At 41.7% G+C, this 66823-nt stretch overlaps 1 protein-coding gene and 2 long non-coding RNA genes across 3 annotated transcripts; 1 reads left to right on the top strand and 2 right to left on the bottom strand.

Moving 5' to 3' along the window:
- Window positions 1-11309: 11309 nt before the first annotated feature.
- Window positions 11310-17906, bottom strand: gdap1 (ganglioside induced differentiation associated protein 1). The gene is made up of 6 exons (XM_063206107.1): window positions 17739-17906; window positions 17183-17375; window positions 16469-16642; window positions 15111-15205; window positions 13456-13570; window positions 11310-12841 (listed from the first exon to the last, which is right to left on the bottom strand). The coding sequence occupies exons 1-6, from the start codon at window positions 17904-17906 to the stop codon at window positions 12489-12491; spliced, it is 1098 nt and encodes a 365-aa protein (XP_063062177.1). The 3' UTR covers window positions 11310-12488.
- Window positions 17907-37150: 19244 nt separating this feature from the next.
- On the bottom strand, window positions 37151-40958 carry LOC134455043 (uncharacterized). The gene is made up of 3 exons (XR_010035984.1): window positions 40723-40958; window positions 39748-39816; window positions 37151-37771 (listed from the first exon to the last, which is right to left on the bottom strand). It is a non-coding gene; the product is annotated as an uncharacterized LOC134455043 (long non-coding RNA).
- A 3109-nt stretch (window positions 40959-44067) lies between these two features.
- Window positions 44068-45923, top strand: LOC134455041 (uncharacterized). Its single transcript, XR_010035983.1, has 2 exons — window positions 44068-44290; window positions 44667-45923. It is a non-coding gene; the product is annotated as an uncharacterized LOC134455041 (long non-coding RNA).
- The last annotated feature ends 20900 nt before the right edge of the window (window positions 45924-66823 follow it).

The following is a 66823-nucleotide window of genomic DNA, read 5'->3' as shown; positions in this document are numbered from 1 at the left end:
TAAAGCATTCATATAATTACACAGATATAATATAGATAGAGGGAGAACGTGTGCAAGACAGAGCCAGGACACGGAGAGACAGACAGTGTGTGTGTGTGAGAGAGGGAGAGGGAGAGATCTTGCTTCCCTCTGTGCTGAGACGCAGTGCATGCAGAAGTGATCTTAAAGCTTGTAGGAATGTCAACAGGACAGCTAGGCTATCCAGTGGTTTGACTGGATCTGAATTGAAGTGATTGGACATGGTTTTCACAACCACAGATGACGTACTTTTTTTATTGTTTTAGGTTCCGCAGTCTAACGTATCCAGCACATAAGCTCTTCAAAAATGCTTAGTCTAATCTTCCTTAAACCTTGCATGTTCTTGAACGTTTTATAAATAATAAAAAAGAATATCATGTTCCGCTACAATGTAAGACACTCAAATATATAGAAAATTATGTTCTACGGAGTCATAAATTTGTTACAGCTGTCGTCTGCCCAACATTCCCATTTAGCATGAGAGTGTAACGATAAGCTCTTTTGCTATAGTCACTGTAGCTGCTTTGTGCTAGCTGTCCTCAAAGAGCCAGTTTTAGTCTTGTTCCCTGAGGGACGTGCAGTGCTTGCACCTCACTTTGCATGCACCTGCAGCCACTAAAATAAGGCTCTGTCTTTAGCTTTTTCATGAAGCCCTATTTACACTACAAAATTAAATGAGTTTATTTTAGAATGCCGCTACATTAATATCATTACTGGCCTATTAAGATTGCTATGACAGGAGACCTTGAAATCGCTCCCTGGTTTTTTTGCCAGACATACACCATCCACGTCCAAAACACTGTGTGTGTGTGTGTGTGTGTGTGTGTGTGTGTGTGTGTGTGTGTGTGTGTGTGTGTGTGTGTGTGTGTGTGTGTACGTGTACGTGTGAGTGTGAGTGTGAGTGCATGCGTGCGTGCGTGGATGTGTGTCTGTGCGTGTGTGTGTGTTTGTGTGTGTGTGCATCTGTGCTCTGTCGCATGGTTGCCAAACAAGCATGGTCGCTGTGTACATTGGCTGCTGTCTCCTCGACCTCCGATTTGTCTCTCTGCTAAAGCTGCTGCTTCTGATGAGACAGAATCTGCACTCAGTAAATAAATCGGCCATGTTGGTGTTGTCTGCTTGTTTTGGACCACTGAAAATGGGAAAACCAGACTTGAGATAAAAATCAAGAGTGAAAACCAGAACGGCTTGTGAGGGTCACCATAAAGAGGGAGGGGGCAATGACCAGGGATGGCAGAAACACTACCTTGTGAAAGTGAAGTGAAGTGAAAGCCCAACTGGGAAACTCTTAACTCCCATTGTCATTTTGACACAGCACTCTTCTGCACAACTGCACACAGTCTGCAATACAACAAAACTGCATTCATACCTCACCCGGGCAAGGGGACAGCCCCCAATGGCGCCCAAAAGGTTGTTAAAACTTATTGTGTACCAAACATACCAAACTTTACCAAGTCAGGAAAAAATGTTGACATTCAGATCACTGTACACTGACGGTCCATCCCTTTTGTGCAACTATATGGGTTGAACAGTCACCCTTCGTGGCCATTTTATTAAATATAAATACAATTGATGTATTAATATAATTAATTTAGCCATCCATTCATTCATTATTATGAATATGTATGTTCTAACGACTTTAATATGAATGTAGTTGTTCGTGTAATATTCAGACTAAAACAAAAAAATAAATAAATATACAAGTAGCATCTTCAAATATGCAGTAAATGCCATTTCCAGATGTTTATAGATGTTTTCTCAATTTGTGTGCTCTCGAGGAAGATGCATGGGCTTGTGTTCTGTTTACATTCGCAGAGAGCTGCTACCCTGGCAACCGAACAAAGGATGTGCATCTGAACACGCTTTTAAATCAGAGCATTCTGAAAAGCCCCAAAGTAGGCCACCAGAAAAGAAAAAAAAAAGCATGCAGTTCACTTGCAGAAATTAGAAACGAATTCAGCGGTTGCCAGGATTTGGGGCCATTTAGTGAGGAAGAAGAAAATGCCTGCGCATGATAAATGAGGACCTCTTTTGACGCGCAGGGCCAAGTTTTTTTCCCCCTCTCTTTTTTATTATGTCGATAATGTGCCTCTCCCTCTTGGCCAGTATACCTTTCACTAGCCTGCGAGGCCAGAAATACGAGAGAAAGAGAAGAAAAAGAAACATTTTGTTTTAGAGGAGTGGCAAATTCCACATGTGCTTTTTTTGCTGCACAATAAGTCATATTCGTAGTGAACCTTGGCCTTTGCCATCTAGTCTCAGGTGCCACCAGGAATCTTTTTTTCCCAGAATCACTTGTAACTGGCATTTATTTTTCATGGAGTCATACCACACTAGGTCCATGGCCTACAGGGTCAAGGAGACCACAAGACAAACTAAAAATAGATGAGAAAAGTTTCCACATCAAAGATCATGAGAATACGGCACTGGCACACATTCTCTTAAGTAAGTTGTGTCCTCTGAGATATGCAACGATACTGAAGACACAAATATCTGCAGGGCAACACAATTCCATTGAAATGCTACAACCGTTTCCACACTACACATTTCTCAGGGACATAAAGACATTTGCTGTCATTGCAGTGTATCTGCCCCGGGTCCATCCCCTGACAGAACTCACAAGGTGTGTAAAACTCTCACAAGGTGCTTATAACTCTTCTGCAATTGTCCCCAGGGCAGACTGCAGTGATTTAAGCTGTGGTGATTTAGACGTGATGCACCGGCCATCAGCCCTCCCCAACAGCCCATTAATGGGCTTCAGGTGTTCAGATAGTCATTTGGGGAGGGGGCCTTCGCCATCCCCAGACCGGTGATTTGTGATCTGTTGCCTCAACGTTCCGTTACCTCTCCATCTGTTGTGCTTTGCCATTCGGCCGACGGTGTTCCACAGAGGTCATTTTTCGCAAAGCCTCAAGGTCATGAGACAGGATGCTCCTGAAAAGCCGTGACTGTTTTCTCTTTACATTAGGAGCCTCCGTGCATGGCAAAGGGGTCATAAAAACTTCCCAGTAGCAACTCCCACAATCCCCCTACCCCCATCCTCCCTTCAACACAGAGCCAGAGACTGTGAGGTTGTGAGGGGACTCATGGCCCTGGTGTGTTACATTACATTACTTTTTATTACACTTACATTCTACACCTGGCACAACTTTTTGCAGGGTATTGGTTAGGCCTACAGCCCCACGGGCAATGCCGTTACTGTAGGTGCCCTGCTCAAGAGAACTTCAGCCATGGACAGAGTTAGAGGATGAGATTTTTCCCGCGGGATGGGAGTCAAAATTTTAAAGATGAACGGGAGCGGGCAGGAGCGGGAATAAAGATGAATGGGAGCGGGCAGGAGCGGGAATAGAAATGAACGTTAGTGGGAAATGCCGCTTATTTTTTCTTTAAAAAACAAACAAAAAAAGCCTTGTTTTTTTGAAGAAACAGGAAAGGGGGTTTGATTTTGAGTGGGAGTGGGCAGGATTGGGAGACATTCGTTTCAGGAGTGGACGGGATGGGATTGTTTCTTTTACTCCAGTCCGGTATGGGACGGAATGGGATTTTTTTTCTGGTACCGGGATGGGACGGGAGTGAAAATCCACTCCCGTGTCATGCTCCATGGATAAAGGTGAAGAGATAAACCTTCTTGCTATTGGTAAGCAAGGATGGATTACTGTACGGGCCTACTGGGCCCAGGACCAGGGCCCCAAGAACCAAGGGGGCACTGAAACCCCCCTGCCTCTATATTTGAAGGGTTTATTTGCAAAACGGTGTATCTCCATTTTTTTAATTTTGCATTTTATTATTGAAAATGACTGTTCAGGGGGCTTATCACCTATGTGTGAATTCTTACCATTCAAATATTTTGAGAACATACTTTTTTAACCTATATAAAATGCATTTTGCAATGCAATTCAATGGGATGCCCAATACAAAAATGTCCATTTCCCAACATTCTACAAAATGGAGATACACCGTTTTGCAAATAAACCCTTCATTTCCATTCTCACATTATGCATTAAATATTGCACATTTAACAACTGTATTTTCACATTTCTCAGGGGACAAACCCCCAATAACGTGGGCTCTCCAATTTATGACCCAAAACCCTGAACTTTTTGGAAACTACTGTAGCAACACCCATGGAGGGGGCCCTTTCTTGCAGCCTGGCCTAGGGCTCCATGGAGTCTTAATCCGTTCCTGTTGGTCAGGAATAAGTCAAGTCAAAGACCAACATGCCCACAGGTTGTGTAACGCCACCCTCAGGTCAGAGATGAAACAACAGAAGATCTTGATGTGAGTTAAGAGTTCAAAGTCACAATGGTCCATAATCCGACAGTTTACGCATTCTCGAAAAGTCAGCTAAAAGCGAATAGCTTTTTAATGCACTTGCCGCTTAGTATCTAATTTTAGAACCACAAAAACAAAACAGAGAAAGAAAACAGACATGAATAATAAATAAAAAAAACGGGACCATGGAAAAATAAGAAGCCCAACCCAAAATAAGTAGATTCTCACACAGATGTAAAACACATTCTTGCCAAAAGTATTTTTACCCAGAGTGTGCGTGCCATCAACATTACGTCTGCCCTTCTGAGAGATGACCCGAGCTCTCTTATAGATCAAAGGCGGGCGAACGCACAGAGATAGTAACAGCATATTTGCCAGGTAAATATAGGAGTGTTCACGGGCAGGTGTAAGCAGACATGCTGGCCACGGGAGAACTGGCCAGGATGAGCAGTCAGGGCCTTGGACAGGGAGAGAGAGATAGAGAGAAAGAGAGAGAGAGAGAGAGAGAGAGAGAGAGAGAGAGAGAGAGAGAGAGAGAGATGATTCCCTAAACATCGAGCCACAGGACCGCTGACTGCTTTGGCTGTGCCCAGGGCAAAGTCATCTGTAAGGGTCCCCCTCCCAATAACTACAATGCAATGGGGACCCATTTCTGGGCCCCCTTTCCACCTGAGCCTGGGACAACTGACACTCCCCTCCCCCGTTTCCCTGTCGAGCCATACAGCCATGCCAGGAATGGGAGACTTGCAAGGGGAAAACCACCTCCCCTTGTGCTTCTCTGCACTCTGACAGATCAGAGATCTGGTAGGGTGTTCCAGAAAGCAGGGCTGGCATCTGACTTATCAGTGTCAATAGGTCCTACCTTTTTCAGATGCAAACCACTCCTGGATTATTACTTTATTATTACATTGTTACATTACACTTGGCTGATGCTTTTTTTAAATCCAAAGCGACTCACAGGTATCACAGGCTATTGGTTACAGTCCCTGGAGCAATGGGGGCGGGTCAGCCATGGATGGAGGTGTAGCGAGTGGTAAGGGCAGGATATAAACCTGTAATCCTGTGATCTTCAGTCCAACTCCCTCACCATTACACCATGGCTGCCCACAACAAGGATTAGGGTTTAGGGTTTGGGTGTTGGTTAGGGCAGGTCACTGGTAGCTCATTTTGACAAATTAGCTTATTTTCACAGAGCAGGGGGAAGCGTACTGTGGGGGAGTGGGGGCAGACCGTCTTCATTATCTTGTACTTCCAGGGAGACTGTTTGTTCCTGCATTGGCCTTGTCCTAGGCCAGTGCAACCTTCAACCCTCTGATCCAAACTCCACATGCATTAGGCTAACACCTTATGAGTTAGTGTCTCACACATTCAGAATACGTCAGCGTGCTTCCTTCTAAGGATTGTGTGCGTCATTGTCTTCCATGAAACCTTATACACTGCCTCTTGGAAACCTCAGCTCTTTTCCGTTGTCTTCTTATGGTAGGACTGCTTCTGTCTTATGTATTGATTCTTTCCCCTCTCCCTGTGGAAGCGGCCTGCACACCTAGATTACAAGGTGTCCACAAAGGAAACAAAACGAAACGATGTGTTTGACTTGGCCCAACACTGTGAAATCCCGCAGAGATTTTACAGTCTGAAATGTTCGCTGCAGACGTCTTTGACGGTCCCCCCCTAAGCTGGCTTGTGCTGTTGGCTGCTGCAGCACTTGTTTAAACACCAGAGAGCAGGTTGTTTGTGTGTGTGTGTGTGTGTGTGTCTGTGTGTGTGTCTGTGCGTGTGTGTGCGTGTGCGTGCTTGCATTCGCGCGTGTGTCTATGTGTGTGTGTGTGTGTGTGTATGAATGTGCGTGTGCATGTGTGTGCGTGTGGCTGGACGATGGCAACAGATTTCACCATAAAGCCGCGATGTGCAAACTCACCGGGGGGTGGGAGGTGGGGGAGTCCAATGTTAACACTAGAAGTCAACAGCTGCAATGGCTGCCAGTCAAATCAGCAAATACCATAAAGTGGCCTTTGAAAAGGGGCACTGCCATCGGTGACTTGCTGGAAACGGCTCCCCTCTCTGATTCTGAGAAGCTCGCAAAGGATGATGAGGCTGGGCGGGGGCCAGGCCAGAGCTTTTTAAAAAGCAGTTCAGTGTCTCCTTTTCCAAGAAGGGAGTCTTCCAACACACCCGCCAAATGTGACAATCTAAAAACCATATTCTCTAGTCTTCACGCTCTCTCTCGCTCTCTCTCTCTCTGTCTCTCTCTTTCTCTCTCTCTCTCTCTGCTTTGAGCCAACATGCACCCGTTGCCACAGCCCAGGCCAGACAAACCATTCAAAAAAGTTAAATCAATGTGAAATGCCTGACATCACTCACAACTGTCTGTCTGTGCCTGAAGTTCTGCAGGGAGTTATGCAACCACACCTCTTTGACACCAGCACCACACCATCACCATGGAGATTATGGAAAGAGACGGGAGAGGAGTGCAAGGGAAAATCTATTTGCGACCTGTTATATAATGCCATGCTCCTCTTTGATGGGTCGATAAAAGCAATTGGGGTTTTTTCTCATTTTGTGCATGGGCCGTGTCATTGTGCGAGCGTTATTCAATTCCCCAATCTATCCACAGAGGTCCTCTTCTTGTGCTTGGCATTCGTGAGTAAAAGAAACAGTCCCTGGATGAGAAATTATTCATAAGTTGCGATGTTCATTTGCCTGCTTTACTGGCCAGCTGTCATCTCGAGACTAATAGTTGCGCGTATCTTGTTAAACGCTTAGACGTGTAAATCACAGGTTGCCGTGGAAACCCACTGCCCACTCGGCATCTCTTCCTGCTCTCCCGAGGCACTGAGGTGCACGTGTGAAAAAAAATATCATGGAAGTTTCCGTGCGGCCCTCCCACTCAGGGACTGAACTGGGAGCACAGCCCACTCCTGTCACTCCTGCTTGGGCCAGGCCTGCGTGGGCCGGGGCCTGTGTTTACCTTTGTGCAGGACGAGGGGCCATGCAGCAGTTATGATTTTAACCTGCTGCCTCATCTGAGGAGTTTCCAGCTCTTCTTTTTTGGCAGTTTTGGTTCATGTTCTGTATTTGGTTGATTATATGTTTACTTAAGTGTCATGTCACATCTCAAGTGTCATGCATGATCCCCCCCCTCCCCCACGTTTAACTTTCACTTGAACCTAAGTTTGAGTTATACATCCAAATATATTACAAAGCCGATATCGTTTCTATTGTGCTTCTCAACTTAGGCAACTTTGCATTTTCCCTGCAGTTTTGCTCTAGATGTAGTTACACACTTTTGTATATTGCTGTAGGCTGCCTTGGGGAGGAAAGCATCTGCTAAACACTAGCGCTGTAACTCTATCTCTCCTCCGTCCGTCCAGCCATCCATCCATCCATCCATCCATCCAGCCAGCCATTCTCTTCTCTACTCTCTCTTCCCTCTTCCACCTCCATGCCTGTGGTGTGCGGGGCTGCGGCGGGTCCCTGGCCCCAACCCAGAGATAAACAGGACGAGCGCTTTAAAGCCCACCACTGCACCGCCACACTACCCTACGAAGGCAAAGTGCAGTAACTGTATATTTCGTCAAACTTTACACTCTAAATCAGTGGTTCTCAACCTTTTTTGGAAAAAAAAAAAGCCCCCTTGGTCTCATCACAAGCCTCACAACGCCCCATTGACCTCCCCCCTTAGTATTAAAAATTACATGGACTTATGCCCCCAATGGTAACTAAGCACCGCGCCCTCTCAGCTTTATCCTTCCCAACACCCACCTAGATCTCCCAAATGCCCCCTGGGGGGCTGTACCGCCCCCGTTGAGAAACACTACTCTAAATGGCGTAAAGACAGAGAAAGGTCTTCATTACACCTCCTTAATCTTGTGTCAAAGCCTTATGGTTGAAATGTGTCCCGTTTTAGAGATATTGCATTGTCATATTTGCAGTAACTACAATATCCAACCTAATACAAAGGCATTTTTCGTAGTTTCAATGTTGGCATACATACTGCTCTTTGTCTTTACAGGGCAGCACAGGACAGCAATCCGCTGTGTCCGTCTACCTGCACTCACCGGGCTGGAAGAATCACCAGTGGAAAGGGGCGTCCTGAGCCAGCAATATCTGACACATCACTGCACAGAAAATCAGAGTTGTTCATTTAAAACAACCTGAAGCTTGAGGCTGAGTAAGGGTCCTGTGTCTGTGTAAGGGAAAAAAGAAGCCTCTTCAACCATGTTTTCATTAGTCCTACTGTATATGTTTGAAATGCAGTTTTTGTTAGATTCACAAAGGAAACTTTGCAAAGCTTCGTTCATTTCATGTGTCTTCATATTGACTGAATGCATCAGTATGGTTTGCCTATGGAATGGGCCATTCATTCAGAAATATTTAAAACCGGCCTTTTCCTTCATCTACTAGGCGAGACTCTTGCACTTGTGTTTTTGTCAGCCATTGTTGTGATTCCAACTGTCAAATTGATTGAATTACTTGTTTTGTGGCAGGGGTCGATGTTTGTCTGAGTGCCCTAATGTGCTTTGTGCTTAAGGCGGGTGTGAAGGCAGGTCGAAGTGGAAACTTCTTGCATAGCGAGACTTCAAAATATTTTGATACTCCGCAGAACCAAATTCTAGCACTACACAATATATAATTACATCTCCAATCCATACCAGATGCTGATAAAAATGATTTGGATTCAAGGAGTGTGCAATGGAAAATCAACATGCTTGTGTATTCCATGTGATGGGTAGACCAGCGTCATCTAATCACAGTGAAACACCTGTTGAATTTTAAACAACCGAATAGCAAACTGTCAAATCCAATCAATACGGGATGGTGCACAGTTCCAAGCGTTGCAGTTTATTTTGTCAGCTGCCTGACCCAGTGTTGGCCACTCGGTTTCTTTTACTGTGTTTCAATCCCACAAGAAACACAATTACCATAATTGCCCCGGCACACAACGGGCAAGCCCCACCCTTTCAAAACCATATCCCACTACACCATACCGTTTCCCCTATCCATTAGCAATCTTCACCTGAAATACCCACAGGCAGCCATAGTATCTGACCACTGCCATTGCAACCCAAATACAGACTCCTGAGTGGGGGAGTAGTGGAGAGAGTCTGTCTGCTGCTGATCGGCTCTGGAATGTCCAACTTCTTGCAGAGTGCAATCATGAGAACTTTTAAATAGCTCAATACTGCCATCTGGTGGAGTGGTTTAGAACGTACCTTTCCTTCACCTATTTTCACTGAAAATCTATACGCACTAGTAATGCCAAAGTCAATGTTTCTTGCTGTGTGGTGGGCAACAGCAGGACCAGCAGCACAGGACTGCAGTTAGAGGATTTTAATGACATTTGCGGTTCGTGCAGACAGTGGCTGTCATTACAATGAGAGTGCTTTCTTTCCCAGCTTATTTTTGTTGGGCTTGATGGAGTCCATCATAGCTGGCCATAGTCGGATTGTGTTGGCGCTTCTCTTATTTGCATGAAACAAGGAAAAGACTCCTGCAGGACCCTGTGAGGTCTGGCTTGGAGATGTTGGCCTAACTGTGACAGACAGACGGACAGCAGACTTATCCAGGCCCCAGCCAAGCTTTGCACTGAAACACAGTAAACTGAATACTGAAAATTGTGCTGAGAAATGTTTCCTTGTCATAAATATAACAATAAACATATACATTAAGTAATGAAGAAACAGATATAAATACGCTTCATATTAGCAATAAATCACATTATGAATTTTACCTTGTACTTCAATCAAGTGTGCCATAATTGTAAATGCATAATTGTTGACAACTGACAATAGTTGCATTAATGCGACCTCTAGAGAGGAATAGACTAGAATGCTACTGACTGCCACTGTCAGAGCATAGCGTTCAAATTAGAGTAGCAGACTTTCATGATTTTGGATCAGGGAAATGGCCCTGCTCATCGTGACACACTATACCAGCAAGAAAGCAGCATGAATTAGTTTATAGCCGTAGACATTTTATAAACCCCGCGGCCAATTACTGTATGTGATGCACAACTTTTGAACTTCTATCTATCAACACTACTGTTAAATCCCCTAACATTCAACACGTCATTAACCCTCTGAGGTCTAAGGCTTTTCAGAGGCTTTTAGGCTGCTTGTACCACCCTAACATGTTCAAGTATTTTCATTTCATATATATATGAGGTTTCTAATGGTGTGACTTATATGTTTCAATGACAAAAACTCACAGAGTTACAGATTTGTTTTTGGAGACACATTGCCCTCTGAAGGGCACTCGGACCTCAGAGGGTTAATCATAAACAGGAAATCATATTTAGTTGAATGTTGGTGTTCATGACCCCTTAAATATACTGCTGCAGTACATGTGAACTAGCCGTTTGCCAGTCAGTCCAACTTGGGCACAGGAGAAGGATTCTACACTTGACATGTAAAAGGCACTCCAGCTATGAATTAATTCATGGTATTTGAGTTGCATGCCGTGAGTCGATATGCCACGATACCAGTCGGTCGGAAATTGGTTTGCTTTTGGAGGGTTGGTACGCGATGTAGGTCTGTTGACTTTGTTCTATAAAATGTGATCAATGTATACTCATGAACGGCGTGACGTTTTCCATGTGCGTTACGCCCATTTGTGGGGGAAAGCAACCCATGCAAGTCAATTGGCGATGTTGGGGTTTAATAAACGAAAGATACGGACCTCTAGACTAGCGTTGTTCACGCGCAACGTGCCGAAAACGCATTGTGTTGCCGGCTGTTCAAATAATATTGCCAAATAGCCGTGGCTGAAGCATGGAATGTGTTCATTTAGACTAGCCGATGTAGCATGTAAGTCAATGAGACATTCGGTTTGTTTTCACCCATAAAGGGGCGTAACGCAAATTTAAGAGCAAAGTACCCGGATGGCCGTTCATGAGTATCCCACCTAATACATACACCCTTGCAATTCCAACACACTCGATGCTTTGATTTGTATGTTATTGTTATCAGATCATGATGTCCAAACCATGAATAGAAAATGCATGGAAATTGTTTCCCCCAAATAAAGTTTATTCACTTTGCTTTATAAGGTCAGTAATCTTTGTTTAGCTGACAGTGATAGACTGTGTAGTACATTCAGATCATAGACACAAGAGAGTCTCTTGAAGAGACAAAACAAAAGAACAAACACTAAGTACGTAAGTAAATGAAACTATTAATTATTTATCTATTATATTATATTTATATTTAAAGCTAGACAGTGTGTAGTGTATAACCCAGTAGGTCCTTATGACTAACAAGTTGAAATACCTGCTCTTAAAGGGACACTGTGCAGGAAATGGTCAAAAACGGTACTGCAACTATGCTGCTCATTGAAACTGTGTTGCCTATTGCCAAATTTGACCTTTTCATGAAAGGTTACTAAGTAATAAAGTAATATTTATTAGTTTGGCCCAAGTACAGTCATTTTTGCAGCTTAAAATGGCTATTTCTGGAAAATCAAAATGGCGGACCATGGAGACGATCCCCCTTTTCATGTATGAAAAGTGCAATTTTTCCAGTCATAATGAATACTTTGAATTTGATGGTGGTGGTAAGTATTCATGAAAAAGGTAACATTAGTGAATGGGCAGCATGAATTCTGGAAATAAACAACTAAAAATCTCACACAGTGTCCCTTTAAAAACATCCTAATCAAACAGACGGTAGATTTTGTGAAAACCTACTGTAATCCTACAGTACAGTATACTATTCCTTACTGCTTTCCACCCAGCTTATGGCTCCTTGAAAAGTACGACAGAACTGAGTCATAGTTGGTGAACATGCATAAGACCTGACCATCATATTGCACAGCATCAATGAAGCATTGCACAGCATTAATGAAGCATCTTTGAAAACGGTAAGCTAAACAACATTCACTCACTCACACTCTCTCTCTCTCTCTCTCTCTCTCTCTCTCTCTCTCTCTCTCTCTCTCTCTCTCTCTCTCTCTCTCTCTCACACATACACACACACACACACACACACACACACACACACACACACACAGAACAATGGCAGCGTGTCTCACTCTTCTCACTCTCCGATTGTTTCCATTAGACTTAAGGCTACTGAAAAGTACTTCTTGTGCAACTATAGCAACGCAACTTCTGCATTTGGAGTTTGGAAGGTGGAAAAACAACCAAGACACAAGGTGCCTTAGAAGGACGCAGGAGGGTTGGCGGAGGCAGCAACCCATCTTCAACTCAAAGTAGTTAGTCTCCTCTTAAAGTAGAGGAAAGCCAAGTAACTGGCACCACCCACGATGCCAACCAGTAGCGCCGTGCCCACGAAGGACGGTGCCCTCTTGCGGGCCACGCGGAAGGCCGTGGGCAGGACGGCGGAGATCAGGATGTTGTTGACCATGCCCAGAACTCTGCGGAAGGCCGGCCTCTCCAGCACGCGATCGTAGTAGGTCTCCACGTTGGCCCGACGGCCGCTGCCCCAGAAGCGTCGCGAGAGCCCCAGGAACTTGAGGCGGTGCAGGGTGACGGCCAGGGACACGTCGGCCATGCTGAAGAAGTCGCCACACAGCCACACCTGGCTCCCTTCCTCTGGGGCACACAACAAACACACAGCAGAGAGGGTAAGGTTCAGTTCTGCAAAATGTGTTCTTGTACTGAGACCATCAATGATCATAACACCAACAGAGGTGTACGTAGGTCAACTAAGGAGCTCTCAAAGTGAGTGCCACACTGTCATGAAGTCATGAAAATTTGCCCCCTCCCACGCACACACACACACACACACACTTTGAATGTTGTTCATCCCATAGTGCCAACTGTCAATACAAATGTGATCATGTCCACTGATGTCCATTGTACGTATATCAGATTTACTTGTGGCAAGTTTGTGTTGTGATATCCCTTTCGGGTTGGAAGTGAGGTGTGTGCTTTTCAGCACAAAGGCCGTAGTAGTAGTATGTATACAGTTTTTAATTGCTCTTAAGTCTTAAACATCAGTTGACTTGTGATAGGTGAAAAATTAACCGCTTAGCCCAGAGCCTATTATATGTTATAACCTTACTGTCACTATAATTGTAATGACCAATCTTTTAATTCTAATATGTTGATAAGATGTAGAAGAGTGAATAGGCCCGTCGCCGGGCCCATCTATAGTAAGAGGATACCTTGATGTTTTGGAATGGTTGGGTGCCTTCCATTCTCACCTGGTGTTTCCTCCACCCTCCGCTGGAGTTCGGTCTCCACCTGGTCCATCACGTTCTCCAGCTCATCCAACAGCTTCTTCAGGTACTTCATGTTGTCATGATCAAACAACTTTGACTGCAGTAGAAAGCAGAAATTAGTCGTTAAACAATGTTGAGATAAACACTTGACATTCTTGATATTCATATGTAATATTCAGCACTGGGAATTAAAGCATTCAGATTAAAAAAATCTGCAATGCCTTAAGTGATGCTGAATACTAACCTGGGGTCCGTTTCTCGATTCTTGTCGTTGCTAACCGTCTTAAGACCTTACCGTTCCCTTGGATTTGGTGGTGAGCGTCAGTGTCGAGAGAGAGTTGAGTCGCTCGTACGAAGGACTTTGCTAACGACGATAGCAAAGACGCTTTCGAGAAACAGACCCCTGACTCTCACCAGCTTGTATGTTTGACTCTCACCAGCTTGTATGTTTGACTCTCACCAGCTTGTGTGTCTCACCCTCGCCTTCTCGATACCATCTGGGTATCCCCCTCAACCAATACGTTCTCGAATGATGTTCATTATTAAAAATCCTTGCATGTGATTGGAATAACAATATGTCCTCATCTCCACATGCCACTTCAGCCACTTACATTGAACTCAACCCATGACGCAGCTGAGAATGACAGATGGAAGAAGAGCCATAATGCCGCCAAATTAATGGAAAATCCCACTCATCCTTATTGGCTCATTCGTTTAGAAACGATTCTGATTTTCATGGTCCTCAGATATTTGCGTGAGGCAAACGGAACGCCCCCACGTGTACTTATTTGCTAGTATTGATGGCTGTCCTGATTTAAGTCTGTTGCCACCTAGTGGCTCTTTGTGTATGTTCTTTTGTTTGTATTTTTTTTGTTTTTGTCTCTACCTGGCCATTCACTGGCTTGTGACACCTGTGTGGCCACCTAGTGGCTCTTGCATGTAATGTTTACCTGGGAAAGGATTCATGTGACTCATTACCTGTGCTCGGCAGGTGTATATCATTAGGAAATCCTATTGAGCAGTACCCTGAAGAAGGCTCTGCGCCGCTACGGGTGGGTCTCTGCCCTTATGTTTTTAAATGAATAGCCATGTTTAAATAAAGGCTTTTAAATATTTTTTCACAAGAAGAGTGGACTCCCTTTTTTTTCTCCAACAATTCCTGAGCACTTCTGAGTTTCTTCACTTCATGCCCTCACGTGTAGTTTTGGCGAAACGCAGCCAGATAGCGCAACTCAGGTTAGCTGAATACCACGTCCGGTGAGCATTTTTGAGCATTACTGAACTTATACTTTAAATGAATTAACTCATTCAGTGCCGGCCATTTTCAAATTCAGACCGGGGGGTTGTCAGGCTTTTTTCAACATTTGAGTATTTTTTCAAGAGCAATAAAAAATTGAGGTCTTTGTCCATGTGAACAACGAACATACCAGATCAACGTGTTAGGCCCCACCCCCATAAAAAAATGCAAATTACTTGATATCAAGTCTTTGGCACTTTGACACACATTCTGAAAAGACTCGTTTTCAAGTCCACGGCACTCAAAGAGCTACAAGGATGCCTTACCTTGCCATACCTTACCTCACCTTACGATTAGGATCGTAAGACGCTCAGAACTACAAACAATGAATGTCTCTTACCTTTATGCGCCTGTTTTTAGCGATGTAGGCATCTTTCAGGTCTGGATTCTCTGCTGCTAATTTCTTCAGCTCCGACTCTGTGTTTCCAATCTGGGCTGCATACATGCATACACGCGCACGCACGCACACACACACACACACACACACACACACACACACACACACACAGTGGTGAGACCAAAGAGGAGGATTATAAGACACATTCAGTCATCCATTCCACCCAAAAGCAAAGAATAATACCTGACCTCCCATAGACAAGAGATGTTTTATGTGTGTTGGGAAGGAACGTGCTGGGTCCAAAGAAAAGAATAATGAGTTAACTGAAAAAGAGATCGAATACGTTTTCCCTTCAAAGCAGTTTTAAAGGAATAACCAGATGCAACCCGTCTCCCTGGAGAAAATACTTCTGAGCCCTCTCTATTTCTTACATTTGAAAGAGAATAAAAATAAGTTAAGTACTGTTCAAAGACCCTTCACAAGGGAAGTGTTAATTGAGCTTGTGTGTGTTTAAAACATTAGGATTAACCATTTAATGTAATCTGTTCTCTCTCTTTTCCCCCCTGTGGTATCAATTTAGGGTGAAGTTACCTACATTACAGCACAGCACAGTACAGTACAGTAAGTGTGCTAATAATGAATATTCAGTGGAATCTACGTACTGTATGGTTGGTATAGCTCTTAGCTACTGAATCCAGTAGGCAAACACACACACACACACACACACACACACACACACACACACACACACACACACACACACACACACACACACACACACACACACACACACACACACACACACACTTCCCTTCCTGACCTTCAACTACACATTGACTGTTATGTTATGGCATAGCCATGAACAAGAGAGGCTTGCCTGTGCTTGTCAACACTCTGCTAGTTGGCCTCTGTAACACTGCCCCTGTCAGAACTCTGTTTACAAAGCCAGTTGGTCACACAAACGCTCGCAGAGCTTTACAGTCATGAGAGCCAGGTTAATGTCGAGCGGCATTACTTATTTGAGGGTGAAGATTGTGCACATCCCAGGAAAAGGTGTAGGACAAAGGCTGACTGAAAGCTTGGAGTGATGAGTCTGCACACTTAAAACCTTTTTTTTTAGATGCGTTCTAGCATCTCTATAAGAGGGTATACATCCTTTCATCAGTCTGTCGGTCGGTGTCCTGTGTCCACAAGGCGGGAGTGAATAGACAGACACATCTTTCGACGCATGTCGGACTTGTTCTTTGATGTTTTATTCCATGTCAGGATTACGTTTCGACCATTTAAAGTGTGCAGACCCCTCACTCCAACCTATCAGCAGCATCACTTAAACCTGAGAGTTTGCCACACTATACTAGTACCTCGGATCCTGGTGGTGGCATAAGCTGGGATGTGGGAGTCCACGGTGATCTCGGGGTGGAGGATGCAGCCATGGGTGTAGGCGTCCATCTGCAGGGAGTCGAGCAGCTCTCTGTAGTGCTGCACCCGCGTGTAGTACATGCTGCCCTCCTCAGGGATCAGCTTGGGAGTATTTGCTAATTACGAAAAAACAATCAGGGCATTTATAACAACGTCTCCATCAAGACATGGTAGCTACTGAGGATTGTGTCCCTAGATGCTTTTGGACAGAATCCTTTCATATGTGATATTAGTTTAAAAATGACATGAACTAAAACAAAATAATGTATGGAAATAGGGGAATAAGACAACATTAAGCCCGCATTAAGCAATTTGCATGTACTAGGCTATGCACACTTACCAATTCAGGGCTTCACTGATTTCACTGGACAGCATCAGGCATGCTGAACTTAAAATGGCTTTATGTATTAGGTGAAAATAAACACAGCAAAATTAAATAAATGTAAAACAATAACATAAAATAATAATCATAATAGAGAATGATAAAAAGCATACTGAAACATCGACTGCTATCATAATGATTACATCAAGGTCACATTATAATATACATGTAGGCCGCCATACACAATATACATCAGGGCTACTATGATGTTCACAGTACAGTGTGTCAACGTGCATTTGGTGTGAATGAGATTGTTGTACTCCCAAAGGCTTACCATCTTTGAAGTTCTGCTCAAGATAGTCCAGTATTTGGGTCGGATCGCTAATAACATTGTCGTTGTGCACCAACACTGGGACCTCTCCTGCAGGATTGAGCTTCATAAACCAAGGCTCGTTGTGCTCACTGAGGGGCAGGCTAACGTCGTATTCTTCACACTCCAAACCCTTCTCTGCAATAGCCAATCTTACCTGCATAAAACACATCTAGCCATGTTTACATGCTCATTGTTGACGTGATTTAGACGCAGTAGCCTATCTACCAGAGTACGGGTTTGTTATTGACAGAAAGTGCATGCGCTGTTAAAGGTCAACGAGACTTTGCGTGTTCTGTCTACAAATGTATAACTGTGTAAGTAGCCTACAACATCGTGGCAGAATGCACCGACGAAATGTACTTTGGTATTGCGCATTATCTGTAATAAAAACGTTTTCATTTGCATTTATAATTCACATAAATACAGCCCTCGTTTGAGGAGTGTAGGCTATGCAACTAACCGACGAAACCGGAGCCCTATCCACACAGGCGTGGTGCTGAAATCTTATTGCACCTACCTTTTGTGAATTGAAGGACTGCGTCCAGTGGTAAAGAGTCAGTTTGGAGTCCTTTGCTTTTGTGCTTGCGACCAGGGTCTGAGCCTCCTCGCATGATTCATTACATCGTTTCTCATTAACAGTCGTGTCTTTCTCAGCCTGCGCATCAGTGTTGTTGTCGGCCGCCATCTTTGTCTGCATCTATCTGTCAGCGTTCCTGTGTGCGCGCGAACGTGCATCCTCATCATTCACGCCTTTAAAAATGTGAGAAGGCCCCCATGCGTTTTGGAGCCCACTAGTAGGTTACTTAGCACCCTTACTACGAACATGAATAGAGTAGGTTATTACCGCAAGATTAGATTAATAAATTATTAAGAATTGGGCTTTTTCCTCTATCGATATGACGATTATAGGCCTAAAAATTAGGCTAGGCTATATCATCTATTTTCCGATAGGCCTATGTAATATTATTTTTGAAGCCCCACTGCTAAGATAGGCCTATAATAGCCTAATAATAATAATAATAACAACAACAACAACAACAACAACAACAACAACAACAACAATAATAATAGCCTAATGCCTGCCACAAGGTGCTCTCAGCAACGATAAGGAACAGGGAGACTCTTTCCATTGCCGCCAGCTCCAACACCAAGTGCATTTCACCTAACAAGTGTTTCATCCGCAGGCAGCAAACAATCCTGTCAAATTAATTTCCACCGCTGCCAAAAACATGGAATTGTGATGTGTGCCCTAATAGGCTATGTTATCATTGCTGTTGCGAGAAGGACAGTGACCACCCCTGCAGATCGTTTAGGTTCACAATTTTGGTTGACAATGCTGTCGAATTAATTGGGTAACATCGCCAAAAAATAGGCCTATGGAATTTGTGCCTGTGTAAGTTCACAATGCTGGTCAAATGCATTACACCCCCTTCACTAAACTTAGTTAACCCCAGTTGCGAGATTGACTATAAAGCATAGGCTACCTGTCAACTTTGAGCTCCCCAAATCCGGGAAAATTCCCATATTTTAAGCCAAAATTCGGGAAAATTTCTGAAGGCCAAATTTTGACAGTCAACGGGATGACAGAGACAGGTCGGACGGTGCGTTCTGCTCTGCTTTTCACAACAGCGCCCGTGCAAAGACAGATTCTGTCTAAAATCCCTCAGCACACGTTTTACAGCGTGGAGAAACAATGCAATGAAAACAAAACAATGAAACAATGAAATGAGCGCAATGAGTTTCTTCTTGTTGTTTTGTCGCACAAGTTGTCTGTTCGTGCAAAACTTCGTGCTGGTACAGGTTGTGATTAGGCCTAGGTTGATCGCATGATTCGCTGTTACGAGGCTGTTTTATGCGTTGCATGAACTGACGGTTTCTGACGGTTTCCTTTAGAGGAAAAGAGTGGGCGCACAAGCGCTACGGAGCTCGAGGTTGACAGCTCGTATTTTCAAGGAACTTCAATTCTTGGTGTCTAGCATACCGTCTTCTGGCAGGTAGCTTGATAAGCAAGACCCTTTGTATCTCTCTTCAAGCGGGGGTGTGGCTCGTCGGACAGGGCCATGGGTAGCCTATAAATAGCCTACAGGACCAACGGTGTTTTATGATAATGTGAAAAATCCGGGATATTTCCGGGAAACATTTCAAATCGGGAAGAAATCGGAAAATGAGTCAAAAATAGGGATTTTCCCGGGAAATTAGGGATGGTTGACAGGTATGCTATAAAGCCCGACAGCAATGCCCGTGGTGAATAGTGATTTTCCGTGAGGAATGTGGGGAAGGAAATACGCTCAGCGGACAGCGCCAAGACCAACCAGTGGCCCATGAGAATGATGCATAAACCATCGTAGGCAAAAAAAATAAAAAATAGGCCTAACCCTTCTGTGGTTGTTTCAGTTTTGTTGGTCAAAATCTTTACATTCCCTTCACTAATTGGGCTACAGTTCTAATAGCGCGTGATCACAAGCTTTCAAGGTTGATTTTGTAAATGACTGAACTCAACTTGAAAAAGAATGGTCGTCGCAGACTCAGAACTTCATGCAGTTATATGTAATAAGACCTTATTCTTATTCTTATTAGGCCTATAACTGCATGAAGTTCTGAGTGTGCGACGACCATTCTTTTTCAAGTTGAGTCTGTCTGCCGTAGGCCTACGCACCTCAAACGGTGTGCGTCCACTGAAACCCGAAGAAAGACTTTACTGACATGAATGTGTCATTTTGGAAATTTGACACAGGAATATAGTCATTTATATTTTGCAAAGTACATTTTTTTTTATCTAATCTAATTTATCTAATCTAATTATGCAATGCCTTGGCGGAGGTATGTGCTCTCGGAGTAGGCCTACTTTTCTAGTTATTATTAGGGTGATTCCGCCAAAAGAGTGCCATTTGTGTCCCCAGCAAATAAAATGTATAAAATCAATGAATAAAGTAAAATAAATTACATTCCATTATTAAGCAAACTTTTCTACACATGATCCATTGAAAAGTTTGTAAATACATTATTTTTAAATATGATAAAAATGTATCCAAAACCCTATTTTATAGTCTTTCTCGTGTGTCCCCAGAGTGAAGTGCAACACTTTACCACAAAATACTGATAAAGAAATCCTTCCGAAACCTGTTTTTTTTTTGCTTTATATGTGACTATATAATCCATCTATACTTTTAATTGTATTTTTAAAAGAATAAATCAATTCTATTTTAGTTACATATCACATTTTAGTCGTGTCCCCAGGTTTTGACTCAGTGCTGTTACCCATGTATAGGCTATCCCGCCACTGACGTGTATAGTATAACTGGACTGCGGATGTTCGATGTGTTGTGAAGCAACGGCTGGGGGCGGGACATGGGACGATTTTTGGGCGGAAGAAGGAAGTAGAGCGCCTTTTTCCATTGATCTCTATGGTGGACTTGAAGCCATATAGTTCCTAGGCAATTCTTGCCGAGTCGGCCCTGTTTCGTTAAAACGGTAGTCTCCCCTCCCTCCCAAACAACCCAGATATTTTTTTCGGGCTGACCCTTTATTTAAGAAAGCTATTAAAATAGTTTAAATGACCAATGAGCATGGCTATTTGGGTTGATTGGCAGTTGCCATTCTTTAGAATTATTGTTTTGATTGACAGGCAGGCCGTCGTCAAGGCGAAGGACGACTCTCGCGCCGTCTCCAGGGGAAGCCCCCTCCCTGCTGCATTACTTTCAACAGCTTCATCACTGCCATGGGTTATTTAATTTTGGTACACTTTCCCCACAAATATGCGTTGTTCTACTTTTGGATGTACTTCTCCGTATTCTGTAAGGACCTCTGCAGTTTTGGTAAGTAAAATAAAAACATGTATATACCTGGCTGATTGACCAAAATGACTGAGCTTTGTTAAACAAACAACGACAATGCTAGCTTGTTATTAGCCCAAGGCAGCATGCTGATCTTTCAGTGTTTGATGATCTGTCGGCTTGTCAAGTAACTTAATTATAATTTGAATGCCATTGCTTTTGAAAGCAAAATGTGTCTGTTTGGCGTGTATCAGGTGTAAGGATTCCCTCCTTCCGTAGCCAAGTCCTTACATCAAGATGCTGTAAACATTTCACTACCAGTGACCACATGGCCACATCGGAAACGCAACGTAGTCTAGCTGTGTCCCTCCGTGAACTGTTAAATATTGTTCGTTTCTGTATTGCCAAATTTCCAAGTTGCTAGTTGGTGATGAAATGATGGTCATTGGTAGGCCTACGTTCGTTATCAGTATGTTAAATCTTAAATGTGACCTGGTGGCATTATTGCGTGAATGCTTTGCAAACTTAATGAATAAGGTCCTCAAGTGTGTAGAGTTTCGCTGAGTTCGTTGTTTATTTACATTTTCCTCAGCATAACTGTACAGCTGACACCGCTGCCTTCTGTATCATAACAAAGCCTGTCACTTCCACGTTTCGTTCTTTTTATGTGACCGAAGTCACTGGCTACTGCACCAGAGGGTCTCTGCACTCATTGCTGGTCCTATGATGCCATCTATTGGCGAAAACGTGCAACAGCATAATTAAACTAAAAGACAACTTCTGACAGGACAACAAAAAGACAAGGAATGAGAATAAGGGAATAACAAAAAGACAAAAATGGGGGGTCCACTACACTTGCATACAAACTGATTGTGATGCTGTCACTCATTTTCTAGTCTATATCTTGGACTGAAAAAGGATTACATTATTATGTTTCAGGTGTTTTGCCCCTGCGGTTGTGAGGAGGATGCTGTGTAGGTGGCAGCGTGAACGTGTCACACAGACATTGGCTAAACTACTCGGTAGGTATAACGAAATAAAAGAAACCACCCCCTCAACCCTGTTTATGCTGCACTGTACCTATTATAACCAGTTTTTATATAGACCATTATTTGAAATACTATGAGAGCCTTTCTGTTAGGATACTGTACAGCAGGGATGGGCAACTGGAGGCTCGGGCGCCACATGCAGCCCAACTTCTCACTTTTTTAAAAAAAAGAAAAAGGACCGTTTTTAACCCTCTATAAACCAATAGTGTAAGCATTCAGGTATAAATAAAGAAAAAGTGAAGTATCCTTTTGTAAATTCTCTCAAGTGCGTGGTGATGTGGCCCACCGATTGTGGTAATTAAAAATGTTGGCCCACCTTACAATGAAAGTTGCCCACCCCTGCTGTACAGCCTACATCACTTGTACATTTTGGCATGAGGGAGCATCATGACAGGTTCCGGGGGGTGAAGGGGGGAATTTACTAGAGGCGCTCAAAAAAGTAATTTATATATATATTTTTTTTAAAAAGAAGTATGAGGGTGCACCCGCGGAGGTATGAGGGTGGAGCGCCCCTATTTCCCCGTTCAGAAAAGGCCCTGATCTGCTTACTCTGCATGTGTTTATAGTAATAAAAAATAGTAATGAAATATATGTTGTTCTCATCACCCTTCGTTTGTCATAATTTTCTTTACAGATGTCTGAAAATGTGCTACACGCCAGCAGGTCTCACCATAGTCAACATCATCAAGGATTGTCACTCCGACCTGAGAAGAGGCCCCATAGAGACAAGGACAAGGACCAGCCACTGTTGCCAGTGCACAACTGAGGACCCGACCAGCCTGCTGCCATCTATGATACTACATAGTACCCGGTATGTAACATTACACTACACTCAGCCAATGCTTTCATCCAAAGTGACTTTCACTTATTTTTACATGTGCCTCCCAATTTGAAGGGACAAAAAGTAATTGGACTGGATAAAAGTATACATCAAGCGTAGTAAACTCTCAGCGTTTGTCAGTAGCCACTATCTTCAATAATTACAAGGGTACCAATTCTATTGACAGATATGCATGCCCACACCATGAAACTACCACCCCATGATTTTCACTGATTAGGTAGCATGCTTTGAAACACGAGCAGCCCATCTCCTTATCTATTGTGTTTTCTTCCCATGAACCTGACACTAATACAAGTTCAGCTACTTAATGTTGAGGTAAATAATGTAAACAACATAAGTATGTTAAGTTGTTGGTGTACCAAACAGTGACGTATTCTCATCACACTTCATATGCCATTATTTTATTTACAGCGGAGCGGTCTGAAGACGTGGAGTACACTGCAGCAGGTATCACATGACCAAGGACTTGGACAACGTCTCTGCTTACATCTATAGTGTATTACACAAGTGAGTGTACACCCCCATATTTCTGCAGATGTAATGGGACAATAAAGACATTTGAACAACTGAAAATGAAGTCTGCACTTCAAGCTCATCACATTTAAATAAGTAAAACAGGAGCTTGGTGAGCAGACTTAATTTTCAGTTGTCATTTGACTTTGTTAGTCCTGCACCCAAAACTTTTTTGAGAAGGATGTTCATGGGTTTTTCCTTTTTAAACAAATGTAGACATTTTTACTACACTGAAATGTTATAGTTACTCTATATATACCAGTGATATGCTTCAATTATGTTCATGTTACATTAATTATTTTTTAAAAATAGATTTGTATTTATCGTTACAGCTGAAGATGTGCACAGTACGCTGCTGCCTGCATCCTGCCACCACAGAGGATCCGATATGCAGAACCAGCTTCAAAAACTATTGCAATTATGAAACACAGTTAAATAAATGCTTATATACAGCAGCCCACACATTTTGTTTAATTTGTAATATTGGTTAACACACTATTGTTACAACTGTTTAGATCGGTGTTTCCCAACCAGGGGTACATGTACCACTAGGGGTACGTGAACACAATGCAGGTGGTACATGCATTGGCAGGTATCAATAAAAAGAAATGTATGGAGCATAATCATATTGGGATAGAGGAAGTATACAGTAGACTAGAGCATGAAGGAGGGGGTACTCATGGTATGACAAAAATGCTTAGGGGGTACATGAGACAAAAAAAAAAGTTGGGAGACACTGTGTGATTGAAGTAATGCATTTCTTACAAGCTTGGGGAAGAATGTCCACTCCATGATTTGCAAGTTTAAAAAGCAGAACATAAGGGTGAATATTTCATTTTAATCTTGATGTCAAGCACACAAAACACCCAGATGTTTTGTCATAGCCTACTGTAGGCCAGCTATGTTTTACTAACTGAAAGGTGTTAACTTTGGTTTGTTTACCATACCGTCTACTTCTAAGAGTGATCTAAGAAAGAGAAGCTTTGTATTCTGAATCTTTTCAAAAACTGGGGAGATCAGCAAAAAAATGGTCATGATGACTGCTCGACACGGCAATCTTCATCTTCAATCTTCCGGATGACAGCTTGGCGTCGAGGAGCCTTTCTTCAGCGTCCATGGTTTGTCTGTCAAACGGAAAGGTTTTGCATGTCATTTGATGCTCAAACATTCAAAGTTATTTACAAATGTCCGTAGAGGATTATCTTGGGGTGGCAGACACTAACCAAACACTATTTTACGCAGATGTACAACATGAAAATTGGAGCATTCTGAGCTCATACAAATGCAATGTTGATACTGAGTATTGCTGACATGGATTATGTTTTGCCAAACGGTACGCCGACCCCAAATACACATTTTCACATTGCATTTTGTGTGTACAGCTCTGTTTGTAGCCTAACTTCCAATTTATCTTTAATTGCGGCTACATTACAACGTGGTGAAGTAACTTAGGAAGCTACCGTAGGTCTTACGCCATTCGACTGGCTCACGTTAGATGCTAAGCTAAAATTATTATGGTCATCATAACAAGCTCTTCAAGGTTTTCGCTATCCCAAAGTATCATTTTATTAATAGCATGGTGTATTTGCCATACTTACCGATCACCAGTTCCATTTGAACTTGTGTTGCTGTTTTTATGACAATCAGGGGTTTCTGTGTTGACCAGTTCCACAGCTGAAAACGGGTTCAATATTTCTGCTGGGGACGCCATGTCATATTCGGGTGGGAGGGGCGGAACATGTTTTGAAGTGTCTGTTTGTGGATTGGCCGGCGATGTCGACCTATCAGCAATGTAGCTCAACGTTGTCAAGGTGACTATTATATTTCCGCATTTTTGGGGCGGAAGTAAATCAGCCGCGGTTGCTTCAAAACCGTTGAATGGAGTTCTATCGAACTCCGCAGTCCAGTTATACTATACACGTCAGTGTATCCCGCCCCCTAAAAACCCAGAAGTGACATCATTTAGATCTCCTGAATCCAACGGGAAGACCAAAAGTCTCTCTCGTGTATTTTTCTTCATATTTGATGATATTGCAGTTGAGTCAGGGGTAGGGATGTGCACGAATATTCGAATGTTCGTTATCCTTTCGAATTAAGAATAGTCCTGTCGAATAAAAAAAATCCAGCCAGTAAAAAAAAATCTGTGTTGGCCTCCCTTGCAGTGTTAAGTGACAAATGAAAACTACTGCAGGGTTACATTAAATAAACCTAGTAGCTCCCCTATATTCTAATTTCTCTGGTAGCTCTAGATAAGATGTTCATCTTTCATTTCCAACACGTAAGGCGAGTGTGCCTGAAAGCGTCCCGCCCCCGCCGACACGACACACACACTGTTTACAGCCAGGGACAAGCCACGCATTTCGTGCATTTCAGGAATGGGCATTGGGCATTCATAAATAAATCGTTGACACTGTAAATCTGCAATCGGTGATGGTTTTGTAATCATGGACTGTCATCTGCAACTGTTCGGGAATAATGTCACATCAATTTGCGTCTGATTTGGCCAGCGTAAACTTCTGCAAGGTAAGCTACTTGTAGCTGTTAGCCAATGTCAGTGTCAACAATCAATGGCAGGTTATTTCAATATCTCTAACGCTAATAATGATGAGCTAACAAGCGAAGTAAACGCTTAGCTGAGTACTCTTAGCTGAGGCGATTTTATCTGGCTCACTACACTATAATCTGCAACTATTTGGGGGTCGTTTCATATGGCGTTGCTTCAGATTTGTAAACTAACTTTTAGCCGTGCGAATCGGGATACTGTCTGTCAACAATGTCAATTGCTAACTAGTTCTAATGCAGCCCAACTGACTTCGGGTGTAAAGGTGGATGGGTGGACTTCCGGTAATGGCGGCGAGCTAGACAGACGCTGCTTTTTAGTCTCTGTAATAATAATATTTCTACTCCCTTGAAAGACATACAACGAACTCAAAACAGGACACAGATGCGTCTTTAAAGCAAGGTTAACTATGTCAGGTACAAGAAAGGTCAAAACTAAACCAAATAATCAACATAGCAAGCCTCCAAAAACTTCGCCAAGTGGCAAACCGCATGCTAGCCCCGAACCAGCAGCATCTTCAGTGGAGGATAGCGTCAAGATGGACGCAACAAACAGTGGTCGTCGGGATATGCTAAATCAAGATATTTTAGAGGCCATCGCATCTCTCAAGACTGAAAGTTTGGCACGGCACAGGGAAGTTATTGATGGCATAGCCCACATTAGATCGGATTTGGACGCTATGAAAACCAGAATGGCTACAGCTGAACAACGCATCGGAGATACGGAGGATGTAACAACACAGCTAATGGCAACGGTGTCTGAGTTGGAAGCTAAAGTGAAACAACTTACAGAAAAGAACGACGACCTCGAGAATCGCTCACGCCGTTCGAATCTGCGCATCACTGGGCTGGAAGAAAGGGCGGAAGGTGCCGACGCTGAATCCTTTCTGGAGAATTGGCTCACCGAAGTCCTTGGATCAGAGAACTTCCCCCATCCGTTACGGATCGAGCGTGCTCACCGCATCGCTAATGCTACTCCACCGGTCAACACTTCAGGCAAGCAGAAGCAGAAGCCGACAACTGACCGTCCCAGGACACTGATCGCAAAAGTCCTGAACTTCAAAGATAAAGCACGGGTGATGAACGCGGCTCGGGAGAAGAAGACGATTATGTACAACAACAGAAAGGTGAAATTTTTCTCCGACTTTTCAGCCGAGGTGACACGCCAGCGGAACGCCTACTATGCCGTGAAACAGACTCTATACTCTAAGGGAATAGAGTATGGTCTTCAGTACCCTGCCAAGCTCCGGGTGACATATGAGGGCAAGGACATTGTCTTCAAGACGCCGGGGGAAGTAGATGCGTTTCTTCACAGCATTGATGATGAATCTGTTTCAGATTCAGGGTGATGTAGGCCTATTACATATGCAAATGCAGGTTAAATTTGCAATAGATAAGCAATAGAATTTTTTTTATTTTTTTTTAAATCCTACAGTACATAAGGGTGATTTGATTTGAAAGATGTTTACAAGTGGAAAAAGGAAAAATGGCTAATTTAATTGGCCCTAATATTATTCTGTTATTTCTCTTTAAAGTGTGTTGCTAACTAGGCCTAATTGAGACATGCTTAGAATCAGTAGGGCTTAACCTATTTGCTTTCAGAATTATTTAAAGATTATACGCAGGTTATCGGCTATGACTTATTCTAAAATGTTTATTTTGTCCTTACATAAAAGGGAGTTTTTATTTTATTTTATTGATACTATTTGAATATACAGAGACTAAAGGTGGTTTATTTAGTTTATTAGACTTATTCTTGCTCCTAAGCAGGAGCTATTGGAAGACGGATTCACTTAGTTTAGACTGTAAAGTAGGCAGTCAGTAGGCGGATATGTTCAACATTTTGCATGTTCTAGCAAAATGTTTTTGGTGTGGTTTTTTGTGTAAGTTTTCATTATCTCATGTGTATTGTCATTTTAGTCATTCTCTTTTTTTTGTATTTCCCTCTTTGTCTCCCCTCATAAGCTTACTACCCAACTATTCAGTACAGCTCATGCTCTTTATTAAGGCTGGCCATAGCACCCCTTAATGGCAGATAACCAGGTATGCAAAATAACTTCATGGAACATAAGAGGCTTAGGCAGTTTGGTGAAAATAAAACAGGTAATGACTAGACTTAAACACTTAGGTTCTAGAATTATATTTCTACAGGAAACACACTTAGTCTCCACTGAAGTCATCAGAATACGTAGAAGGTGGCAGGGGCAAGTGTTTGCTGCTAACTTCTCATCGCATGCTAGAGGAGTAGCTATCTTAATTCACAAATCTATTCCAATTCAAATAATCTCAACTATTATGGACCCTGGGGGACGATATATAATTCTACACTGTAGTCTATTTGGAAATTATCTTAATTTAGTCAATGTCTATGGACCAAATAAGGATGACCCTGATTTTTACAAGAATATTTTTCTAACAATTTCAACCTTAAGGGGGGAAGTTTTGATGGGCGGAGATTTCAACAGTGTTTTAATTCCTGAAATGGACCGAGAGGGTGGTCAGGACTCATCCCATAGTCATACAAGAAAGGTAATTCACCACTTCATGGCAGAGCTGGGGCTGTGTGATATATTTAGGAAGCATAATCCAGATAAGAGAGAATTCTCATGCCATTCTAAGACATATAACACCTATTCCAGACTTGATTATTTTCTCATTTCTAACACCTCAGTATTCAAACTCAAGAATTGTTATTACAGTGGCATAATACTATCTGTTCATGCTGCTGTATCTTTAGAGCTTGATGTTTATAAAGAATACAAAGGACCTCCTAATTGGAGATTTGATAACAAATGGCTTCAAGATCCTCAATTTGTACAGTTCCTTAATGCAAACATAGATGTGTTTTTCAAGCTCAACAAAAATGAAACTTCATCGCTAACCAGATGGGATGCCTTTAAGGCTTACATCAGAGGGCAAATAATAAGTTATACCAGTTTTAAATCGAAAGAATTTAAAAAGAAACTGATAGAAATTGAAAAAGAAATTAAAACACTAGAGCAGCATATTGTAACTAATAAGATACCTTCTGTAGAGCAAAGATTAAACACACTTAGAGCCCAATATAATGAATTATCAGTAAATAAGGCCTTAAACAATCTAAATAAATTAAAACAGCAATTCTATGATCAGGGGGAAAAGGCAGGGAAATTACTTGCCTGGCGCATTAAAACTGTACAAAATGAGAGGTCAATACATGAGATAGAAACATCTAATGGAACAATGACTTCAGACCCCAAAGTAATAAATGAAACATTTCAGAAATTCTATGAAACACTTTATAAATCTGAATTTTCAGCTGATAAGACGTCTTTAAATAGCTTTCTTGATGCCCTGAACTTCCCTACTCTCTCTCAAGAAGACATGGAAACTCTGGACAGACCATTAGAATTAGAGGAGTTTTATAGTGCCCTTATGTCTATGCAAAGTGGGAAAACTGCTGGCCCAGATGGGCTGCCCATTGAAATATATAAGACCTTTAAAGATATGTTGATACCCCATTTATTCAATATGCTTGAAGAAGCCTTCAGCATAGATTCCTTACCACCTTCCTTCTCCACAGCCCTCATCACTACAATACTAAAACCTGGTAAGGTATCTACTAAATGTGAATCTTACCGACCTATATCCTTACTAAACTCAGATACAAAACTAATTGCTAAAGTCATTGCACGGAGATTGGAGAAACTCCTGCCTAGTCTTATTCACGAAGATCAAAATGGATTTATAGTGGGAAGACAAGCTTTTCACAATCTTAGAAGAGTCTTAAATATTATTAATATAGAAGATGGAAGCCCTGATGTGGCCCTGCTGTCACTGGATTGTGAGAAGGCCTTTGACAGGTTGGAATGGCCATATCTATTTGATATACTCCCTAGATTTGGTTTGGGACAAAATATTATTAAATGGGTGAAGTTACTATACAATGGACCCACTGCAGCAGTCTTGACAAACTCCTTGACATCCAAAACATTTAAGCTTAGCAGAGGAACACGCCAAGGATGTCCATTGTCGCCCCTTTTGTTTGTAATGTCCATAGAACCACTGGCCCTAACAATCAGATCACACCCTCTGATACAAGGGAATAACAATAGGAAGTTGTGAACACAGAATTAGCCTTTTTGCAGATGACATCATACTGTTTTTAAAAAATTTGACACAATCCCTTCCTGCCTTTCTTAGCACAATATCAACCTTTGGAAAAATCTCTGGCTACAAAGTCAACAAAACCAAGTCTAATATTATGTTCCTAAATGACAAAGAAAGAGATAATCCAACAGTGGAGAACGAATTTCATAATGCACCCAAGGGCTTTAAATACTTGGGGATACAGGTCACCCCCAAAATTCAAGATATAGTCTCAGAAAATTATAACCCAATTCTATCATCTACCAGTAATATTCTGAAGAGATGGTCAGATCTCCCCATATCACTAATTGGTCGTGTAAATATACTTAAAATGAATATCTTACCAAAATTCTTGTATCTTTTTCAATCTATCCCACTTAGTCCCCCACCCACCCTATTTTCTAAATTGAAGGAATTAATGACTCATTTCATTTGGAATAACAGGCGCCCAAGACTTAGGATGTCTTTACTTTATTTGCCATATGATAGAGGGGGCCTACAAGTGCCAAACTTTCTATGGTATTACTGGGCAGCCCAGATTAAAGCAATAATGCACTGGTTCTCAAATGAACCTAAAAATTCCTGGGTTGAAATAGAAAATGACACCACGTCCCCCTTGCCATTACAGTTGTATTTATTTTCTGATTCATTAAAAAACCTGTTAAAGAACACACATAACCCCTTTGTTAAAAACTCCATCATAGTCTGGCACAAAGTGCAATCACATTTAGGCATTGACCCAGACCTATCAGGGTTCACCCCAATATGGGGAAACCACCAATTCCCAGCAGGAAGAAATGACTCAGGGTTCAAATCATGGGCAACGAAAGGTATTAGTAAAATTAGGGACATGTACAATGCAGAAAATGTGTTATATAGTTTCGAGGAATTACATGGTGCTTACAATATACCGAGGAACCACTTCTTCAAATATTTGCAAATTAGGAGTTATATTTTGAAAAAGTACAAACAACAGATAAACAAACCACCACTGTCCAGTCTTGAAAAGGTTATACTAAATCATATGCATAGTCGTGGTCAGGTTTCTGTTACTTATAACTTAATGGTGGAAAACTCCAATGAGTCTTCAAATGAAAAGAGAATGAAATGGTCCAGTGATATGGAAACAGACATTTCTGAGGACGAATGGAAAATGGTGTGTCACACAGCACAGACTCAAACTATAAATACTAGGTTTAAACTTATACAGTTTAAATGGATTATGCGGACATATATAACTCCTTCCCTTTTACACCGCTTCAATAACAATAACCCTGACCTCTGTATTAAGTGTGGCCTAGAAGAGGGCACACTTTATCACTGCCTGTGGACCTGCCCTAAAATAAGGGAATTTTGGGAAAAGGTGATAGACCGTATCTCTGCAATAAGCTCCACCAGATTGCCCATCTGTCCTAAGTTGCTCATTCTGGGAATTGTCCCAACAGACTTAAGGTTGTCCAATGCAGATAAAAAGATGGTGTATATGTGCTCACTACAAGCTAAACACTGTATTGCAACTTCATGGAAAGCTATGGAGGCACCTTCTGTCAATGTTTGGTTCAAGACCCTGTCCAATACTCTGGCCATGGAAAAAATGACTTATGCTAAAAGGGGGAGGCTACAGAGTTTCTACAAAATATGGGAACAATTTATTGACTTCTTGGAAAGTCAACAAGATGTACAAGATACATAGGTTGTATTTCTGTCAATATTGTAAGAGGGTTTCTTTGTTTTGTTTGTTTGTTTGTTTTTTCTTCTTCTTTCTCTCCCTAATTTCTTTCTGTCTTTCTGTTTCTTTAATGTCATTTTGTATCAGTGTTTGTTGCTGATGTTTTCTACCCAAAAAAGTATTTTCCTTCTACTATATGTTGATAAACATATTGCTGTAAAAGTTGGAAAATGTAATAAATAAAACTCTAAAAAAAAAAAAAAAATGCAGCCCAACTAGCGAACAACTGTTCATAGCTGGGTCTCTTACCGTCCAAAAAGGGCCTAATCGTTACGCGCTGGATAGAAGCACCAAAATCGGTGTAGACCTTCCTTAGGGTGTTCTCCATCATTTCAGAAGGGGTGCCCCAAATTTCAATGTCATTAAGGTCATTTTTATGGGGTAAATCCAAGATGGCTGCCCAAAACGAGCCAATAGTAGTAAAATGCTGTACTGCCTGGACATAATGGTGTTATGGGCCAATCCACCTATTTGTGTGTGATGTATACAAACTGACCTTTGAGAATATGTGCAAAACTTACCATGAAAACAATGTTATATATGTCTTATTTAGATTCAAAAAGAGGAAAATCATAAAAACCATGGTCAGAATGAGATCACTCTACAATTGAGAGCTAATGTCTGGGCAGTTAGCTATTGAACCAACATTCATTAAGAGTTTTAAAAACTTGCAGTGGGTCATATCTATAAAATCTAAAAAGAAAATTGTGGTTAGAAAATTTAGGGGAGAAGAGATAAACCCTTGAACTGGGCCACACATAACTCTCCCAATGTTAGCATGCTAGCATTAGCAGGTTCAGACACTCAGTCTGCTCTTCAGACAAAGATAGATGGCAAACAATAATTTTAATCCCACTTACACATGTGCACACACACACAAACTGCTACTACTTCCTTAGGACCCCCTCAATGATTTAAGCCTAGGAGTCCAACTGAAATATTCATATCAATCAAGTCAATAATACATGTACATATCAAGTGTCAGTGACAGCTTGGATGATTTACTATAGGCCATTACAAAATAAAATGTATGCTGATGTTCAGATATGTATATCTCAGTCCTAAGTGTACAATGGAGTGATAAGGGCATTTATGAATATATCATATATACAGTATATTGACAGATACTTTATATTTTAAAAGAGCAAAATGGTAACATGTCTGTTTTTCATCTTCTTTTGGCTTTAATCTAGATGACATGTTGGCTACCTAACCACTTAATTTATTGTTTGCTGGTTATTTTGTATTTGTGGGTGTGGTCCTTCATTTAAAACATGTCTGCCTGCCTTCCCTCTCTCACATAGGCTACTAAAATAGTCTTTCAAAAACTTAAAACAACAGCATGTGGAAATCCCATTGGCTTTGGAGGGCTAAGTCAAAGTAGCCTAAAAGTAATCAAGACTATACTGTACTGTACTGTATTGCACTGTACTGTACTCTACTGTACTGTACTCTACTGTACTGTACTGTAATGTGATATACCGTACTGTACTCTACTGCACCGTGCAGTATGCTACTGTATTATACTCTACTGTACTGTACTAGATTGCACCGTACCGTATGCTACTGTACTGTACCTAACTAGACTGCACCGTACTGTATGCTACTGTACTGTACTGTATTTTACTTTACTATACTGCACCGTACTATAAACTACTGTACTGTGCTGCACCGTACTGTATGCTACTGTACCGTACTGTACTGTACTATACTCTACTGTACTTTATTATACTGCACCGTACTGTATGCTACTGTACCGTACTGTACTATACTCTACTGTACTTTATTATACTGCACCGTACTGTATGCTACTGTACTGTACTGTATTGCACCGTACTGTATGCTACTGTACTGTACTGTACTATACTCTACTGTACTTTATTATACTGTACCGTTCTGTATGCTACTGTACTGTACTGTACTGCACTGCACTGTACTGTAACATGTAGAGCATTCTGAGGACATGTACAATATTATGCAAAAGGGTGTAGTGGGAATGAGTTATGTTACTGTTACCACTCAAAATCTTGAAGGTTAAAAAAAGTCTTGTGGCATTTTGTTTGGGGGGGGGCGGGGGGGGGGGGGGTGATAGACTATCCTTCCTCCCAGACTATTGCATATCAAGAAAATGAGTACAGGTAATGATTTACTTTCATATGATAATTGTTTTTCTATATAGATATTTCTCCTATGGGTAAGGGTGGCACAAGACCTACGGTACATGTTGTCCATCAGCTGTCAGTTTTGATAGCAACTTAAGTACTCAATGATTACTGAGCTAACTAATACAACTTTTGGCACAAGTACTAGGTGAGGACTTGTCTGCAAATTTAAAAAAAAACAATTTACCTCTGTCTTCTTACTCAACATATACTAAGAAATCATTTCCATTTAATTTAAACTGAAGCCATACTGTGGCCTACATGTAGGCCTACATTGAGTTACCTGTAATGCCATTCTAAAGATGACTGAAATGCTCTCACAATATGCACAATGCCTTGTAAAAATATAGAATTAGGTGATCTTATGGGGTTCTTCATACATATGGAAAGGTCCTGTCTTTTACCCTCTCTCATACAAATAAAATACGTTTATCTGTTATGGAAATTAGAGGATGGAGAACCTGCTACCTAGGGCATCTTGCACTGACACTATCCCATTCAGATCGAGCATTAGGAGCAGTCTATTCTCACCATAGTTTTAGTGTGGGCAATGCTCATTTTAATTCAGACCAAGAATCTTCTCAAATCGTTCACAATGTTACATGCTGTCAAGCACGTAAGCACAGACTCACCCATACTTTCACACTATGTACATTTTGTAGTTTTATCAATCTGGTCACGCAGACTACCCTTGCTTCATCTCTGCTGAGGACTATATTAACATTTTCAGCTAAGTATAATGCCATGTAATAACAATGTAATGCATTACCAACATGACATATTGTATATGACATGGTAGACAATTTTTTTTCCAGGGGCACCCCTTCTAGGATGTCTTCAAATCACTCAAGGAACATGTGTACCGAATTATATGCTTCTATCCAGCGCGTAACGATTTCTCGGCTTAGAGCCCCTACTATCAGTGGGGTTTACTTTGCCGTGCCACGAGAATGGAAGGAGGGGAAGGGAATGAGAAATATTTCTCATCACGGACGCACAGACTCCCTCTTCCAGTGAACGTGCTGCTGGACGTTCAGAGGTGTACACTCGACAGCATTTTCTAGCTATTGCTCCCCCCTGGTGCTGTAGATGAAAGGCCACTGTAAATAAGTATTGAACTCTTTATGATACGTCGGCGGAATTTACATGTTTTCAAGGGATGACAGTGGGAGTCCCTCACGGCCCGTACCCACACAGAGTAATTCCGCTCCGCTCTCATTGACTTTGAATGGGGGCGATATCGCGCTTGACAGCGCGGAGGTGAAGCGATATCGCAGCGGGACGCGGTTTGATATAGACGAGATCTCTATATCATGCAAATTTGATGGTCCAATAACCAATCAGATGGGCGTATGGGTACCAAGGGCGGGAGTTACAAAAAAATTTGAAAAACATGGCGGCGATTTCTGTGATTTCCAACATCACGTTTTTGCTTAATATAAAGACCCTAAAATGCTTATAAATGTCACGACTACCACGGATTGATGTAAAAATGCACCACGAACTTATGTAACACAAATAGGTTACCCCACATTGCCATTTGATCACTCGATGTTTTGAGCTAACCGGGTAAGCTAACGTTAGCATTTTACCAGAACCAGGCAGCTACAAGCTTATATTAGACTACTTCTGTACTTCTATAATGATATAACGGGGCTTAAATGTTATCTAGGACCAAAACACAATCAAATTTAAGCCATGTACACACTGTGTTGTGATATTGGGTGAGTAATGTGTGCAAACGTCCTTTCGCCGTTTGTTATCTCGCTCGGTCTACCCGGTGTCAGCTGCGAGACACATGCCGCGCCGCGAGGCTCGAAAGTCGGGTGAGCAGCGTAGTCAAAGTTCTTTTCCGGTAATAAGTTGTGACACTCGGCGGCCATCTTGGTGACGCTCTCGGGGATCTATTTCGCGATTAGTGAGACCAGAGCTGAGAGTCAATGGGGAAATGAATGGGGGAATCCAGTTTAGGAGTATAAGTAACCTAATCGTCAACGCCCCTAAAAAAAAACCGTCCGGGATGAACCGTGGTGAAAAGTTGATTAGTCTAGACTGTTAAATTGAGTCATGTAACTCAAAATACAGCTTTTATGATCACTTTTCTCAATCGTTTTTTGGACAGCTTTTTACAACTGCGCATGTGCAGCAGTTCACGACAATACGTTGTGCTTTGCGACCAAGTTTGCTCCACAGGCAGGCAAAAGGACAGGATTATACTACGGATCTCATTCAAATGTTTATTCACGGTAAATTACAATACTATGACTATTCTGGAACAGTAAGCATACTGTTCATGTTTGTTATGTCAATAAATGTTGAATAAATAAAAGGTGATACCTCCGACAAGTTTGTTTGTAGTGGTTTGTTGAAATAAAACCTAACCATTGACAGGTAAGCTAATGATAGCGCTAACAATAGCGCTCAATCGCCCAGACTAAACAAAAAAAGAAGTATGACCAAATTTTCATTTAATGTTTTATGTCTGAACAATTAATTGAAAGTAAGAAAGGCTGCAACATGTGTTATGCAAGTATGGAACGTTGTTTTTGCGCCTAAATTCTGGCGCGATCAAGGGATTCACATACCAGTCAATCTGTGATTACTGCTATTCGTAACGCAATTACACAAAACTGCTTAAAATACATCGATATAATGCCACAACTGTGTGCTTTTTATGGTTGCAATAACTGAGGCGGCTGTGGAAAGGCCTTTTTTACCTTCCCGAAGGAAGACAGGAGGTAAGCCGAAAAATAAATACATAAATGGCTCTTGTTTCGTGCATGAAAGGTGCCGACATGCAAGATTGTTAGCTTACATGATAGATGTGTGTGAAAATCGTGTGACCATGTGAAAATCGGGATTGCGACAGTGCTTCACGTCAACTACAATAATTAACAATGACATTTCGGCAAATGACCGGTGATTATGTTACGGTAGACTAGTGAACACTAACTTACCGTGACTAGCCTGCATGAACTCTCCATCCACCTGCATGTATAACACTGATAACTGTACATCAACTCAAATAGTAATGAATATATATTATACTGCTCACAGAACATATTACACAAATTGACAGCATGCATTGTATTATGCACTACAAAGGGAGAATTTATTGAAATCGTAAACACTGCACACAATCTTGGAGTAGCTGATTACATTAGTATTCCCTTGCAGTTAGGCCTACTAGTTCAATAGGTGGTAATCAGATTACAGCTACTACACTCAAAAATTGAGAGACTTTATTAAGAAACATCCTTCCAGTTTTGGTCATTGTAATCTGTAGGGGGGGCATTTTAAAATGCAACATTACCAACACATACTGCAAACTGCACATAGGCTAACTTAACTAAATATACTTGTGAATTAAACAAAATATTAACTTCTTATACATAATACATAAATGGGTAATTCATTCACTCACAACACTAGTGTATAAAACAGTGAGACTTTATTGGAACTGTAATCTTTACAGGCGTGAAAAGTGGCTCTACCACGCAAGAAGGGCAGACCTTCGAGTAAAAATGACAACTGAGGAGGGAAAAAAAGGAGGATATGTGGTCTGCGAGGACCATTTCAGTCCGAAATACCTCATTTGCAAAGTATGTATACTTGTTAATGCTGCACCTGTGCACCCAATGACACACATAAACACAACTTTCAAGCATCTCAACAACAATGCAACTTTTTTACAGTTTTATATGTGAAGGCACAACTTGTGGTTCTCTCTTAAAGGGCCAAAGGAAACGCCTGGCTCCAGGTGCCGTCCCCGTTCTCCTTCAGCAGGAGGATCCACCTGTTAATAAGAAAGGTGATATGCTTCATTCAGGCTTCCCACCCTTTTTGCATGAACAAATTCAAGCACTTTCCAGCAATAATTTTTCACGTTTTCCAGCACCTTTAAACGGTAGTGGACTAACCGTGTTTGCCCATATAAAGATAAGGGTTAACAAGTTAGACATAGAGTTAGACTTCCCCTAAATTTCAAGCATTTTCAAGCACTTCACAACAAATGCAAGCATTTTTACAACCTTGAAAACAGACAATTGAAATTCAAGCATTTTCAAGGAATTCAAGCACCCGTGGGAACCCTGTTCATTTCAGTTAGAATTTTTGGCAGTACTTCACTGGTATACAGTCGAACTTGAAATTATTAGCCCCCCTTGAGAAATTGAACATAATTCTTGATTTTTCCATTAAAATGATCATTGACAACAAATGTTTTTTTTATTATTGAAATAAATGCACTATGAAAACATTGTCCAACAAGTTTCGTTGGGATATTTTATAATCACACTGAGTTTCAACAAAAAATAGCAAAAGTGAGTTGTTCAAAATTATTAGCCCCCTGACCCTTAATAGTCAATGTACCCTTTTTGACCCACAACGGACAACAACCTCTTTGAATGTTTTTTGACTAGGTTGGCATAGGTCTTATTGCAAACTGTTCCAACTAGCCCAAATTGCATGGGTTGGTGGTCTTTTTCAGCACTTGCTACAGTTTTTCAATTGGATTGAGATCTGGACTCTGTGCAGGCCACTCTTCAACGTTGGTCTTGGTATCCTTGAAATATTGATGTACTATTTCAGATGTTTGCTTTAGGTCATTATCTTGTTGGAAGACCCCGTGACAATCTAAGCACAAAATACGAGGAGACTTCTGCATGTTTTCCTTCAGAATTTTTATGTAACCTTCCTTTTTCATGGTGCCATGCACCCGTACCATACTGCCTGTACCTGAGGCAACAAAACAGCCCCACAGCATGATGCTGCCACCACCATGTTTAACTGTATAAACTGTGTTCACAGGGTTGAAGGTCTCTCCTTTTTTTAGCCATATAGGCAATGTCCATAAACCCAAACAACTCCAATTCGTCACATCAGAGCTCGACTTAAGTGTGCCCGTGAATACTTGAAGAGGAAAAATGACTTTTGAAAGTCTGTGTTTTGGTCTGATGAGACAAAATTGGGGCTGTTTGGGCATATGGACATTGCCTGTGTATGGCTAAGAAAGGGGAGGCCTTCAACCCTGTGAACACAGTTCATACAGTTAAACACAATGGTGGCAGCATCGTGCTGTGGGGCTGTTTTACTGACTCAGGTACAGGCAGTCTGTTTCGGGTGCATGGCACCATGAAAAAGGAAGATTACGAGAAAATTCTGAAGGAAAACATGCAGTCTGCTCGGACTTTGAACTTCGATCGTCGCTGGGTCTTCCAACAAGATAATGACCTAAAGCATACATCTAAAATAGTACAGCAATACTTTAAGGATACCAAGACCAACGTTATAGAATGGCTTGCACAGAGCCCAGATCTCAATCCAATATTAAACCTGAAGCAAGGGCTGAAAATACCACCCGTGCACGAAACCATGCTATAAGGGCCATTTGGAACAGTTTGCTAGGGAGGAATCGACCAAAATTCCTCAGGAGACCTGAACCAACCTAGTGAAAAACCATTCAAAGAAGTTGTTGTCAGTTGTGGGTCAAAAAGGGTACACAATTAACTATTAAGTGTCAGGGGGCTAATAATTTTGAACATCTCACTTTGCTATAATAATTTCAAGTTCGACTGTAAGATCCCATAAATGTTGCATATGCAACGGCAACATTTGACAGCTTCTTCAAAATAGTGAGCTACCCTTCAACCTAGTTCTCTTTTCTTCTCAGAATTAGAACTCAGGCCCACCCTGTGAACCTACATTGTTCTACAATGCATGTGCGCATCCTCTGTGGTGGAGAGCAATTAAAAAAATAAAAAAATGATTTACCACAATTATGGTACTTGAGTGCAGTCATCAGGAGTTCTTCATAGATTGTCAGGTCATCTTTGTGGTCACCTAGAAGCAGCCCCCCCCCAGTTCCAACAGTCTGGTACTACTGAATTGTTGCCAATTCTATCCAGAGCACTTGCTGGTCTGCCTTGTATGAACAAATCAACTAAATCATATCCAATGATTGCAAGATCTCCAGATTGGCTTGGACATGTCAAGATTTCTGTTTGTTCTTTTGCATTAAAGAGTCATTAATGAATCAGGGCAGTGTCATCATTGTCCATATGGAAACTCTAAACTTGATGCAGCTACAATGTTGTGACAGACTTTTCAACATCCTTTTGAACAGTATGGTCTTTGGAAATAGTGAGGCGCTCAACTTAAAAAGGCTTATAGTCCCTGTGCTACCACGCAGACCCATAACAGGATATGCCTTATGCTGTATTGCAGACAAAATAGTTTGCCATTTTTGGTTTGTTGAAAAGGCACAGAATGTGTGTACAATGCCTGCAGAAAGTAAAAGAAACACCCAGCTTCTGGGCTACTGTCAACAACATTGACACCAACTAAATTCAATGAATGTGCAGCACAGGGGAAATAAATGAATGAATTTATGCATTTCAGATGAGCTTGAACCCCTTTGTACTTTCCTGGCATATTACTTGCATTGTCGTAAGACTGGCCACAGCAGTTACTTATGTCTAGGCCCAGGTTCAAGACATACTTGAACATTGAAAAATCTATCCCGGAGTTCTTATTGCAACTCGTTAATTGGGTGTTTTTGCAGTCATACTTAATTGTTGGCCTATATCTTGTTTGCGCATTTAGTTTTGCATAGGGGATTTGCATGAAGTAAAGTAAAGTAATGAGTAATTAGTTACTTTTTAAATTTTGTAATGAGTAAAGTAATTCATTACAATTCATAACAGTAACTTAAGTAAAGTAACCCATTACTTTTTAAAAGTAACTTACCCAACACTGCTGGTGACTCATCTGGTTGCTGTACCACATGGCCTAGGGGCCCTCTGGTTCCTATGTCCTGTCGCCGAGGGCCCTCTAACTGCTGTCACCCGTCACCACATCCCCCAGCACATTCTCTCTGGGTTCCCTCTTCTCTCTTCACTTATGCCATAACAGACTAAATAAGTACAACAAAATAAGTACAACAACACAAGTACAACAAATGAAGTACAACAAATGAAGTACAACTAATGAAGTACAACTAATGAAGTACAACTAATGAAGTACAACTAAAGAATAGAGGCCTCTGATATCGCAATCGACATCTGCATATTTGTTGGGCCCCGGGGGCACCAGCCCCACTTGCACGGATAGTAATACGCCCATGACATTAGTGAAACAGAGTGAGGAGAATAAACCGAGCCATCCAGTACTTTCACTTTTTGTTCTAACAGCAATCCAGTTCTTTCCTCAGATGCAAAACCTAGACCCATCCTGTAAACCTACATCCCCGTGAACCTACAATGTTCTACAGCATGGGTGTCAAACTCAAGGCCCGGGGGGCAAATGTGGCCCCCAGAGTCGTTTTATGTGGCCCTCCAGAACATTTCACATTTGTATCAATATGAAAAACATGACCTGAATCAACATTTTGTGCACACGAATTGTAAGTGGGCCAAAGTTTGTGTAACAGCGCAAACAAGAATATACAGTTGCAACCATATATTTACATACACCATCAGGGTTGGGGAGTAACGGATTACATGTAACGGCGTTACGGTAAAAGAATACAAAATCAATGTAATTGTAATCCGTTACATTACAAGCAAAAAAATATGTATTCAGATTACAGTTACATTCAGTGGGAATGGGGATTACTTAACAGGATTACAATTCTTGCGAAATTGCGTCTTTGGTCCCTTTTATTTATTTAATTATTATATTAACTGATTTATTTATTCATTTATTGTTATGCCGCGGCTTGTATGTTGTGATTTTTGGTTTTATTCACAAAATACAAAGTGTCCCAACTTTTTTGGAATCCGCTTTGTATGTTTCATCAGTTTTAGCACGATCTCTCTGCAACACGGTGTAAAAATATAAACTCTTCCTTGATTAATTGCACAAAGCAAGTGTTCAAATTAAAGGATGTAGAGTTATATTTCGGAAATTTGTACACAAACCTTTTGCAATTTGACGATATCTCAGCATCGGTCAGGGAAACCGCTTCTACTCCATTTTTGCATTTTTCGCCGAGCTGTGATCAACTTGTTGTTGACCGCTGCTCTCTTGTGGCGGTTTCCGTGTACTGCAGAACGTTTGGAAATGACACGCAGGATGTTTTTGAGATGGATTTTTTTGTGTGTCAGCGTGGAGAGGGCTTTGAATTTGACGCATCAGCTTAATTACCTCAAAACAATAATTCTGCTCGACTTTAACAACTGATATGTTGTCTGTACATAATGCTCTACCTTATTAACATATTGGATGTTTTGAAAATGCCAGCATTTTGATTTTATTCACAATCAATGCATCAATGCATTTGCTCCATAGGGAAACTTACAAAGCATACCACGACGATCATTTAACAAAACAAAAGTAATCCAAAAGTAATCCGTTACATTACTTAAATATTGAAGTAATGGGATTACATTACTGAATACATTTTTGAAAGAGTAATTTGTAACTTTACCGGATTACATTTAAAAAGTAACTTCCCCAACCCTGTACACCATACACCATATGGTCAAAAAGACAAAATTATTTTTTCCTCATTTTCATCGAGGTCAGAAGTTCACATACACTCCATTAGAATTTGGTCTAAATGCCTTTAAACGTCATCAATTGGGTCAAACTTTTTGTAAATTATTTTACAATTCACCATGAATATTTAAACAAGACTTTTGGTTGCTTTCTCTTGACCAAACTCTAACAACTTGGCCATGTGTGTAAGCCTTAGTACACATACACTATGTTGCCAAAAGTATTTAGCCACCTGCCTTGACTCACATATGAACTACAGTGCCATACCATTCCTAACCCATAGGGTTCAATATGATGTGAGACCACTTTTTGCAGCTATTACAACTTCAACTCTTATGTGAAGGCTGTCCATGTGGTTGGGCTGAGTCTTTATAGGAATTTTGACCATTTTTCCAAATGCTCAAAATGAGGTGACACTGATGTTGCTGGAGTGCGACTGGTTCGTAATCCTCACTCTCATTCATCCCAAAGGTGTTTTGTCATGTTCAGGTAAGGACTCTGTGTAGCCCAGTCAAGTTCATTCATATCAGACTGTGTCATCCATTTCTTTCTGGGCCTTATTTAGTGCGCTGGCACACATTCATGTTGAAAGAGGAAGAGGGTCATTCCAAAGGTTGAGAGCATGGAGTAGTCCAAAATGTTCCAGTTTTGACTGCTTTTGGATACCAAAGCATTTTGGACAATCCCATGTTCCCAACCTTGTGGGAACAGTTTAGAAAGGGACACTTACTCTTCCAACACGACTGTGCACCAGTGCCCAAGAAAAGGTCCATAAAAAATGGATAACAGAGACTGGTGTGAATGAACTTGACTGGGCTACACAGAGTCCTTACTTGAACATGACAAAACACTTCTGGGATGAATGAGAGTGAGGATTAAGAACCAGTCGCTCTCAAGCAACATCAGTGTTTTACCTCATTTTGAGCATTTGGAAAAATGGTCAAAATTCCTATAAAGACTCAGCCCAACCACATGGACAGCCTTCACATAAGAGTTGAAGTTGTAATAGCTGCAAAAAGTGGTCTCGCATCATATTGAACCCTATGGGTTAGTATTGGGATGGCACTATAGTTCATATGTGAGTAAAGGCAGGTGGCTAAATACTTTTGGCCACATAGTGTACCTGTTACCACTTTAGAACAGTTTTAAAGTGAGTAATGAGTCATTTAATGCCTGTATTCACGTGCCCCATTAACTACCGTTGAGAGGATATCATTTGACATCTCAAGAAGTGGACCAATCACAAAAAAGTAATAAGGGTGAGTACAGTGGTATGTTTTAAGCCAGAAATAAGGCCCCACATGCAAAACAAATATTTTCCCTTTAAATAGTGCAAACACTCAATGTTTGTGTTTCTAATCCCTTACATGTTGACACCAGGATGAACATTGTAACATTTCCACCCTTTTTTTGCTTTGGTTATCATGTTGTGTGTATGGAAAACAGACTGTACATCATGTACGACTTATTCTAAAATTTTAATTTGATTTGGCAGGAGCCTACAGGACAAAAAGTACTGGAGACGACCTATAACTGGGACTTGACTACCTCCAGAGCTGCTTGGGGTGCCTGAAAACTTGGAAGTTTGCGTAAGTTACTTAAGAAATTAACTAAAACCACACATTTATTAGTAATAGAACTTAAGCCAGTTTAAGCGCTTAAAATATTGCTCCTCTGCAGATCTCACAGGACACCACCACCTTGCCATGCCGGTCTGATGGCCAGCATTCACAGCGTCCTGCAGCTACACAAGGAGCTCCGGAGTGAGGGCATAACCGTATTATGCACCTCAAAATTAAACCAGGACTGCCTGGAGGTACGCAACATAACGTTCATTCCACCAACAATAAAATATCCTACATCCTACTTATCCAGTGCCCAATGTTACTGAGTACACCCCATTGAAAAACAACATTTTGGAACATATTTCAATAACTACAAAAGTTATTTCCAATATGTGCAGAGATTGAGTTTAACAACATCTGTTGAGCTTACAACAGGAAAGGTTGATTGCATCAAATCTTTCCCATTGTTACAAAATTATGGAGGTGCAAAATGAGTACACCCCCAATGTAAAAACTCCATAGACTATCTGCTTCGGTAATCTCAGTACATGTTGACATGCGAGTTATATGCTTGACCATCATATCGTAACGTAATGCAATGCAATTCATACCTGACCTCCTTTGCAGAACCTTTTCTCAGTAATCAGAGGGAAAGGGGGGCATCGTTTTCACCCGACAGCCCGGGAATTTGCCTCAGCTCTCAAAAGTGCGTGTGTCGCAGGCCTGGTTGATGCTGAGGGAAGTGGCACGAACTGCCTGCCTGACGGCTCAACAGTCCTGGTGACCAGCGAGGGAGGAAGAGGCACACTTCAGGTTAGACCGATACAACAAAAAAAAGACTGAAACGGCAAAAACACTTATAAAAACAATGGTCAATGCCATCTCACCAGTAGCCATAGTTCCCCAGTGTAATCAAGATTTTGTTTAAATCAAACTCCAATGTAACCCAACTACTCTCGTCTTGTATTTCAGTTACTGTTCTTTTTTTTAATCGAATTTTAATGCACCAGACAAAGACACATCCTTGAAAGAATGACTGCATTTGCAATGTGTTTCACTCCTCTAGAACATCACTCCAGCATCAAACCAGCTACCTACCCAGGCTCCCGAGGAGGTAATGACATGTTTCATGAAATCAAAAAATATGACTAGTTGGGGGCAGGCAAACTATCTACAGTTATGCATTGAATTTTGTGTGTATTTGGAAATCACAGGGCGTCAATGAGGAACTACAGGAAGGGGAGGAGGAAGCCCTCAACTATGTGGCCGGCTGGGTATGCCAAAAGGTGAAGGAGGACCCCGAACTCGGGCAGTGCAGTGAATGCGAGCGTGTGCTCACAAAGCACAATGATGCAGAACATTCATACTGCACTGCCATGAGGGAGGGATCCTTCCTAAGGCAGAAGCAATATTCTTCAACTGCAGGCCTGTGCAACCCCTCAGACGTGCTCGGGTTGGCTATAAACAAATCTGAGGTGGCCATCAAGAGAGCCCTGCCACGGGTCTGGGGATCAAGGGGCATCACAAGAGCCCTTCAGGACCTCTTAAAACATGAGGGGGCATTTGAACAGATCTTAGAAGCCCACCCTACACATGGAAAGAAAATCGAAAGAGTGGCCTCCAAAAAATGTATCATGTGTAGGGTGGGAGCCGCAATTAAGAGGATGAATGAGGATGTGGAGGGAGGGAAGAGGCAAAAAGAAAAGACGGCAAGGAAGTTGGCGTGCCTGAACACTAGCCCTAATGTTTGCTGACGTTACAAAATTAACTAAAAATAATCAAATGTGTGTGAGTGACTGTGTGTGTGTGTGAGAGAGAGAAACGTAAAACGAATGAATGGGACAATAACGTCAGCAATTAAATAAATTCCTATTATTGATAACATTTTGTTGTTGTTTCATGGTTATTTCATGGTTGAACAGGTCAAATTAGGACACCACCTCTCATTTAATGTTGTGTGCCATTCAAAGGGAGAGTTAAAATTTTGTTGTACCTTGTTAATGACAATAAAGGCTATGTTATGTTAGTAATAATTCAAATACAGCTGCGCTATGACGGAGGGGTTTGGTGTGGTAGAGACAGTTTTACAATACAGTAACTTTGGGTGCAATACTACATTTTGAGCCATGTAATCTGGAATATATAGGGGAATACATTTTAAAAGTAAAGTTCTCAAAATCGTGAACTATGAACCCAATTACACGGCTATGCATTAAAATATTAGGCTTAGGTTTCCCAGTGGAGTTGGGCAGTGAATACATAGCTTTTGAAAAGGAAAGCAGTAGGATACTAATCTTTTGGACATCAACAAGTCAAATAAATATCATGAGTTGTCAAGGGCCCCATATAATTATGTGCATAAAGACAAGCTAGGCTGTGACAATAGCAGACAGGCCGATTTATGAAGCGTCGAACAACAACACAATCAGAACCCAAAGAACAGGATCGACCCGAGATGGGATCAAATCTGGACATAAATGTTGTTCTGCCATCTTTCTGCCAACCAATATAGTCAGACAACGTATTTACTTAACGGAAAGACACTTTGATATAGTACTACGTACCGATTAAGCCTGATTTTGAAATACACACTCCAGTAAATACCACAGGTGCTGTAGCGGTAGCTTTCTCTAGAGCTAGCGCTACCTTACGCAAACCATTCCCTCAATTCCCAAAAAAGACAATCGTGTCTATCGTAAGGGGGACATAAGTTATATAAGTGGATACATTTAACATTTATTTTCTCGAAAAACACGTACCTTTTCGTCCTTAGGATGAACATCAGGATTCAGGACCGTTGCCTTAGTTCTAGACGCAGAACACATGATTATCAGCTGTCGATGAACGTCGTCAACCGACCGTTGTTTAGCAGATAGATTTGAACAGTCGTAAAATCCTTTGATCACGCGTGCGTCGATGTGGCCAGATGATTGGATCAGTGACAGCGCAGCTCAGTAGGCAATTGGCTCGTGGAACCGGAAAGGCGGGATATGTGTGGGCAGACGCCATATTTGCGTTACGAATCGTTACCATTCATTTTCAATGGGTGCTCTCATGAGTGGACCTTCTCCCTATAAGACGTTCTCTGGCGTAGTTAGCCCCGGGGAGAATCTACTGGGAGTATCCGTGACCACACCCCCAGCGCGATATTGCGCGTCGCGGATCCCGCCTGCCAATTTCCCCAGTCGGTACTAGGCGTCAGTCAGCAAACGCACGTCTTTTTTTTCTTCGATTTTCGAATAACATTCGAATAGTGGTCATCGAATTGATGATTTTGGTGTTTTTGGCAGAAATGCACATCCCTAGTCGGGGGGGGGGGGCAATCTAAAAACTCTTTCATGTTACCTTAATTATCTTTAGATAGTGTTTGATGACAGCAAAAGTAAAATGTTCACTTAGATGTGAAGAATGTGCTCTGTGTAAAAAAAGTATTAGCATGGATGCCATGTGGTCAGATTTCACACAATTGCTAATTTCTTGCTAATTCCTCATTGCTGTTACCCTAATTGCTGTTACTCAAATAACAATGTGTTATTGTAACAGCAATGAATGTCTGTTTCATCTTAATGAAAATAATATAATGAAGAAAGACATTGACATATAGAGATGTTTTACAATAGCATATTAATCAATATTATAATATTTATGAGTGTATATTTCCATAGCCGACCTATACAGAGGCATTGATATTTAGCTCTCCCTCTGGAATGCTCCAGAATAGCAACTTGACCAGACTAAGCTTGGGAGAATGTTGTAGTCACCATAGCCAGGCTAATAATGTCATACATTTGAAATACATTTAACTGAAGTTAGTGAGATTTAGGTTGTTATTTGAAATGAGTCATGTGAATCATAATTGCAGGGAAAACAGCCACCACTCAGTGCTGCTGAAAAGCAGAGGTGCTATCGCGCTCGGCGAGATGCAGACCCACTGAGGAGAGCAGAGTACCTTCAAAAAGAGTCAAACAAGTACAAAAGAGATCTGAAAGAAGGGATTAGGAAAAACATATCAGATCAGAGTCCCAGAGAGCAGTGAATGCGTCGCAGGAAGTGGAGGGAGGCCTACCATAGGTCAAAGAAGAGGGAAAGAGCAGGACAGGACCTTATCACTCCTCCACAAAGCCCTGAGTCAGCGCATGTACAGCCCAGCTCATCAAGGTTTAGTTATAGTCTATTGTTCTTCTGTGTTTGTGGCCCGAGGGTAAGGGAAGTGGAATTGGACAGGTACTGAGTAGAAACCTATACGGTGTGTAATCTTGTATGTGCAGTTTCCTAGCTAAGTAACTTTTGTTGTAATACATATATTTCACATTTTTAAATAAATATAGTACAAAACAAAGCAGTCTAACCTATACATGTAATACAACACTATTGACTGTGTATTGACAGATATGTACTTGTGTTTTAGACAACGTGATGGACAGCGTAAGCGAAAGAAGACAAACAAGAAGAAGGATAAGAGAATTACCCAATTAGAAGAGCTTCTTGAAAAAGAAACGCGTAGCAAAGAAAAATATAAAAAAAGCTCCATAGATTAGTGAGAAAACATGAGTCACCCCGCACAAAAGTCAGGAGACAAATGGAAAGTCTCCCACGATCATCCATCCAAAAAACATTACTATTCCATCAGGCCTTGGTTGAAAATATTGCTGAGAAGTACAGAAATGCAAAGGGGGAGAAGGAGAGACAAATCATATCACGAGTGGTCACAGGAAACATCATTAAAAAGTACCGCATGTGTAGCAGAGTGGGGGTACTAAGATTTCAAACTTTTAAGTGATTAGATTTTAAAAAGGTGACTACGCCAGTCTCGTTAAAGGGTGAGACAACCCAGATGTTAAAAAACACAATTTTCCCCGACAGGTTCTAGATGACAAAGGATGACACAGCTGTTGCACATACAATAGCTTTTATTTTCTTCTATACAGATAGGTATCGTGAAACAGAGGCGGCTGAAGTGCAAGAGCACTGAGTAGGCTAGTACAGGTAATTTACTGAGCGTGTTAACTACACACTGCACTGTGAATGCTAAACACTACAATCAAAACTGTACACACAACATAATCAAAATAAACAAAAGAAGGTCACAGCACACGGAAATGATTCACAGTGAAGAGGTAGCCTATGTTTATCAAATCAGGCCTCTTGGCAGAGAGTTTACTATACCACTCAGGGGATCTACACCTCACCAACAAGTTTACACGATGATACCACTAATCTCAACCAGCCAGTCTCCAATCACTCATCCCTTGTCCAAGGGGTGGGTGATTGGAGCTGACCGTGTCAGACCGTATGGCTGAAAGACGAAGGCGTCACGCACCTGCGCAAAGAACAACAACCTGCCACTAGAGAGCTCGTGGTGGTAAAAGGCAAAATAACAAAACACAAACACCGGGAAAAGACGACGGCGTCCCCCCACCCCAGCCCATTGACAATGTGTGCTCAACCTAGAAAGCACAAGACAGACTGGGTTAATGCTAGGGAAATGCCATTATCAATGTGCAAGGTGTGGCGTGAAAGCCACAGGCACAGAGTGACGGTAAATTAGAAATTACCTTAAGTTGCTACTAGGAAGCACCGGACCGAGCCTGGAAGCCTACGGTTGACCCTCGCTTCACCATGCAATGCTTCAAGCCGGTTAGGCTACATGCAGCAACCTGGCGTCTGCATTTCAGCTGCGCTCTAGTACGCGCTCCAGTATGGGTCCAAAGCCCAACACGCCAACATCACCTACTGCACCCAGAGTACAGGGCTTCCCAAAGCGCCAACCGGTACCGAGGTTAGCCACACCTGGCCAACAGCCAACATAGTAGGCAATTTATACTAACCGGAAGGGCTCCGCCCTTGCCCACACGGGCAGCTGTTTTCAATTACCACATGCACACTAACAGGGGACCTAGTCCAACCTGTTACACATGCAATGCCTTGCCCAAGCCACACTGGGATTTTCCAAGACACGGTGGAAGACTGGGGGTGCATCCCAATATGTGACCTTGCCTCCTCCACTTGCCTCCTCCACTTGCTTCTCGTCATGATGACATCACTGACAACAGCATTATATTTCAATATCTTTCAAAAGCTCAATTGTAAAGTCTTTTTCTCATTTGCAATTGGAATGGTGAATGAAAAACAGTCCCTCAAAAGTTGTTGTGGCGAGGCTGACAGCTGGGAAACTTTATAGTTTTCTCCACAGAGGAGGGGCCAGGAGGCGGGACGAGGAGACAAGCACAAGTGGAGGAGGCAAGGACACATATTGGGATGCACCCTGGGAGCCATGAGTACACCTACACAAGGAAGAAGAGCAGGAAGATGGCGAGTCATGTTGTGGCCATGGTGAGGGATTTTTATGAAAGGGATGATGTGAGCCGAATGACAACCGGCAAGAAACAAACCATCAGGCTGCCATGCTGACATGTTTTAAACAAAGGACCACACCCACAAATAAAAAATAATGAGCAATCAATAAATCAAGTGGTTAGATAGCCAACATATCATCGGTTCATGTAGGTTTAAGGCCAAAGTAGAACAGAAAACAGACATGTTACCATTTTGCTCTCTTAAAACATAAAGTATTTGTCAATATACTGTATGTATGGTGTATCGCATATTGATTATTCATAATTTCCTAAGCATAAAGGCCCCCATCACTCCATAGTACACTTAGGACTTGAGATATACATATCTGAACACAAACCAGCACACATTGACTTCAGGCGAACCACCCCACCCCTGGTGCCTATCTCTATTGAGGGGGAGACTGTGGAGACAGTCTCCACATACAAGTACCTGGGTGTTCACCTGGACTCTAAACTGGACTGGTCTGCAAACTCACATGCATTGTACAAGAAAGGACAGAGCAGACTCTACTTTCTGAGAAAGCTGAGATCTTTCAATGTCTGCAACAGACTCCTGCAGATGTTCTACCAGTCTGCCATGGCCAGAGTGCTCTCCTATGCTGTGGCGTGCTGGGGTGGCAGCATTAGGAAGAGAGATGCTGGACGGCTTGACAGGCTGGTGAGGAAAGCAGGGTCTGTTGTAGGCACAGAACTGGACGCCCTCACAACCACAGCTGACAAGAGGACACTTAGCAGATTGGACTCTATTTTGGACAACTACAAGCACCCACTGTACTCAGTCTTCGACAACCAGAGAAGCCTGTTCAGCTACAGACTGCGCGCCATCTCCTGCAAGGCAGACAGGCTGCGGAAGTCCTTTGTACCCAGGGCCATTCAGCTATTCAACATCGCACAGAAGGACACACAAAGAGAGATCGTCATAGGGGACTGGACTGCATAAACAGATCCCACTCCTGCACACTTTATTTACCTGGACTCTCTACCCTATGACTCCTATTCAGTGGAAGGCACAGCTGCGTGTGTGTGTGTGTGTGTGTGTGTGTGTGTGTGTGTGTGGAGAGAGACTCAGTTGGCAACATGTGTAACTCCCCGGACTACTGATACTCCTGGACACTTTGGTGGTAACCTTGTCTTGGCCACCCAGCACAGGTGACACTATGTACACTTTATTTTTGGTGTGTGTGTGTGTGTGAGTGTGTGGTGTGGAGTGACACAGGGGGTGACTCGTGTTACCACCCCCCATCTGTTTTTCCAAGGAATACAATGGACATTGTACTAGGCAGAGAGACTATGGACACTCCTGGACACTTTATTGCCACTTTGTCTTGGCTTCTAAGTGCCACTTAGCTAAGGCACATGTGAACACTGTGGACACTTTACACTTTATATTTTTGGGGTATGTGTGTGTGTGTGTGTTTTGTGTGAGTGTGTGTGTGAGAGATGCCTTGGCAAAAGTATGCAACAGCGAGCTATATGATTATTTTTATGTGTAAGTTATGTGTTATGTCTTGGACAAAGTCTTTATGTCTTTATTTATGTGTGTATGCTACTTGACACCTTAATTTCCCCCTGGGATCAATAAACGATACTCTACTCTACTCTACTATTTTTGTAATGGCCTTATAGAGGTAGATCATCCAAGCTGTCACTGACACTTGATATGTACATGTATTCACTTGATTGATATGAAAATTGAATATTTCAGTTGGGCTCCTAGGCTTATTAGCTGGGTTTCTTAGCGTCCCAAAAGGGCCTAATCGTTACGCGCTGGATAGAAGCACCAAAATCGGTGTAGACCTTCCTTAGGGTGTTCTCCATCATTTCAGAAGGGGTGCCCCAAATTTCAATGTCATTAAGGTCATTTTTATGGGGTAAATCCAAGTTGGCTGCCCAAAACCAGCCAATAGTAGTAAAATGCTGTACTGCCTGGACATAATGGTGTTATGGGCCAATCCACCTATTTGTGTGTGATGTATACAAACTGAACTTTGAAAATATGTGCAAAACTTACCATAAAAACAATGTTATATATGTCTTATTTAGATTCAAAAACAGGAAAATCATAAAAACCATGGTCAGAATGAGATCACTCTACAATTGAGAGCTCATTTCTGGGCATTTAGGTATTGAAGGAACATTCATTAAGAGTTTTAAAAACTTGCAGTGGGTCATATCTATAACATCCAAAAAAAAAATTGTGGTTAGAACATTTAGGGGAGAAGAGATAAACCCTTGAACTGGGCCACACATAACTGTCCCAATGTTAGCATGCTAGCATTAGCAGGTTCAGACACTCAGTCTGCTCTTCAGATAAAGATGGCAAACAACAATTTTAATCCCACTTACACATGCGCGCACACACACAAACTACTACTACTTCCTTAGGACCCCCTCAATGATTTAACCCTAGGAGTCCAACTGAAATATATTCATATCAATCAAGTCAATAATATATGTACATATCAAGTGTCAGTGACAGCTGTCAAATGACAAATGTATGCTGATTAATGTTCAGATATGTATATCGCAGTCCTAAGTGTACAATGGAGTGATAAGGGCATTTATGCTTAGGAAATTATGAATAATCAATATGCAATACACCATACATACAGTATATAGACAGATACTTTGTTTTAAAAGAGCAAAATGGTAACATGTCTGTTTTTCCATCTACTTTTGGCTTTAATCTAGATGACATGTTGGCTACCTAACCACTTAATTTATTGTTTGCTCGTTATTTTTCATTTGTGGGTGTGGTCCTTTGTTTAAAACATGTCTGCCTGCCTTCCCTCTCTCACATAGGCTACTAAAATAGTCTTTCAAAAACTTATAACAACAGCATGTGGAAATCCTATTGGCTTTGGAGGGCTAACGTCTATAAGACTATACTGTACTCTACTGTATGGCACTGTACTGCACTCTACTATACTGTACTGTACTGTACTGTACTGTGATATACCGTACTGTACTCTGCTGCACCGTGCAGTATGCTACTGTACTGTACTGTACTGTGCTGTACTAGACTGCATCGTACTGTATGCTACTGTACTGTACTTAACTAGACTCCACCGTACTTTATGCTACTGTACTGTACTTTACTTTACTGTACTGCACCGTACTGTATGCTACTGTACTGTACTGCACCGTACTGTATGCTACTGTACTGTACTGTACTCTACTGTGCTTATACTGCACCATTCTGTATGCTACTGTACTGTACTGCACTCCACTGCACTGCACTGTACTGTACAGTACAACTATAGAACTGAAACATGTAGAGCGGTGGTGCTCAAACTGTTGTACGCGTACCACTGGTGGTACTTGAGACATCTCTGGTGGTACTTGGAATACCATTATGAACCTCTCCTGTACTGACTGGCAAAAGTGAATATGGAAGGCCTTTACTGCGATATTCTAATGTTGGTTGTCAAGGTGGTACTCGGAGAGCTCAATATTTTCTCAGGGGGTACTTCACACAAAAGGTTTGAGAACCACTGATGTAGAGCATTCTGAGGACATGTACAATATTATGCAAAACGGTGTAGTGGGAATGAGTTATGTTACTGTTACCACTCAAAATCTTGAAGGTTAAAAAAAGTCGTGTGGCATTTTGTTTGGGGGGGCGGGGTATGATCGACTATTCTTCCGCCCAGTCTATTTATGTGCCTTGCATATCAAGAAAATGAGTCCAGGTAATGATTTACTTTCATAGTATATACCATATGAGAAGTGTTGTTCTATATCGATATTTCTCCTATGGGTAAGGGTGGCAAAAGACCTACAGTACATGTTGTCCATCAGCTGTCAGTTTTGATAGCAGTTTAAGTATTCAATGATTACTGAGCTAACTAATACAACTTTTGACACAAGTACTAGGTGAGGACTTGTCTGCAAATAAACTTTTTTTTTTTATCTCTGTCTTCTTACTCAACATACACTAAGAAATCATTCCCATTTAATTTGAACTGAAGCCATACTGTGGCCTACATGTAGGCCTATATTGAGTAATCTGTAATGCCATTCTAAAGATGACTGAAATGCTCTCACAATATGCACTTGTAAAAATATAGAATTAGGTGATCTTATGGGGTTCTTCATACATATGGAAAGGTCCTGTCCTTTACCCTCTCTCATACAAATAAAATACATATATCTGTTATGGAAATTAGAGGATGGGGAACCTGCTACCTAGGGCATCTTGCACTGACACTATCCCATTCAAATCGAGCATTAGCAGCAGTCTATTCTCACCATAGTTTTAGTGTTGGCAATGCTCATTTTAATTCAGACCAAGAATCTTCTCAAATCGTTCACAATGTTACATGCTGTCAAGCACGTAAGCACAGACTCACCCATACTTTCACACTATGTACATTTTGTAGTTTTATCAATCTGGTCTAGCAGGCTACCCTTGCTTCATCTCTTCTGAGGACTATATTAACATTGTCAGCTAAGTATAATGTCATGTAATAACAATGTAATGCGTTACCAACATGACATATTGTATATGACATGGTACACATTTTTTTTTCAAGGGGCACCCCTTCTAGGATGTCTTCAAATCAGTCAAGGAACACGTGTACCGAATTATATGCTTCTATCCAGCGCGTAACGATTTCTCGGCTTACAGCCCCTACTATATATCATTGATCAAAGATCAAAGAGTGCTTTCTGGTGAACATTTGTGCCAAATTGCATGATTGCATCCCTAATTTAACTCTTCTTGGCCTTATTTACAAGTTGAGAGGTGGCCATCTTGAAAAATGGCGGCCATCTTGGATTTTGAGTGGCCAATGCTCTTTTGTGAAAGAGTGCATTCTAATGAACATTTGTGCCTAATTGTATGATTGTATCATTAATTTAACTATTCTTAGCCTTATTTACAAGTGAGGAAGGTAGCCATCTTGAAAAATGGCCGCCATCTTGGATTTTTGCGTGGCCAACGCCCTTAGCTGAAAGAGTACATTCTAATGAACTTCTGTGCCAATTTCTATGCTTGCATACCAAAATGAACCATTTTTGCTCTTATTTGCTCCGCTAATTGCTTCACATTCAATTCTGCTCATTCCTGTTGCCGAAAGTAGTTTTCTATCTCCAGGGGGTTTTAACTAGTGTTGCACCGATACCGATACCAGTATCGGTGGATCGACACTAAAATGGTGGTATCGGTATCGGCGAGTACCAACAAATAGGGCACCGATACCATTTACAGGTGCTTGTATGACACTTAAACAGCCTTGAAAATTAGTTATTTCATAGAGGTATTTATAAAGTATGAAAAGTTTTGCTAGATTCACTTTGTATTAGTCTTTTTCCTGTTTCACAAAGGTAGGCGGCAGCCTGACAAAGCCATGCAACGATTTTACATCCAAGTAGTATGCACTACATTCCTTCTCCTATATACATTTCAAATAGGGTGGTATCGGTATCGGTATGGTATGGGTATCGGCCGATACTGCATAGCCAGGTATCGGGTATCGGTATCGGGGCCAAAAAATGGTATCGGTGCAACACTAGTTTTAACCCAAAATAAGAGAAAATACATTCATGTTTTACATTCATATTTATTTCATCAGTTGCAGTATTCCTTAATGACTGATATGTTTCAACCTGTGATTGAATAAACCATTTTTAAATTTAAATAAAAGAAAAGGTCTGATTAAATTTCTTAGAAATATAACATTGGTCGAATATATCGGTTTTTTTTGTGGCCATGGTTACATGGTGAAATATTAAAGATTATCATTTCATATACATGAGAACACTTTCTGATGGGGAAACAGTGTATTTGGTTGAAACAATGCTAAACATTATCTTAAAATGTAATTTTAGTTTCGGTTACAGCAATGAAAAAACATTGAAGGTCATCAACTTTCAGAAGCTGTTATAAATTAAATTAATTATCCTGAGATTGCCCAGTGCTCTTTTTGAATGCTTAAATGTGTACATTAACAAATTCTATGTTGAAATTGAATGAAATTTGAAGTTTATTTTTAAGGTTTTTCAACCAGCAAATGGCACTCTTTTGGCGGAATCACCCATTAAGCTTTCCTCTTTAGTAGTCCGCCACGTTGGGCCATTTTTCGGGTAGGCTACTTCCGGTGGTCGGACACTTACGCCACTTGGTACACAAATTGGAGATAGCCCGCTACTCAGATGCCGAATATCAACCTGATGGAACACTGGGACGAGGCCACGCCAACAAACACGTTTAGGGGAGGGTCCAACATATAGTTTGAGCTACAGACTCGGGAGTTTTTTTTACGGTGTGTATCTCACTAAGGCGCACAATAAAGTCCGATACAACGATATGGCCACGCCCATTGAGAGTAAATAGAATGGAGGCCAAAATTCTATTTCATTGTTGAAGCCAAGTGTGGAGCCAAGGTTGGACCCAAAAAGACCAAAAAATGGCCAAATCCCATTCATTCCTATGAGAGACATAAAACCCTGTATCTCCCATAAATGCCACTCCAGGGGGATCATTTTTCGCTCAACTAGTAGGTCCCCTTGCTCTCCAACTTACCAGGGTGTTTTTTTTTTTTGTGGTGAGGTTTTATTTTAGAGAGATATTAAAAGTTAAATTGACCAATGAGCATCAGAAGATGGTTTGATTGACAGTTAGAAGTCGTTAGTCTGGTTGCGCGTTCCGAACATTGACAGTAGATGGTTCCGAACCAGCTCGTCTCTAGGGAAACACACTCAGTGACGTGAGTACTGCGTCATTGGGAAACCCCACAGGGGTATAAATACGCTCGCTGGAAGATTATCCCTCCCCCTTGTTTTTGAAAGTTGTCATTGTCGGCTGTCAAACACTTGACCGGTTTTGGTTGCAGTTCGGATTCATTTCATCTCATCTTCACTTGTTTTATTGTTCTATATTTGTTCCATATTTTATACAGAAATGCCTTCGTGTTGTGCTTTTGGTTGTACTAATCGGCCTTCTGTTGAGAGCTCTGTGCAGTTTTTTCGGTAAGTATAGCCTATTCCTAATGTCAAGATCATGCTAGCTTTGCCAGTAGCCACCACCACAGCAAGTTACCTCGGTTTATTATCGTGCCAAAGTGTTTTGGCAGCTGTCGATGTGTATACAATAACCAATATGCTGTTGCCTGTATGCTTATTATGAGGTCGTTTCTTAGTATCGGTGTTGAGTGAAGACACTGGCAACATAACCTGCAGTACTGCTAGCGCGACTAGTAGCCTATTTTTTTTGTGTCGTCAGTTAAGTATGTACAGGTTAAGTTATTTGTGGTCATTTGTGTGAAGAATACATTATTTATGTTGTTTAGTAGTGTTCCAAATCAGCAAGCAAACCGGCCAGATGCTGGAGAAAGTGCTGTTTGGCTAGGCGGCAATTTTACCTCAGGCAACATTCAAGACGCTATCGCTGATTAATCTTGTGATTCTAAATGGTGGCGGCATAAATTTCCTTTTATCGGGCATGGTTTCGTTTCTATGTGAACTATTGCTTTTGCTGACCGTTTTTAAACCGCTGTAAGGTTAATAGTTTTGCTGTAGGAAATAGTTTTGTCGCCTATCGTATGATTTACCTCAGAGTACAACATAGCTTTAAAAGCAACCTATTTCTAGGTGTTTAATCACTGAGCATATTCAGCTCGCTCTGTAGTTTCGGATTTTTTGTGTACCGGTATCTGATCGAGTGCCCATCAGGCTACTTGTTGAATTGTACATGTTTTAACACTAGAACTACCAGGATTTTTCTGCCTACCTAGAAGTACCAGAGAGGGGTCATTTGACCCGCCGGCTTTTACCTAATACACTAATCACCCATTTTGTTATGGTAATGAGGCTGTTAGGGGCCGTGTGGGGTGAGGGGGTCACACCTTACAGTGCTAACAGCCAAGACAAACAGGGACAGACAGCTTCTTCCCAAAGGCTGTCAGCCTCCAAAATCACCACAGGTAAATAGCAACTTGCATGAAGATATCAGCAGCAAAGACAGATAGCACAGATTGGCGGACAGTGTGTTACAGTTTTTCTTCATTGGTTTGGCTCATTTCTTGAAACATGGACAAATCCCAAAACTAATTTGTACACGTCTCAATCATTTAGTACATCCTTGCAAATGTCTATGTGCAAGTATCCTACAGTTACAGTTTTTCTTGATTGGTTTGGCTAATTTCTCAAAACTGAGATGACATTCTCAAAACAACACGGACAAATATCCAAACCAACTTACAATTTCCCACAACAGAATGGCATTTTTCATTGCTTTCATCAAATTTCAAATGCTTTGTACATGTCTCAAATGTTTAGTACATCTCGGCAGATGGCTTTATACAAGTACCCTACAGTTGACACATTGAGCATACATTCAGCACATTTTCCAAATAAATTGACCTGTCTTATCTAAACGAATTAGACAATTCTCAGTCTAATGGTTGCCCTCTCCAAAACATGTCAGCATGATTTCATTGTGTGAGTCATCATATGCAAAGTAGTCTACACAATTGTCCAAACAGTCAAGAACATAATATTTTATGAATTTCTTTACTGTAAACAGTAAATTCATGACAGTGTTCAAAAGGCCAGATGGTATTGTAACTTTACTAGTTTGTAGAAAATAATTTTACAACCGTGTATACTACAGTTTCCTCTGTTATTTGGCTAATTTCTTGACATTTTTTCAAACGGCATTCTGTGGAAGGAATTTAGTTTCGACACACGGGTGAACTGTTTTTGGAGTGATATGAGCAAGTGATGAGGATCCATGGCGATATGCTGAACCATCCAGTTTATTTTGACAGAATGACTAAATGAATGCAAATGAGCCAAACCAATTTAGAAGGATATATGCCATTTTTATGGTACTGACTATTTATGTGGGAGAAGGTTTAGTGCTGATGCAAGAATGAGCTGTTTTGGGAGGTATATGACATTTTGCTAGTTATCTGAACTGTTGTGCAGAAGTGTAAGAATGTTTAGCCAAATGACCCAAAATGTATAGAAATGTCATCTCGGTTTCAAGAAATTAGCCAAACCAATCGAGAAAAACTGTAAAACAATCAGCTTACATTCAGTACAATTTTCAAATGAATGTACCTTGCTGATCTATCCCAATTGGTTGATTCTCAGTGTAATGGTTGTCCTGAAAACATGTCAGCACATTTTCTTCATATAAGTCATCAAGATGGCACAGTATGGCATGAAGAACAGGTGGGAACGGGTCCACATTTCACCCCACCATCGCCATACAGCGCAGATGGAGAGCCAACAGCTAAGGCCAGGAGGTCAATCACAAGTCGCCTTCAGAGCTTCCTTTGTTTCATCACTCTGGACATGCTTGGCATCATTCGAGACTGTACAATTCAACATGCGAAGCAAACTGAGCATGTGGATTGGTTCATGGGCATACCTGAACTAATGGCATTTATTTCCATCACCATCATGAGGGGAATCTTCAAGGTGCCATCACTGCCTGACTGCTGGTCAAAAAACCTGGGAAGCCCACACATCATCGAAACCATGCCCCGAGGCCGTTTCCAAAACATCATGCATCACCTGCGCTTTGATGACAGAGACACCCGCAGCGAGCGAGTACAGACTGATAGGTTTGCTGCAATTTCAAACATATGGGGATTGTTTGTCACCAACTGCATCACATCCTACATCCCTGGTCAACACATCACCATTGACAAACAACTTTTCCCGTGCAAGACTCGCTGCTGTTTCCTACAGTACATTGCAACTAAACCAGACAAGTTTGGTATCAAGTTTTGGGTGGCGTGTGACTAAAGGAGCAATTGCTTCGGCAACAACCCTCCACACCACAACTCGGACAAAGAGCCAAGTGTCAGGCTAAAATCAAATGCAAGGACAATCGTGCAACAGTGCGCTGTGATGACTGCTACAAATACACATGTGGGAAATGCCGAAAGGAGCAATGGCAGTGCCAGAATTGTTAGTGACTGCTCAAATGTATTTCACTCATTTGCATTCTTTATAAATATGCTTTTTTTTCTTTGTATTTTTTTTTACTTCTATTTTTGGCACACAAAAATAAGTTACTTCTGCAACAACCTTCCACACGAAAACTGGGAAAACAGTTGCTTTTGCATTCATTGTAAATATGTTTTTTATTCTATTTTTTATGTATTTTTAGATGCGTCCCAGCATCTCTATAAGAGGGTCTGTCTGTCCGTCCGTCCGTCCGTCCGCCTTCAATTGTGTCTGAAACGCTTTCTTTAAATTGTTCCTTCCTGTGGCCACAGGGCGGCAGACTTGTCATTTTGGACCGGAGCGAATGCGTGCAAGCATAGCCTTTCCAGAGGGCCTTTCTATACTAAACCGGATGCTAACGTTGGCGAAAAGTAGCCTAGCCACAGGCTAACTGACAAACGTGAGGCCAACAACTCAGCCGATCGTGATGTACGCCACAAATAGACCAATCGACCTCATATTTAGACACTACAATGTTGATTTCTGCCTTCGATTTTCATCAGTTAAGAAATCTAGCGTCGGATTAACACATTATTAAGGTAGTAAAGTTGGCGAGTTGCCGCCATGTTTGTTTTCCAAAATCACCCGGGTAGAGAGCTCACGTGCAGCATTCTGGGTAATTGAGTTTCAATTCACCTAAAGGGTGAACCCATAAGCGCATGATTCACCCAAACGGTTTTATTTATTTATTTCATGCACATAATGCTGAAATGGCGCGATACTAAAGGTTGTTAGGCCTAATAAATGTCTGGTAATTTGTAATGTAGCCTACTTCATCTAGGCTATGTGAAATTTCAAATCATAGCCTATGGTTCTTTTCCAAATCCAAGAATGATGATAAGCTTATTATACCCTAAACTGCAAAAAATAAAGCCATGTCTCGCCATTTTGCTGCCTTGCTGCCTGCCACAATATTTGGAGTGTCCATGATGACCAATAAACAAAAAGTACATCCTCGGGGGGCGTTGACAGAGGAGGCCAGGGGGGCGTTTGGGGGGGAAAATGGCATAGTTGGAACTGGCATAGAGGGACGCATCTGTTGTCCGCCTGTCGGCCTTGTTTTAACAATAAAATTAGAGTTTTGATCTCAAATTATCGTTAATCCTCATGATTCACTGCATAAAAATCCACCATATGCTTATAAATCCACCATATGGGCACACACTCACACACACACACATGCAAAAACACTCTGTGTCTCAAGTGACAGCTGTGAGCTGCTAACAGCCACATTTCCACAACAAAAGGAGTGTCCGCAGGGGGTCCAAAGGGTCAAATGACCCTCTTGTGGGGCTTTTAGGTAAAAAGGTCAATTGACCCCTCCGTGGTAGTTCTAGTGTTAAATTGCTACGACATTTGCTGCGAATACATTTTTTTGCCGCCTGGTGGGAAGTAATTCAGCGACGCGTAGAGCTCTAGAGCTAGTCCTTGTTTTAGATGTTTATCACCCATTTCACAAGTGTTGTCCAATTTACAGCAGTAGTCTGTCATTATTCGCTTATTGACAGCCTTCTCAGAGATAGTAAGACATGCTGCAATGTCAAGGTTTGTCAGTAGATGTCGTCAGTGTGTTGTTCACAATCAGTCTATGTTAAAAACAAGTTTGAGAACCATTGGTCTACGACAACCATGCTTTCTGAGGTAGTTATTGTCTTTAGTCTAGTCTTTACAATTTATACTACTCTACTTATATCATGTGAATATGTGTCTGAAATAAGATATGAGGATACATTTTATATTGTACATTATATGTGCATAAATTGTAAAAGCATATATTAACGTGAATAATTTACAATTATTAATGCATTTACATTACTATGTGTTTATGCCTGTCTCCCCAGTTTTCTTTCAGGTGATCACAATGCCGAGAGGAGAAAACAGTGGGTAGCGAAGATCAGGCGACAGGACTGGGAGCCCGTCCCATCATCTCGTCTGTGCAGTGAGCATTTTGAAGCAGATGCGTTTACAACACAGGAAGGGCGCCGCCGTCTGAAGACCAAGGCAGTACCTACGATCTTCACCTTTCCTGAGCATATGCAAGTAACACCTGCCAGGGTGAGATCATCACAGGTAAGTATTGCTGCTGTGGCTGTTCCTGAGGTAAGTGTCCCAACAGAGGTGTATGGTGGACAGGTCACTGGAGGCAGAAGAGAGCATAGCTCAAATTCTGTGCGGTCATTAAAGCGAAAAAATGACGCCCTAATGAAAAATTTGAGGATGTATAGGAAAAAGTTGAGGCTCGAGCAAGAGAGAACCAGGCGGCTTAAGAGAAGAATCACCTCTCTTAAAAGGGGGACTTCGGAGCTTAGAAAAAAACTGTTGATTTCAGATCAGTGCCTTAATAAACATGTTTATCTTTTTAAATATATACATATTGCATTATAGGGTTTTATTTGTAAGACACTTTTAATAGTGGTTTTTGTCCCAAATTTCATTTTGTTTAGAAAAACAAGTAAGACAAAACATCATCATCATGGACCGTCGTCAGACCAGGCCAGCAGTTTGGATCATCGGGGACAGCTACATCCGCCGGGCATCTGAGAGGGCAAGGGTGAGTATGGGTAAGAATTTACACCTGCCGGCAGACATAACCTGGTCTGGAGTTGGAAGCCTGCGATGGGGGTCCTTCAAGTCACGGCTGGACTCCCTGTTGCTAGACCTGCCCCAGACATGATAGTCTTGCATGTCAGAGGAAATGACCTAGGACAAATTCAAGGGACTAAATTGGTCAACCAAATGAAGCAGTACTTAGGCCAGATGCATGAGAGGTACCCCAACCTTAAAGAATCAAATCAAATCAATTGAAAATACTCGGGAGAGCAGGAGAGTGTGAGTTGTCTAAGAGCTAACATGTAGACTGATCCGGAATACAATAACCAACATGGTGTCAGGAGTGAGGGCATTGCACTGTGAAGAGAAGCAGTATCCATTGAAGGAGGACCTCGTAACCATGTCCAAACGTCTGGTGATCTACTATCCCATGCTCTCCGATAAGCTTGACATACAGCGTCCATAGGTAAGTATTGCTTTCAATGTACAGTAATAAAGTATCTCAAATCGCACACTTGTTAACAAAGGACTTCAGTTCTACTTTCTCCCATACATGCACCCATTACATTAGATAACATGCTTGTAAGGTAACATGCCTAAACCCAATATTATTAATGACATCATTTCATGATACAAGTTGTATAAGGTTATGATTAAAAAAAAACCTTTATTCTGATTACATTCTTCTTCTTCGTTAGCAAATATGGATATTTGACAATGTCTTCCTCTTGTTCTTTTGATTTTCTGCCTAGATTGAAGTCTTCAAGCGGCTGCAAAAGAGAATCCACAATGTTCGATCACAGAAGAAAAGCCAGGGTTGCACCCCGGCAAGAGAAAACGCCATTATACAGAGGATTTCACCACATCTACCATTCTCCTTTCGACAAGCCCCAGCAGCACCCCTGAGGTCCACACTCCACTCTCCCTGCGGTCCACAGCCAGTCAACAAGTAATCCAGTGAAAGAGGCAGCTGTTGGTGAGTGTATTGGATTTTTACAAATTGTAAGTAAAACCAGACCCTTGCAAAATAGAATGGGGAAACGTGACTTATATAATAGATAATTAGCAGTTACGAGAAGTTGATTATACTAATGTGTTAAGTAGTTCATTGTGGAAGAGGGCATCCAGCAATATTCTGCTGCCTTAATGTGCAAGAAACGCTGTCCGAACAAAAAAATGGCACGTTTCGGTTCTGACATGTCGTTGATTGAGATTGAGATTAAAAATGTAACGACACGACAAGACAGTAGGATGGCTCAGGCCAGGCATTACAGACATCTCAAAGAGATGTGCCGGAAGAATAAGCAAAACCAAGACGATGTCTCTGCTCCTGGACCTTGAATTTGAGGGAAGAAGGCAGTTCATCGAGACCCTCACGGAAGCCAACAGAGCAAGATGGGGGACTGAATAACAGAAGTAGCGTGGTGGTATATTGAGGCTTTTTTGCTTTGTGTTCACTGTGTTTTAATATCTCTCCCATCTACTGTCCCTACTATTTGTATTCCAGCCCGGGAGTGAATGTGTAAGCCTGGAGAGTTTGAGCAGAGAAGCCGACATCATCGTTTCCTCCAGCCCCAGCCCTGACTGTGCCGGCCCCAGCCAGGTAAGACCTTTCATGCTACTTTTTGCTGGAAAAACATCTAGTTTATATCTTGAACTACAGTTCTCACATTAAAAACAGAGTCTGAAGTGACAGCTTAAGACATTAAAGTCACTACTATTTTCGTAAAAGCGAGATTATAATGGAGCTTTGCATGAAAGCGCTGAGATCTCCACCCACAAGGAAGCAGAACTCTAGAATCTAGATAAAGAGAACTAGATAAACACAAAATCATCAGCATTATGACAGGATAACAGAACCACATCAGATCCAACTAAGGATGTCATCTATGTTGTTAAAGTAGCCCCCCTCTCTCTCTCCAAGTTCTTAGAATACTCCCCAGAACATTGTCCTAAAAAAAAAAAAATCTTCTCCCAAGCACAATAGGACTAAGAATTTACATTGTATTTCAAGTTTGCCCATTTGATTAACTAAAACATTTTTAAACTAAAACCTGCTTCATTTGTGTTAAAGGGACACTGTGTGAGATTTTTAGTTGTATATTTCCAGAATTCATACTGCCCATTCCCTAATGTTACCTTTTTCATGAATACTTACCACCACCATCAAAATCTAACTATTCATTATGACTGGAAAAATTGCACTTTTCATACATGAAAAGGGGGATATTCTCCATGGTCCGCCATTTTTAATTTCCAAAATTAGCCATTTATAGCTGCAAAAATGACTGTACTTGGGCCATACTAGAAAATATTTGTTTATTACTTAGTAAACTTTTATGTAAAGATCAAATTTGGCAATAGGCAGCATAGTTGCAGTACCTTTTTTGACCATTTCCTGCACAGTGTACCTTTAAAGATTTAGTGATAATTGATATTTTTTTCTGTTTGCATGCAAATTTCATCTGAAGAAGACCAGCAGGACCACGAGCTTCTTAGAGGAGCAGCCCCAACTGCTCAAAAGGTTCGAGACGAGCTTGCAAAGATCAAAGACGAGCTAAAGCTCTCTCTCTCTCTCGTTGAAGAAGGCAATTGAGCATCAAACAGATGGGGCGGGGTCCCACCTGTAATGAAGTTCTGGACAAGCCCTGGGGGTCATGATGGCTCAAGAGCTGCGACAGGGTGCAGCAGCGACAGGGTGGACATGGAAGTCAGTGCTCAGTCACAGAACACTATGGTAATAAAAACCGCGGCGCCAGCCATCTAATCATAATTCTGTCCATAAACATGTGACTGCAAAATCAAAAGGGCATCCTTATTGACTGGAATGTCACCCCTCCACAACATGTCAGGTAAAAGATAAAAAACTCGTGTATATCTGAAACAAGAGATACTTTAAGATTTGATATAAGGCACAATGAACGTCATACATCTAGATAGAGGTGATGATCAGCGGTTAAAATGGAGAACATTGCACGTGCCCCACTGAACAGGAGCTGAGCCTCCACCTGGAGCCAGAACCCCACCAGGACTCAACACCTGACGAAGACGGGGACGAAGAAGATGGAGACTGCTCCTCTCACGACGACCTTCCATCCTTCTGCTCCACCAAGGAAAATATTGCACGAGCCCCACTGAACAGGACTTGAGCCTTCACCTGGAGCCAGAACCCCACCAGGACTCAACACCCGTCCAGAACATCGACGTGGTTGATGGTTCCTCCAGCTCGTCACAACAGCAGCAGACACCCACCCAGCAGCCCAGCATGGAGGAGGAGTGCTAATCAACACTGGGGCAGCACGTGGAGGAGATAACACCACAGGAGGACACTCAAAAACGCGAGGAGGAGAAGTTCTGCACTTCCCTGAGACGCCTGAGCAAGAACCTCCGGAGAAGGGTGGAGCCCCTGAACATCGCAGAGACCCAGGACATCGGGCAGCAACACAGTGCGGTGAACCAGGAGGAAGAGGATATTCAGGAACCTCAGAAAGGGATCTGCGCCTTCTTTAGGAATCTAGGAAAATCGCAGAGGAACCAGGAGCAGAACGCACCCAGGAGGACAGGCGTGTGTGTAGGAGGAAGAGATACGTCAATACTTAATATGCCTTAAATATGCAAAGCCTTCTTTTTAGTGAGTGATTGTACCTAGTCTCTTGTTTTTACTGTTGTGTCTCTTAACTAAGGGTCGACCGATATATCGTCCGGCCGATGTATCGAGCCGATATTAGCGTTGTTTAGGTGTATCGGCATCGTACGATACGCATCCAGCGTCATTTACAGACAGGCGTTCAAGGGCAGCTCTGTGTGAAGACCCGCTATGCACGCTGCTGGTGATGATCACTCTGGGTTGCCCCAAACTTCTCGTACTCTAAACATCTCTGGTTGCCCTGCCGCCGTTTAGTCACACCCACACGA

This window comes from Engraulis encrasicolus, chromosome 9 (assembly GCF_034702125.1).
Source record: "Engraulis encrasicolus isolate BLACKSEA-1 chromosome 9, IST_EnEncr_1.0, whole genome shotgun sequence".
Taxonomy (NCBI): Eukaryota; Metazoa; Chordata; class Actinopteri; order Clupeiformes; family Engraulidae; genus Engraulis; species Engraulis encrasicolus.
Note: the sequence above shows the minus strand (reverse complement) of the source record. Positions and strands in the feature narration are given on the sequence as shown.

What these genes read in the sequence shown, in the direction of transcription:
- gdap1 (XM_063206107.1), bottom strand. Translation starts at nt 17,906, where the DNA reads ATGGCGGCCGACAACAACACTGATGCGCAGGCTGAGAAAGACACGACT. An exon ending in AGTCCTTCAATTCACAAAAG is followed by an intron (nt 17,376 to 17,738) that starts GTAGGTGCAATA and finishes TGTTTTATGCAG; the next exon opens with GTAAGATTGGCTATTGCAGA. An exon ending in TGAGCAGAACTTCAAAGATG is followed by an intron (nt 16,643 to 17,182) that starts GTAAGCCTTTGG and finishes TTTCGTAATTAG; the next exon opens with CAAATACTCCCAAGCTGATC.